A 70,014-nucleotide genomic window follows, 5' to 3' on the forward strand; every position below is an offset into this window, starting at 1 on the left:
TATATATTAAGCCTATCAAAACAAAACTCATCTCTCTCGTCCTTTCCACATTATCGGACATACAAACATAAATATATTAAATTAAGAGGGCTAGCTAGCTGTCATTTGACACTACAATTTAGTAGTATCATTTTTACTGTAATTAAAATATTTTATGTTCCATTCTAATTTGATGTTGAGTTTAATACCAAATTATTACGACCGACCGATTACATTTTTTTAATCCAAGTTTCATATCTCATAATGTAAATATATCATTTTACTCAAAAGCAGCTAGCTCATGTGTATGAATAATTATTACTAAATTAATTTTCTATAATTAGGACTCGTTGCTTTCACTATAATTAATCCATAAATAGAAGATAAGGGAGGTGGGGTTGAGGACCAGAGGTGGTGAAAATTATGGTGGAGTATTTGAGATGGGTCCCAATTATTTTTCGGGGCCCGGCAGGCAACCACCAAACAAGAGGCCATGTTTCTGGTGTAGTCTAAGAACTTTCACTTTCTTAGATTCCATTGCCAGTAAATTAAGAGATATGATGCCATCATATATATGATACCTATATGTGTGTCTGTGCACCTATGCATCATATAATCACCTGCAACAAATTAGCCCCCCGCCTCTAGCCGTACAAATTTATCAATATTCCCTAATCCCTGTTCTTTGTATCTAACGTCCACAAAAATTTGATACCATAGCTCGTGTGTACTTCTGCCACTTGCAAGTAGGGATGGGTAAAATACCACGGGTATGGATAACCGCGGTTATTCATCCATTTAAAAATCATGGTTATGCTTATAGATAATCGTTTAAACAAATAAATAGTTATTGGTATAACTATTTACCTGTGAAATTTAAATAGATTGTTATGAGTATTACATGTGGTTATAAATGATACACATTTAATCATTTATTTTAATATATGGAAAGTAAATTTTAAGTATTCCAAATAGAGATAAATCGGTGGAGTTTATTATTACTAATCAAATTCTAAAATAACAAAATATCTGATTTAAATCGGTCAAAATACCTATATTTATTAGCTGATTTCGCGATATATGGCACGTAACTGACCGTCAACAAAATACCTGTTTATTTTGATCCCCAATCCCAGCAGGTTTCATGTCTTCCAGTTTCCTTAATCTTTATAATTTAAAGCTAATTGGAATTGGAGTTGGAATTTTATGTGAAATTTTGAATTTTTGGGTGTGTTAATCTCAAATGTTGAAGAGTTTCATGATACTTGCTTGTTGTTGGATTGGTCGGTTATATATTACAAGCCTGTTGATCATGCTGATTTCTAATTTATTTCAGTAATTGAATATTGAAAAAAAATATTTGTGTTTGTAGAGCAGAGGTATCGATATTGCAATGAGCAATTGGTTCTTATTTTGCCTTACGCGATACCACTTAGGTAGTTTCTAATTAATTTACACGAAAAACGTTAGTATATATAAAAATGTTAATATTTAATCGTCTGTAAATTATTATTTCAATTATCGCAAAGGAATTGTTATTAGTACTTCAAAAATCTCATTCTACACTCCAAACTTTCTACATTATGAAAGAAAAACACATTGTGAGGAGTGTAGAATGAGATTTTTGGAGTGCCAATAACACTTCCCTTATTGGAATGGTATGCGAACTTAAAAGATTAAAATACGAAAATGCATGTTAAATGTACCTATAACGGTAATTAATTGTCAGAAAAAGAAAATTATGACAAATTTCTTTTTTAGTTTTCAAGTTGTTAATAAAACACATAGACAGGTTAAAAAAGGGGTAAATAGGTAAAAAAAAAAGGGAAATGGGTTTAAAAATGGGTAATGGTTACGGTTAAATAGGTATGTGGTTATGGGTATGGTTATGGTAAACGGTTATGGGGGTAAGAGCTTAAACGCTTATGATAAATAACCGCAATTACTTGCCTGCCATAACTGTTGTCCATCCCTACTTGCAAGTAACACAACAACATCATGCGCCTGTTGTGGGAATAATATTACATTACATGAATTACTCAATAGGATTCCAATACTCCACATGCATGCATGCATGCATGCATACATACATACATACATACATACAGCTGATTTTAAAAATTACACAACCTAAATGACACGTGTGCCCAAGTAATTAGGAGCTAACTATCTCATTCGATGACTTGATTACTGATGCAGGCATGCCAATTCGGTATTGGACTCGGCCAGGTGAATATCTCTGAGTTTGCTGTAATGCATTGCTAACTCCTGAATTAAGCGACTTTGGCCGAGGAAGGAACACTCTCGCCCTTGGGTTATATAACCTAATTAAAGACAAGGTTATGCCAATTGCTATGAAGTTCAATAATGGTTTAACTATTTGTGTGCTGAAATCTAAAAATAATCTAAAAGGAACTTGAAAGTAACAACTCACTTTGCTGAGAAAGTTGATGAACTGACCTCTTTGGGTAAAAGAATCAAAGATTCTTTGTCGGCTGAGACTTGAGATAAATAATCAGTTGGGCTTGAGAGAATCCCCATCTAGCAAGACATACAAGGCTCTTAAGGCAAACTAACTCTACAACTTTGGCCCTGTTTATTCAGCCAGTCACCTTTGTTGGTTGCTTTTGGAAAACTCTGTCTATCCAGTCGGTCTTTTTTTGTCGGCTGGCAACCTAAACCTATCTATCAAGTCGAAATACCCAAACTTGTCTATCCAGTCAAAATTTGTGCTGACGGTTAGTGAACGAGTTAGTTTTCTCAAAAGGTGTGAGAAGTTTCGCATAAGCGTTGACTTATGGTGTTCAGTTGAGGTCCATTTCTCGTTGCACGATCTTTTGTATTTATAGGAATGAATTTCGTGATGCTCAAGTTGGAGAGTCTCCTTAGCATTATCTTTCGTTCTTTCACAAATCATTCTTCACCAAAACTCTATCATCGTGGAGCTCACATTCTTCGACTCGAACTAGGATTCTGCACCTAGTCTTATTATGAGATTAATTCACACTTCATTCAGAAACTAGTCTTGATTCTTAAGCAATAGACTCAAATCTTATCGAAACCAATCCTAATCTTGAAGCAATCCTACTTCACCTAGGACTCGACCACGCCACTAGCAATGTATTATTGGGCCGAGACTCACAGTCTCCTTTATGGACTGCCAACCTACTCGGCCGAAACCAGGAACACAAGCTGAAAACTCTCTTGATCTTCTTTTAATCTAACGGCTCCAAACATTTGAGCAAATAATGCAAAATCGGGTATAAACATTTGTACCTCAATTTTCTTGAACAGCGGCATGTACGCCGAATAGTTGAGGAAATTAATCCTTTGAGTATCATCTTATGCAACTGAATGATAAAGAAAATGAAATTGATCGGCAAAAAACTACAACCTCTTGTCGAGAAAATGAGACGAACAAGTTTCAATGATTATGGCCGAGAGTCTTCTATTCTTTTTTTTGCTGCAATCAGTTGCTTGTTGCCCCCTGTTATTTTATTAAGCATTGGCCTAAACAATAAAACCCAGAAAAATGCCAAATTGATCCAAAAAAGCCAATGCTGCCAATTTCCAATTCACTATTTTGCTGATGCTCTCAGTTTACCAAAGATTAAGTATCTTGCATAGAGAATTATGATTTCATTGACTAGTATGCCCTTGATGGGGACATCACATCCTCAGCAATACCTTTACAAAAGCTGCTTCAAAATTAATAAATTGAGTGTGCGTACATCAAGAAGAAAGGGTACTTCGGCCAATGAAAAGAGAAAGTTATATAATGCAAACTTAAGTCCGTACAAGAGAAGGTTATATAATGCAAACTTAATCCCAAAATAGGCTTAGCCAATTTGATTATAGCAATGTACTCTCTCAACACTCAAATTATAATCCATGTCTTTTTAATTTAGATGAATTAATAGAGATTATCAATTGTTCGAAAAAAAACCAAAAAATAAAAAAGAACTTACTAATTATATCAAGAGAGCTCTCACCTGGAGGAAATAGGAAAAGTTCAATCAAAATAATAATAATAAAAAGGTGGACAAGGAAGGGTTACGTGTATATTTGGAGCTTTGGGATGTATTAATGCATGCAAATAGGTTTGGAAAATATTTACTGTGCGCTGTGAATGAATTATATGAGTGTTTTTTGTTTCTTTGTTGAGATTTTTTTCCCCATGGAGCCCATTGCTGTTTGTGGGATCGAGTTTCGATCTTTGTGATAGGCTTTCTAACACTCTCTTTCTCTCTCTTTCTCTCTCTCTCTCTCTCTCTCTCTCTCACCTTCCTTTGGAAGGAGTTATTAAGGAGGAGACTCCACAAAGGAAGCCGAGGGTTGGAAGAAAGAAAGAAAAGATAGAAAGAAAGAGGAAAGAAGAGAGAAAGCTGATTGTTTCGAAAAGCTGATGAGAGTTGAAAAGATAAAATAAAAGAAGGAAAGCTGATAGATAGCATGAGGCAACCGAAAGAAAGAAAGGAAAAGGAAGAGCTTCTTTTTTCTTCCTCCTCCTCATGTCCCTTGTAGCCTTTGTAGCTCCATCTCTTTCTCTCTCCCCTACCTCTTCCCCAAAATATCACCACCCTCTTATTATTATTACTTTTAGTCATATATATTAAACTTTAATTAGAGAGAGAGAGAGAGAGAGATCGCTTTGCATCTTAGTTAGCTTATATTACAGAACATTTTAACGCAGGAGAGATTAGAGTTTTTAATTCACTATGTTACCCAATAACTCTTCTTCCTCAGTCCCTTCTTCTGATCCCTTTTCTTGCTTAGAAAATGGCCACACCAATAAAAGAAAGAGAAGACCTGCAGGCACTCCAGGTACATACATACATCTATATATATATATATATATATATATGTATATATATCATCAATTGATATTAATGATAGAGTTCTTTCCTCGGTGTAATTTACGCTTAATTAAGCTGTGCGATCGATATTTTTTTTGTTTAAGTAAAACAAAGGATTAGGCTGTATCAGCTGGACGACGTAAAAAATGATTTTTGCATCAACATATATATATACATGGTGTTTTTATGTGCTATATATATATATATATATATTATATTAATTTGTGCTTATGTGTGATATAGATCCAGATGCGGAGGTGGTGTCACTTTCGCCGAAAACCTTGCTGGAATCGGATCGTTACATTTGCGAGATCTGCAACCAAGGGTTTCAGAGAGACCAGAACCTACAGATGCACCGGCGGCGGCACAAGGTGCCGTGGAAGCTGCTGAAGCGAGAGAGTCCGGTCGTGAAGAAGCGGGTTTTTGTGTGCCCGGAACCAAGCTGCCTGCACCATGATCCCTGCCACGCCCTCGGCGATCTCGTCGGCATAAAAAAGCACTTCAGGAGAAAGCACAGCAACCACAAACAGTGGGTTTGTGATAAGTGCTCAAAAGGGTATGCAGTTCAATCAGATTACAAGGCACATCTCAAAACCTGCGGTACCAGAGGACATTCTTGTGACTGCGGCCGTGTTTTCTCTAGGTAAGGAAAAGTGGTTTTCCTTCTATTAGCGACAACCCCCTCCACTCTTCCAAACACCAACGGCAGTCAAATTTTCGTATTATTTCTTTAAACACATAATTATATTATTAACACAAACAATTAACTAGACTACATCCCAATTTCTGTATCAAGTTTTTTTCTTTTGAATTATGAAAATGATAAATGTCGTACATATGTAAGATCATGATTTCAGATGGCAAAGGCATTCCAAATGCATCATGATATATATCGAACCTTTCAAGCTCTCTTTTTGTTAATTGGTTTTGACTTTGAAAAAGTAAACAAAATAGCAAAAAGGTTTTGGTCCCTGATGAGTGCTCTTGACTGACGGAAAACCAGCTTGGAAAATCAAGTATATCTTAACCACTGTTTTTCTCGAAACACATTTCCCGAAATCAGTTTAGGTCATACATGTAGAGACTAGACAGGATATGTTTTAGCTCCCATTTATTTATTTTTTTTAACTTGGTTATTGTTTTTTGGTATCCTAAGACGAAAACGGCTATGTATTGACTAAGTATGACATGGAATATACCATAAAGATTAGCTTTTCAGCAGTAATTAACATGTTTTTATTCCTTTCTTAATTAATATATAAATATCCTCGATCCTCTAGCTACCATTTCGATCCTCGTTCCTCCCTTGTCATTCTTTCATTCTTGGTAATTCTCCCTTATAATGCCTACATGTATAGCATGATTATATATATCTTCCTTATGCCTTGTTTTTAGCACCCATATTATTATCAGAATACACAAAACTGATCAACTTATTAATATATCTTAATATATATGAGATTCAAAGTAGAATTTACTTGTATTAAATAGTGTGTCAATTTTCATATTAGTATAAGCATATACTTGATGAAGACTTTCTTACAATAATGTTATTTTTACTATGTTTTTATACCATAATTATATATCACCTTAGATGACATCTGATGTGGACATTCATATCATCTAAATTAATTAGCATTTAATTTCAAAATATTGTCCAACTCATCTGCCACCTAAGATGGTAAAAAAATGCAGTATAAAATTATGATAAGAATATCATTACTCTTTTTCTTATAAGTTTATTTGATATATTTAAATTTATTTTTATGAATAGGGTTGAGAGTTTCATAGAGCACCAAGATGCTTGCAACATGGATCGTGTGCGGCCGGAATCACAAACGCTTCAACCGGGAGCATGCCTGTCACGAACGGCTTCAAGTCCTAGTCCATCTTGCAGTGACAACAATTTTAGCAGGGCTCCTTCCACTTGGCCTCCATCTAATAATTTGGTACTACCACATCCAAGTCCAACCGAGTACACCAAATTAACCTTAAATAACCCTCCCGCTCACGCTGATCATCATCAAGCTACACTGTCCAAGAAGAATAGCAGTAATGCACATTACAATTTGGATCTTCAGCTCGCAACTACATCGAATATTAATATTCCGATCAACGAAGTCTCTGTTTCGTCTAAGAGAGAAGAAAACCATTCCACTCAGCTGCAGCTCTCAATTGGTTCATGCGAATTTGGCGGGGGTGGTCATAGTCATCAGAACAAAAATATTGAACAACATTCAAACATTATGATCGCGAATCAAAATTACTCCCCGAGGGAGAACGAGATGAAGGAAAGGGAAAGGGAAAGGGAAAGCAGCAGCACTACTACTAATCATCACGAGCGTGATGACGATGATCAGAAACCTAAACTTGCCGCCACGGCTGCTGGGGTATTGAGGCTGAAAGAAGAAGCGCGAGAGCAGTTAAGGCTTGCGATGGCGGAAAAGGCTTACGCCAATGAGGCGAGGCAGCAAGCCGAGCGCCACATCGAACTGGCGCAGAAGGAGTTTGCAAATGCCAAGAGAATAAGGCAACAAGCGCAGGCCGAGTTGGACAAGGCTCACGCTTTGAAAGAGCAAGCCGTCAAGAAAGTGAACTCCACCATTCTTCAAATCACTTGCCATGCGTGCAATAAACAGTTTATTCAAGGCGCTCATGAAGCAAAAACCAATCAACATTGTCTGGTTTTGAGTTACATGTCATCGGCTATAGCATCAGAAGGTGATCATCTATTAGAGAAGAATATTAGTACTCGAACCCATCATGCAAAATCTGCTAACGCATAAGTAGGTTTCCTCATTTCCCCTCCATCTCTTGTGTAAGCCTTTTTTATGTTTTTTTTTTTTTTTTCACTATTGCCTTTTGAGGTTCTATCATATTACAAGCTTGTAATTAGGGTATATAAGGCTCATGAGTAGACGAGCGCTGTACCGATCCTGCAATTTGTATGGAGTTGTTTGTTCATTAATTATTTCGTAAATGAAGATCACTATCGATCATAAATATATATATGATGCATAGTTTTGTTGAATATATATATATGCAATTTGTATGGAGTTGTTTGTTCATTAATTATTTCGTAAATGAAGATCACTATCGAACATAAATATATATATATACATATTAACTTGATTTATTTGTCTAAGCCACCGAGGTTTGTTTGTTTGTTTTTTTTTAATTATTTTTTTTTAAGCCATCGAGGTTAGCTAAGCGGTAAGGATGGGTAAGGTGATGTGCACTGGCTCAGTTATCCTAGCTAGCTAGGTTAGATTTCTACTATAAATATATATCATCAATAATTAGGTTGTTAATTGTCAAATTGATCACAAATGACCCTCTATTACAATAGTAAAGAAAAATATTGACGAACCACGTCAGTTTTTTAATCTAACAAATATATCGTTACAAAAAAAAATATTCACACTGATCATGATCTATTGTTAATATTCTCACTTCTCTTGGATCCCTCAACATTTATATACTTGCGAGTACCCAAGCGTTAGATTTTCTGTTTGGACTATGTGAAGATCTCTCATAATGGAGGTGAGCTCTCCAGTCTTCACCACCACAAGCCCATGACCATTGACCAGACCAGCATTTAAAACCTAATCCGTACTGACCGAAGTTGATAAGCTAAAGACTTTTATATTATTATATCTAGATGTCAACATTATATTATAGAGAGAAAAGGGAGAGAAGACTAGTCCTTTTTGTGACTGCAGGGTTGTTCTGGTGCGTATATAAATGCGAATGAAAAAACGATGAGCATTGATCAGCGCCATGTTTTTCAGTTCCCACAGAGACTCAGTTGTAAGGACGGTGTCTTCAAACACACAGGCGCAAACAAACTCCATTCATTAATTATATCACATACATACACTCTCTATCTTTCTCTCGCATTCCTCAGAATCAGAGCCATATAGCAGTCCGTGCAGAGAAAGAAAAAGCACAGCATTTTTCTAAATATGCAGAGACCATGCATTCAACGCTTTTCAAATGAGAAAGATGACTTTTTCTTTGGCTTGGAAATTTAACTGCGGCTTTGAGACTGCCTTGTGTATATATTTTGTGGAGTAAGACTCTCCCTTCTTATTCTCATTTCTTTTATTTTCTTCCTTTTATAATTTTTTTGGTCTTTTTATCTCTACTAAAAAATTAATATAAGATATTGACGTGGCTTAATCGTAACTATTCAAGTAGGAAAAACGAAAATAAAAGAGAAATTAAGAGGGAAAAGAATCATTTTCCATATTTTGTTGTGTTGTTATGTGATATATATGACTAATATATATGTATGGGATATGACCGAAACCCAAAAACAAAGGCATATTGACCACATATGCAATGCAATTGCATAGGCAATGTCATAATATTAATTTAATTTATAACAATTCTATTTACACACATAAATACAACGTCATTGCTAGAATGCAGAGACCGCTTCTGACGACGAATAAAGTTCTACCAAAACACCTAAAAAGCTACAAATTAGTGTGTGATTTACCTTTCAACTGTATGGACCTCACATTTCATTGACTAGTGCAAGGCCACTGCGATATTGAAAAGTAGCATAAAACGCACTAATCAATGAAAGTCCACTTTCAATTCAATCCAAGCCCACAAATGCCTGCCTATCAACAGAAAAGGGCCCATCGTTCTCCTTAAGCACCATTGAACCCAAATCAAAGTTGGAAGTGTGGTGATATGTAGAGTTGCTCCACATCGGAAAGTTAATTACCCTAGAAGGCTTAGAAGAGTTGAGTCACTCTCTTGTTACTTATCGTTTCAATTTTATTCATAATATTAGAGCATAATAGTGACTTGGTGTACAAGTAAACTAAGTTCATAGGGAATACAAAAAATCTAACCCAACAAGACTTGGAATCCTAATCAGATTCTCCTATGTACACTAACACATGTGCTTCATGTTATCTTGTTAAATTGTCAAGGTCTTAAGCTTGAATATTCGGCACACATGAAAGAGTGTGTTTGATAATCTAAAGAATTGTCCCTAGTATTAGAAAGTTAAAAAAAAAAAAAAAAAAAACCTTGCAAAGACGTATATAACGTTGATCAATTGCTTTTGGAGCTTCCCAAAGAAACCTCCTATTTAAATTACGGTTGACATTGTAATTAATATAGTTGATAATAACTAATATATATATATATAGTGGTTGTTGAAGCCTTGATCGAAACTGGAAGGTAGCACATGCAATGAGGAAATGTACTTGATCATGACTAATTAAAGAGGGCAAATGAAACATACTAGGAGTGGGTGATGCATGGAACATTATAAAACCAGTTTAATCGTTGTCTGCATATCTCGAGACAAATTATTACATGCATGTTATAAAGGCGTGCGTATATTGATCAAGTGCAATGTAACATTTAGGAAACGCAGCCTATTCATTTGTACTAATTATGTTATTGTTAATTATTCTATAAGATATATGTAAGATAAGATGTCTACCTAAAGCACATGTTTACCTTATAGAACTCCACTGATCATAAAATACTTGTTGTATCAGTTTTTAATCAAGTCAATTAATTAACTCAAAGATTGTCATGTTCATGAACTTGTAACATTTTGACCACGTACTTACATATAATTGTGTGCGAGCGAATTAATTATAAGATGAGGACCTCAGGACATGAACGCAAGGGTGGAAGACAGAAATGTTGTTATCTTATATATAAAAACGCACCGTTTTTGTCCAAAAATGGAGATAGTAAGCCAGTTTGCATTGTGATGGTTGACAATGATATCATAGTAGAGATTCTGCGACCAAGTTAAATGTATTTAGAGAATTTCTCAATATTTACAGAAGTAACTACAAAAAATTTAGTTATAGTGGGACTACAACATGGAATTAAACATTAGCTTAATAACTTGCAACACATACCTATATATACGTAATACGTTGTATGTACAGTAGAGACAAATGTTTATCATTTCCTTAATAATGGTTGTTACAGTTAAACAATGGTAATCAAGCAGCCATGCATGGCAGGAGTTGCAGACTTTCAGTCAGCTCCAGGCATTGGTCTTGCATGTCATCTAGAGCCATATATATATGCCAGCTTGTACAGCGACTTGACAATGAAAGTGGATAAAAGAAAACAAAGGAAATGCTTCCAGCAAAAGGCCAGAGCCAAAAGCCGAAGACATTATTCCCCACACCACACGATACACGTCAAGACTCAACAGAGCTTTAGAGTGAACCGTGAACAGGAAACCGTTGCCACCCATTCCCCACCTAACTTCACATCATGAAATATATTATACCTATATGTCTCCCACAACCATTCTTATCCAGCTCACACCGCTCTGAGCACCATATCTTACTCGTCCAACCCAATTCTCTATATATGCTTGGCACCGTACGTGTTATTATACACCGTCCTTTATCTCATTAAGGATTTTAAAATAAGTTTAGGGAATTGTTATTGACACTTCAAAATTCTCATTCTACACTTCAAACTTTCTATATTTGAAAAGAAAAATATACTTGTAATGAGTGTATAATGAGATTTTTGGAGTGTCACTAACACTTCCCTAAGTTTATTCGATAGATACGTTTTGAGGCCTATTTCTTTTTTTTTTTGTTTTTTAACAATTCTAACTATATATATTTTAAACATCATTTATAAATTAATTTTGCAAAACATAAAAACAATTCCAACCATGAAAAATCTAATTACAATGAAGACAACAGACGAATAGGGTGTTTCAAATATACATTGAAATAACCATCATTTAATTTGATAGTCATATGATTTTCAATTTGGATGATTTTGTATAAAGTTGATGTCTAAAGAAACGTAAAAACTAGAATGGTTTTGGTTCATAGAAATGTAATGTGGAGTGGACACTACCAAAGTGTCTCTCAAAGAATTATGCTAGGTAGACCAAATTTGAAAAATCATGTGATGTGTCACCAATAGAATATAAGCATGTTAATCAACACTTAAATAATAATAATACAATCATCAACAACCATGTCATATGATTTACAAAATTTGGTCTACACATTGGTCTCCCTAACATAGTAACATTACCCGTCTCTCAAATACGTCTATTTGAGGAATTTCTCATTTGAAACACACTGCATATATCCTGATCAGCATCTACTTTTTATATAATTAATTTTGTTTTCTTAATCTATCACAAGGGCCATTGATATATGCACGGCATATGATTATTTGGCTTTTTCTCATACCCTCCGGTGAATGTCACGTAATAATATTGATGTGGAATATATGTTATATACAAATGTATATGTAGTGGATATATAATGCAGAGTTAGCATGAAAAAACACATACTTATATCTGATTCCTGACATATATTCGTTGTGTGGCAGTATGAGATGATGGCTTTAGGCTTCATTTGCTTGGCTGCATGTGGACTGGAGAATTAGCAGATGGTTTTCTGAATAGCTTTTCAGATTGTGGTTACTTAGAGGATGATCAGGACCTTCCTTCCTCATTGGCAGCAAATTGTATCATTGCTTTGGTAGAATTTGCATCATGCGTGCAATCCGATCTTTTAATTAAGTAGTTAACGGAAATTTGTACGTAACCCTAATTAGATATATTAGTCAAACTGAAGAAGAAAACAAAATCGTAGCTACTGATTGCAAGGTTGTCGTTCATGCAGAAGTGACATAGTTTTTCTTACCTATTGATGCAAAAGTACAAAACATGAGTGCCCCCACTTTCGTTCTACTTTCCCAACGTGAATTATTGGATTAAACCCATACCATTTCTGCTTCACGGGTCCCTCTTCAACTCATGACCTGAAGCAGTTTGCTAGCTTATTGCATATATATGTTTGTAACTGCTACCTGGCTAGGTTGCTTTTGTCCATTCATCTTGTGATACAACGAGAAAAGAAAAAGTCAAGAAGAAAATTGGAATCCATTTGAAAGTATGAGAAACCTCAAAATTTACAAAATGACAGTTCGCCTAAATATTCCTATTTGTAATGTCTCATAACTCTAAAAGCTCTAGAAATCATCCAAATAAGAATAGAATTAAACAATTAACAAAACACTAAAAACTATTAACCAATAACATGTGGCAAGCAAATATAAGTCAAGTTAGTTACAAAGGTAGTTAGGGATTGAGTCTGTTAAGAAGGGTAATCTTGTAATTGAGTAAGGTTGTTAGAGGTTAATCTTGTCATTGTGGATTATCAATGGTTTCTATATATAACCATTTAGTCCTTCATATTGTAATCATCAAAATATCCATTACAAAGAAATCAAAGTGCAATTCTTCCCTTCATCTCTCTTCATTTCTGCTTGATTAGTTTGTTCCCAAAGAAATCTTAGATTAGTTAATAAAAACGTCCTTAAAACTTAAATCCTAATAAAACATTGTAAACAATGAAATTTGGCCAAAAAGCCGACATATTACAGTAAAGCAGCGAGTTTGATGTGCATCGTCATTCTCTTCGAAACGACACGTCATGAGTTTAAATCAGATACTGAAACATTCTTAATGTGCACCTTCCATCATCTGAACTCTATATAATCTTACTCCAAATTAAAAGAACAACCATGTTCCACCAATCATCACTCGCCCATAACTCCCTGAGCTGGACGACCTTGACTTTGCATTGCATGATCGATCAATAATATTCTCCAAAAATGTATTTAAATGTGTGTTACGTTCATGAACCAAGACAACACTTCTAGGAGTAACTTTCGAGAAATTCACCCGGATTTATATTCGCAGTCTTCCGTTAACGGTTAACCCTTGTTTTTAATAAATTTACAAATTTGTCATTCCATGTGTAAAATAATTTGGATCTTTAATCATTATTTGTTTAAGAAATAAACATAGTTTGTTTCTAAAACAACGTACTCACGAAAATCAAAATAATTATAAAATAAAAAAAGCCAAATTATTTTGTCATGTATGCATGTTCACCCTTAACCTTAAACATTCTCGAGCTTTTAGGGTAAATTTTGTTACCCTAGCTAGCTATATCAGTTAGGCGATGGAGCGTGATATAAAGTGATAATTGGTTGCATTGGCTGACTAGCTTGTAGACATATTACCATGGCTAAATCTTCTCTGTATCTTGCTGAAATTTTGGACATATCAATCAGCTGCCATACAACTGCATAGGTAATGCTTATTGATTTTATTGTTGTGTCCAAATGCCACCGCGAAATCTCCCCATACATATAAATTATCGCTCAGGTCCCTTAATTATGCTCGTTCTTTTCTGTTTTCTGTATTTTTTTTTTTTTCAATTTGATATATGTTAGAGGATACAAAACTAAAAAAGTGGTAGTCATAGTTATTGTGTATTACTAATTGCAATAATATTTTCACGCTGATATGTTAACGGCGTGCGGAATAGGGTAGATGTTATCACAAGTGGTCGTCATAGTTATTTTCTAATACTAATTAAATCAACATATTCAATTTCTAAAAAACTGGTTAACAGACGACATTTAGATCAAAATCCTATTTCCTTTTCGTCTTAAATCTTGGCACAAATCTAAGCTAAGAGTCCCCTTATAACAATCCAATGAAAAAGCAAGGTCAAAAAAATAATTTTTGTTTTTTAATAATTTTTGGAATAGAAGCTGAACTACCCTTTGGTTAGAAAAAAAATTTCATTGAAATTTTATCACAAAAAATTAATATTGAGCTGTAATATGTAAAATTCTATTCTTCAACAGTTACGGACAACATGGGCGGTTGTGTAAATAAGCCAAACAAATAGTACCACATTGGCAACCACTGTGTTTTTTATACACTGTAATTGCAAATATCTAACACACAGAGAGGAGAGAGGAAAAGAGAAAGAGAGAAGGGGATGGAAGGAGATCATGATCCAAACACAAACGATGTATACAGAGAGTGCTTGAGAAACCATGCAGCCAGCCTCGGCAGCTACGCTACAGATGGCTGCGGCGAGTTCACACTTGACCACGCATCCCCAGGCGGCTTACAATGCGCCGCTTGTGGATGCCACCGCAACTTCCACCGCAGAGTCACTTACGCAGCCACGTCATCTCAAGCTGCAGGAGGCGGTGGATCAGGTCATCTTCAACACCATGTCATCATGAGCTGCAGCAGCCGAGGTCGAGATCCCGCCGAAAATATCATAACAACACAAGACCAACTCATTGACTACAATGCCGGCGGAGGTGGGTCGCCGGACAGCGGAGAGAGGATGAGCAGCGAGAAGAAGCGGTTCAGGACGAAGTTCACGGCGGAGCAGAAGGAGAAGATGCTGGCGTTTGCTGAGAAGTTGGGGTGGAAGCTGCTGAGAAAAGATCTAGAGGATGAGATAGAGACGTTCTGCAGGAGTGTAGGGGTAAGCAGACAGGTGTTCAAAGTGTGGATGCATAACCACAAAAACCTTTCATCTTCTTCTACTTCTGCATCTACTGGCAATGCATCTTCTCTCACATCCCAGTAGTACCAACCCTGTAGGCACTAATTAGTCCTCCTCTTAATCCCCATTGCTTGAATTATAGCTTTAGCCTTTTATTTTCTTTCCTTTCTGTTATTTGGAAGTGTTTGGCCTTCATCTCATTTTGTTTTCCTCCTTTTCTTACTTATTTGCACATTGAAACCAACCGTACGCATTTCATAATGAAGGTAAACTTCGGTAGGGCTAATTAGGTCAGTTTTCACACCAATTGAGACCAAAATACAAGAGATTTTATGTTTATTTAAGAGATGCCCCACATGTAAACTAGTCCAGAAAAAATAAGTGTGAATCCCTTATTCCACGACTAATCGGAAAGCCCTTATTCCCCAACGAAGCGGAATCAAAAGATTGAAAAATGCATCAACAAAGACGAAACAATTAACATTACCGCAAAAAGAACCCTAGCCACTTCCCCTTTTCTCTCTCGCATAGAACCCCCTAAAACCCCGCTCTCTTTGCCGCCGACTCCTTTTGGTTCGGGTGGGCAGCAACCTCCTTGCTCTTCCTCTTTTTCCGTCTCCTCTCTAGTAATTATGTTTGTGTCTTACCCTTCCGTTGCCTATGGTTGTCAGATAGTGAGGTCACGACTTTTATTTTCAGCGTTCTTCGACGTTTTCCGGTGTTTTTCATCATATTTTGCCCTTTGTCAACCCTAATCCCCATCTTACAACCACCCTCCTTCAACTCCAATGCCCATCCTCCTCTTTATCACATTCCATCCCTTCCTCAACCTTTGCTTAAAGCCAATTGTGTCACTTGTTTTGGCCTTCAGATCTGTATCCCTTCACGGCTTCGCACACAACTGGTATGCTAAAAAATCGAGGTCAAGCATGCTGCGATGCCCAAATCGAGGGTGTTTTAGATTCCCCCTCAGCCCCATCCCCTTCGTTTTTTAAATTTTTTTATAAAAATCTGGTGCCTCTTCTCCGGTGCGGCAGTTTTGGAGACAAAATTTGGTTGGGATACTTCTTTGTTGCGGGTTGAAATGTTCAATGTTGCGATACCTTTGTCGAATTCAACGAATCTTAAAGTGGTTCCTCTCGTGGCTATTGGCGAAGTGGTTGCGACGGTAGCATCATTCCACTTGATACGGTTTAGGGTTATGATTTTTCTTTTCATTTATATTTTTGTCTAATTGTTGAATGGGCTTCTTGGGTTGTCCCCTAATTTTATTAAGTTGATTGTTGTAACTTGTATTGGGTTGTGTTTCCATTTAATAAAATTCTATATTTTTCTCAAGGAAAAAAAAAAGATTGAAACGTATTAGTAGCATTTAGGTCTTGTGGGAATAAGTGAGGAGGGCCATCGAGCTCCCTTCAGCCTTGCAAATGCACATATATAGTTTCTTCAAAGAAGAGATTCTTACAGTCTAATGATATTTCTTTTCACTTATAACTAAATGGTATTAGGTTCGATTATCACCAAAGACGAATTTAACCACATTATTGCTATCACTTTGTAAGGGTAAGCTCATTTCCTCCCCTTTAGTATTGATAATATCGTTTGTTGAAGAAAAAAAAAAAAAAACAAGAGATCACGTAGACTAATAGAGGAAGCATATTGCAGTGGTAAGGAGCTCTATTAGTTTCAAGAATAATGTTATGGGAGGAAATTTGTACCAAATTTGGGACGGAAATTGTGTTGGTATATTCTTATCCTCTTTTTTTTTTTTTTTTTTTTTTTTTACAAGACGATATATATTTTAAATAAATTTTAATTTGTGAATCATGTGCACTACCTATATGATTAAATGTCGTAATCCACATCACGTCAATAACTTTAGATTACTATTATTTCGAGCATGTTAGATGACTTATTCATGAAATATTGTCCCCGGCCCCCTACCCCTTTTAGCTAGCTTCAAGGCTTTAGAAAAAGTTAAATGAATATATCTTCCTTTCAAGAATCTAATCAAGATATCTTCAACTATTTCATGATTAATAGCTTTTGCAAAAAATCAGTTCCGAATCAAAACAAAACAAAAACATGACATTCACTTAACTTTTAATGATGGATTATCTAGCCATATTAGACTAATCGTCCGACTAATCATTTTCATTTGTTGTTTTTGTGGAGACGCAACATATAGTTCTGCCGACAGACACACACATACTGTATATCGCTCGACCTCTCCATTGCAACCAATCATGAAGACACCCTCGTGTCTTGTCTAAATTAAATTTACTCGCCTGCCAGGGCATCTAGTGAAAGTTAAAACTTATCATGGGGAATTGCGTAACTTCGTCCTCGTGATGATTTGCAATTCCCTCAACTTCGTGCACTTTACGTGAGAATAATAGAGATCGATCTGGTTAGCAAGTGTGGAATATGTATAATTATCTCACGTCCGAGTGCATGTTAAGGGTATATCAAGTGGTAGTTCTCTCTAAAGTACACCGATACTTTTGGAGATAAAACTTTTCAGTTGAGTAGGTCTATGAGCATTAATTACACTTTGTATGCACTTATGTGGTGAAATTGGAATGAGGATCATTTTCGGAATCCTTTAATCGTGTTTGTTCATCGTAAATTGTGCATTCAGTTTTCGTCAGGTACTATTTGTGTTTAATTTTAAATAAAAAATTTAAAACAATTTATGACTGCACAATGTACAATGAATGGACACGATTAAAAGATCCTCATTCGTGAAATTGGGAAAACATAGGTGCAATCGAAGAAGAGTTAAGAGAATGCGGACCTCAAAAAGTGGTATTAGAGCCAATGGTGGGGCTTGAGACATCATCATAGTTGGAGGTGTTGCGCATATAGAAAGATGACGGCTCAATTGGCCGGTAGATAGAGGTGGTGAAACTGAAGACAATATATGTGCAATAGGCGCAATTTAGAAGAGTATGAAAAATGTGGGTCTCAACAAGTGGTATTAGGCCATCTCCAATGGTTTGGCTAAATGTAGCTCCGGTGACATTTTTTAGCTCTTTTAAATATTAGTTTTTTTAATGAAAATGTTATATTTTTCCACCTCCACGGTACAGGGCTATATGCAAGTGTTTTATTGTTAATTTGATTAAACCTTACATCTAATGCATTAATCGTTACATGATGGTCCTTAAAATAAGAAACAAATGAGAGCACACTTTGTTCGTCACCAATAGCCTCGGCAGGAGCAGGATCCTTTCTTGAAATGATGAAATCGACTTGAGTCTCTCAATATGATTTCATGCTCAACAATCATGGAGATGTAGGTAATGGCATTGTGGCAATCACCGCAGACGCGTAAGTTCTTGGTGATCCGGATAGGTTGGCCTGCCGGCGTAGTTAGGATTGCGTAGGCCAGAGCCAACTTCTCGCTATGCTCGAAAAGAAGGTCTCCTTTCTCCTCATCATCGACGTCGTGAAGCGCAAAGCTTGTCTCGGGAACGTATCCCATGTCTTTGATGCGTTTGATCAATTCTGCAAGTTTCTCATATATTTCTTGAGACATTGGATGAGTCCTATCGCCCACAAAGAATGTTGCGTTGCCTTTCTTACCTTGCACCCAACTGCATCCGGGCCTCTTCTTGATGCCAGTATTTCTCATTAACGATCGGATTCTGGCCACGTCTTTCCAACGTCTGGCATTGGCGTATATGTTCGAAAGCAATGTATATGATCCATCATTCTCTGACTCAATCTCTGATAACCGCTGTGCAGCATATTCACCTAGTTCAACATTTCCATGCGTCCTGCACGCACTGAGCAAGGCCACCCATACAATTGGGGTTGGTTGCATAGGCATGTCTTTGATCATCTTCAACACGTCGTCCAAACGGCCAGCACGACCCAAGAGGTCAACCATACAAGCATAGTGTTCAGCCCCAGGAACAATCCCAAAATCCTGGCTCATGCTGTTGAAGTACCTTGTTCCTTCATCGACCATTCCAGAATGGCTGCAAGCATACAGGACAACAACAAAAGTTACACCATCAGGCACCAGCCCCACACTCATCATCCCACCAAAAACTTGCAGGGCTTCTTCACCACGACCGTGCATTCCATAGCCCGTCATGAGTGAAGTCCAAGAAACAGCATTTCTTTGTTGCATGTAATCAAACACAACTCTAGCAGCATCAATGTCTCCGGATTTTGAATACATATCAACGAGGCAATTGGCCACAAACAGCTTCCCAGAATCACACTGATTGCGTACTATAAAAGCATGAATTTGTTTACCCGACCTCAGTGCCCCCAGGCGAGCACAGGCCATCAGGGCACAAGATATAGTAAAAGCATTTGGTTTTAGAGGGCAATCCTTTCTCAGCATCTGATAGAATAGTTCTAATGCCTCATTAGCTTCCCCATGCTGTGCATACCCACCGATCATCACAGTCCAAGTCGCCACATTCCTTGTCTTTGGTTCAATATTATCAAACATCATTCGAGCAACTTTGGGACTCTTGCATTTGGTATACATGTCAATCAGACCATTAATTACCATCATATCATTTCCAGGGTCATTTCCTTCTAAATCCAGGATCCATTTTATTGCATAACAATGGGTTTCCTTTCCTTGAATCAATGCTCCAGCAGAGGCACACCCTGAAAGAAGAGACACAAGAGTAACAATGTTTGGCTTGGAGCTACAAGCCTGCATTTGCCGAAAAACATCCAGCGCTTCATAACCATGCCCCCTCTGAGCATACCCTGCAATCACAGCACTCCAAGTGACAACATTCAACTCAATATTTTCCTCCCCCATCTTCTCAAACAAACCAATGGCATCCTCATATTTACCAATCTGAGAATACCCGGTAACCATTGCATTCCATGAAACAACATCCTTTACCTTCATCCTATCAAATACCTTGCGTGCCTCTTCCATCATCTCACACTTAGCATACATATCAACCACGGCATTACCCACAAAAACATCTTCAAATAAACCATTTCTAATAGCATAACCATGAATCTGCTTACCCCACATCGGCTTACCATCCGAAGCACAAGCAGGAAGAACATTAACTATACTAACAGCATCTGGGCGCACACTAAAATCACCCATCATCCGATCAAACATTTTAAGCACATTACTCGAATCCCCACTTTGAACATAAGCCGCCACAATCGAATTCCATGACACAGCGTCCCCAATCCCCCTTTCAGACAATTCATCGAACACCTTACGGGCATCGTCCAATGCACCGCAGCGGCCATACATAGCAACCAACGCATTGCAAACAAACACATTTGACTCAAACCCATTTGCGAACACAGAGGCATGAACCGACGATCCTCGCCAGAAGGACCGAAGCTCGCCACAAGCCTTGAGAACAAAGGGGTAAGTATAATGGTCAGGCCGCCACCCAAGCATTTGCATCCGATGGTAGAGATTAAGCACGTCATGAAGTAACCCAGAACCCACGGCGGTCCGTATAAGCACATTCCACCAGAAAACAGTCCACGGGCACGGCACAAGGCGTTGGAGCAACCCCAGGGCTTGTGAGGGAGCATTGCAGGCGACGTAGGCGGCAATGAGGTCGGTGGCGGCGTGTGCGAGGCTGCCTTGGACCAGGATACGCTGGTGGAGGAGCTTGGCTTCCCGTAGAGACTTGCATTGTTTTAAAAGTGCCGCCGCAGTGGAGAAGAAGGCTCTGTTGGTGAAGGGTTTAGAGAAGGGTTTTAGAGGCAGTGAGACGCAGAGCATGCTAGAGGGATTTCACTGCATTTTCGGGGTTTTAGCCTTTACTAATCGGAGTTCGTTTTGTTTGGGTTTAGGCCTTTACTAATCGGGGTTGCCGGGTTTGGACTTTAATTGGACCTAACAACAAGAAATAAACAAGTTTGGGGCCGCCCTAATCGTGTTCGTGTCATAATTATGTTGAGCCGTTTAATACGGTTAATATACCGCTTGTGTTTTTTATTAACTCATATAATATGAAAATTACATAACATGTTTTAGTACGTTTATGTAATCGTCTAACGCATTATCTTATGTATCAGCATTTTAATTCGACGTTAAATAACAAGACGAAGCATTACAAGATTTCAATGTGCCTGGTTTTCTTCTAGAAGAGAACTTTTATTATGACGAGAATACTATTGTAACCGTATATCAAGGTAATAGCATAATTTGCTAGCGATATTACCACTATGCCATTCAAGTGCAGGTAAATGTCTATCGTTAAAGAGAGATTTTTCAAAATGACTTGTCACACTGAAACGTGAAGTAACTAACAGTAACCTCATACTTTTATTTGAAAGTGTTTCTCGTTAAAGATTGAATTAATTCCAACAGATCAGAATTCCAGCTTGTTGAGAAAGTCCAAAGGCAAACATATTAATATGACTGATTCTACAACAATACAAACCACAAGCGTTCATAGGCCTAACCCCTTTTAGAATCCAAACACTACAAATTACAATTCACTTCACTTGTTAAGCATCATCCTCACAAACTCCTCATAGTTCACCTGGCCATCGCCATCTTCGTCCGCTTCACAGATCATTTCATTCACTTCTTCATCCGTCAGTTTCTCACCGAGATTCGCCATTACATGTCGAAGCTGCACAATTAGGCAGATTGTCCCTATAAGTTTTCCACTACACACATTCTTCCATACATCATCAAAGAAACAGCAAATTATGATCTTTACCTCAGCAGCAGAAATGAAGCCATTCTGGTCCTTGTCAAAGACCTTGAAAGCTTCTTTGAGTTCCTCATCGGAATCAGTATCCTGCAGAAGTTTTAATTCAACAAACTTTGCGTGTAAGTTCGCACATCCAAACCACAGACAGAAGAGCATACCAAAATTTAATCAAACGAACCAAAACATAACGATACTAACGCTTCCAATTCTTTGATTATTGACACCGATTCCTACTCACGGTCAAGACTCATGAAGCACTTGCACAGTTGCATTTGCTCTTTAGTTATAATTAGAAGCAAGATTAGCAATCATTGTACAGACTTTCTATGTGGATCAAATTAGAACAGAACAATTACACTTCAAACAACGACGGATCAGTTGGAAGACCATTGAATGAAAGAATCACGAGAGTCCTCATTCTCCCTAAGCTCCATATGAAATTTGAACAACCCGTATTCAGTTACTGCAGCGATTTTATATAAAAATCTCAGGGTGGAAGTTATAAACAAGTACGAGTGTAGCACAAAAACGCCCATATTTCATCTGATTCGGCAAAGTGCAGCAGATCACTGTCCTGAGATTCAAAATACGACACACCAGAATACAATGTGAGGAGATTATATACCTTCATCTTCCTCGCCATCAAATTCAGAAACTCGGAGAAATCGATTGTGCCATTCTGATCAGCATCAACTTCACTGATCATGTCCTGCAATTCAGCCTCAGTGGGATTCTGTCCCAAAGATCTCATCACAGTTCCCAACTCTTTGGTAGTGATGCAACCTATGTCCAAACAAAAACATGAATCAAAACTACTTCTACCTGAAAAATGGGAAGTAGCATAAATGTACTAAACAGAACCCATAAATGTCCTTTTCTTTTTAATTTTACAAGACGATATTCTAAATCCATATACTATACAGGAAGAAAGATTCGAACTTGGTGCAAGAGAACGAATATACTGCCTAAACTATACGGGAAGAAAGATTCGAACTTGTGTGCAAGAGAACGGATTTACTACATCTACAGACCCAAAACATGCTAATTCACAGATATCGACCTTTCAAGGTTCGGCATGAATCATTCAAAAACATAATCACAAGGGGTGGTTCAAAACTTGATCCATGAACTTTCTAACTACTTCTATACAAAACAAAATTAAACCCAATAATATATACATGATTTATATACATATACATATACATACATATATATATATAGACACACATACGAGAAGGTGTAGAAATATATACCATCGCCATCTTTGTCAAAGAGGCAAAAAGCTTCCTTGAACTCGGCGATCTGCTCCTCCGTTAGCTGCTCTGCCATCTTTGGTCTCTGCTCTCAAGATTTTGGCAAAATATGTGGACTACTTCTTGATCTCGTTGACCGATGAAATTTTCGATCAAAATGTCCCTAAAAATATGCAAGTAGGATCCATTGAGATTCAAGTCCTTGGAAAAATCATTTGTTAATTACTTGTTGGAATTTTAGGGTCTGATCCGACGGTGGAGATCGCGCATCTGCTAATTTTTGTACGGCCATGTGATTGCGATTTGCGACCCCATCGCCACTCGCTTACAGCGTACCAGGGCGGATATGTGGGGGCCCACCGGTTCAGCGTGTCCGCGTCTGGTGTAAATGTAGGGACCCCATCGCCATCTTTGATTGGGCTTGTCTCCCAAAAAGCAGTTGTAAATGTAAATTTTATTAAAAGGTGTTCCCTAGAAATGGCTTGGAAGAGCTTATTGAAAAAGCATCCAACGGACCAACATACTTCTGAGAAAAGCACCTATAATTTTTTCCATTCCAACTACAACCACAGGTGCTTGATTGTCAAAACACTGTACTCTATCCCCTCCAAAAACAATCTAAAACATGCTTGTATAAGCTCGATATTTTCTACCAAACATTGGCGGAAGCAGTTTTGGTTCTCTTGAAACATTTTTACCTGTTTTAAAAGAACTTCCAAACAAGAACGAACCAAAAAGTTTGGGTTGCTTTTATGAATTTGTGTGTATAAATATATATAATTCACGAGAAACCATACAAAAGTTTAACATTTGAAACGATGGTTACAAGTATACAACGATATGCTAAAGACTGAAAGCCTGCAAATTATTCTGAATGCTATCAATAATTGAAATATACAATTTTCCGAAAGAGATCTCAAGACATTGTATGTATATATCGATGAAACTCTCTCGCTCTCTCAGCTTTACGCACAAAAAGCATAAGCGGAAAGCTCAAATTGTTAGTAGCGCAAAAAGTAACAACACAAATAATGAGCTGTTGGGTTGTATCTGCAAGTTGAAAAAATTGGCAGACATGTAGCTAGAGATAATGCATTGCCCGTCTATGGAGGAGTCTGGTTTTTGTACTTGACAGCTAAGGCTGCTGCTCTGTACCACGACGCTGCAGCCATCGCACCTGGGTCTGGAACTGAAGCAAGTGCATCTCCGGAGATATAACTTGAACGACCAGCCTGCATAAAACATCACGGCAGAATCAGATCCCCATAAATACAAAATGGCCGCGGAGGATATGACATCTAATTAGGATTCTGAAGGGGACAAAAAGAAGGTAGAAACGAATTAGTTGGGACACCTGTGCCTCCATGTTCTTAGTCGACTCAGCTCCATCTAATGCCGCTTCAGATGAGAGTAAAAAAGCAGTCACAGGATCATCACCAGCTTTTAACCTCTGTTTTCAAAACAGATATACCGTAAGCATGAAATTTATGAGCCCACTATAACAAAGGAGAAAAAGAAACTCATAATTATCTGACCTCCTGAAGAACCGTAGATGCTGGAATAAGGGCATCTAACATTGTCCGATAACCAGCACTAGCCCCACCATATTTACTGACTGCAGCAATGGAAGCTTCAAGTGCTTCAGCCCAATTTTTTGACGTGACAACTGATTGGGTGCTTGATTTCAATCGAGTGTAGGCTGCCTTACAAAATATAACATACCTGTTTCAAGAATATAGATGTAAAATATCATGTCTGGCTAAATGCAGCAAAAAATTTCTTCAAAAATTCTGTCAAACTTTATTGAAGAAAAGGGGAAGTTGAATACAGGATCCCACTTGTGCCCCCCATTGCTCTTCTGATAGATGATCCAATTTCGTTCACTGTTTCAGTTGCATCATTCAGAGGATAACTGCAAGACGGTAATATATATAAGACCACTAATAAAAACTTGGTCGGGAACCATAAGAAAGAAGACTGAATATCAAACGCACTTTTTCATGTCTTCCAAAACTGTTGTTGCACCTATATACATCTGCAATAGGAAACATCAGATTTAACACGTTAAATGATATGAGCAGGAAATGACGAGATTTAGGAGAGGTACCAGATTTAGCACACATCATATCATCAAAATAGGGATCAAGGCTAGGACTTACTGTTGACCCACAGTCACCATCACCTACTTTGCCATCCCATTCGTTCAAATTGTCCTTAAGTTTTTTAATTGCATTTGCAGCTGCTTCAACGGCCAGCTCAAGAATCTGGCCTTGTTCATTAAGCTGTGCCGGCCGACCTAATGGCTATTGAAATCATACAAAGTCAAGCAATACCATTACATGCCAGCCTAAATGTACAAACAAAGGTTTGAACATACCTCATCAGAATTCATTGAATGAGATGGAGGTAATGGAACAGGAATCTTTGCTGGTGGGTGATTGCCTGCAAGGGATAACCACTGAGCTCAACAAAATATTTAGTTTTTGATAAGTATATGTGTTATAAAAGAAAGTATGTATTAAATGTATTTTAATACAGAAGAAGGACGACTTATTCATGACCCCAATGTCATAAGACTTTCATTAAAGCAATTTCTATTCACGAAGAAATACAAAGACAAGAAGATACATTCAAGCACCAGAAACAAATACCATCAACACCAACAGGCCAATATGGTGCCTTTGTTGCAGCATCCAGACGTTGCAAAATAGTTTGATCAGCCTTCATGACAGAAATCGAAAAACCTGAAGAAACATAATGCTAAGAATGTGTACATTATTAATATAACTAACACTCTTGTCATATGGCAGAGGACAAACCTGCCATATCAAGAGAAGTCATAAATGATCCAGTATACACTCTATACACATTATTAATATAACTAACACTCTTGTCATGTGGCAGAGGACAAACCTGCCATATCAAGAGAAGTCATAAATGATCCAGTATACACTCTATCCACTGCCAATCCATGTTCCAGCTGCAACTTAGGTACTGCTTTACCAGATGCAATCATCAGCTCCATCCCAGGAGTTGCACCTAACCTGCCATAATGGAAAATAAACACAAGATTACAAATATTTTCTCTTGCACATGATAAAAGTCCCCATAATTGAAATTTTCATCTAATAAATAAAGTAAAAGCTCCAACGTACCCATTGACCATAAGCACCACTCTACAACCCCGAGTAATCGGAACATAATTAGTTTCCTGCAAAGATTAGAAATTAAATATTTTAGAAATTTGGAGCTTGATTCAATAGGTTGTAGGGAAAAAACACTAAACGTAACCTAGTTAAAAAGTAGGTCATCATAAGCATTGGGAAAAAGCTACGTTCATAATAAGAAAGTATAAGGCTATACTGGAGACAATATCTGCTTAAGAACGTGAGAAACGATAACATCCACCGGTTGAAGATCAGCTACAGCAGCACCGGGTTCTCCATGCTGTAAAAGTAATCAAGTTTTAGTCACTTTGTCAAAGTATTTAAGAAGAAAATATAAGTACCAAGCCATATGTGCAAAGAGCTGGAAATTACATAAAAAAAATAAAAAATCAAATGAGGATATGGTTGGAAGAATTTGAGCAGATAATGAGTTCCAATTTATGGTAAGCAAACCAGAAATAGAGTTGATGTTTTAACGTGATTAGAAAACTAGATCTTAATCTCTTGATTTATAATCAAGGTCGCTTATTAAAAGTAACTTACAATTCCAAGACCAAGTTCCATCTTTCCTGGACCCAAACGGTCTGGTGTGACCCGACCAGGCAATGTGCAAATAGATAGTGCAACACCCATTGTTCCAACCATTTCAGATGCTCGTCTTGCTTCTGCAGCAACATCAGCTAGTGAAAGGCCAGCAGCAGCAGCAGCTCCAGCAATCTATTTCACACAGGCATCACAGATTTCAATTAACCATTTCGCCAAAATAATGAAATACTGATATTATTAACAGTTGATACCATGGACCTGGTTCTAATTGGGATGTGAAGACATGGGTGAAAAGGCTTCCAACCCTTCATACACAAAACACCCTATTTCTAACATCCTTCACAATAAGCTTGCATGCATACATGAAATGAAAAATATCTAACACAAAGACAACGTTTAACTGTCTGCATACAATAGTTAAAGACAACATTCCAAATGGAAAGTGTTGAGACAAAAACGAAGAGAGAGGAAGAGAACCTTATGAACAAGAATGGTCCCGGCCAAACCCCTTCGACCAGCTATTCCTCGAGGCGGTGGTAATGCACAATCATCTCCAACAATTACAGTCTGCACCATAAAACGGCAGTCCCATTGTTTTCATTTAAACTAACAATGCTTCAGAGGGTTTGAACTGAAAATATAAAAGGAAATCTGCAAATTAATGCATACCTCTACTTCGTAACCTTCTGATTTTGCTTGCTCTGCAGCTAAACCAAAATTTAAACGGTCCCCAGTATAATTCTGTCAACAACCAGATAGCAACATCTATACATCAGGGCTAACATATATTTATGAAAAGAAAAGAAAAGGCCAAATTCAGAAACCACTGCTTTCCATCTTATATTTATGAAGCTGGGAAGCAATTCCAGAATTTAATATGAATTAAGGTGCAAATTTCCTTTTTTTATTATTATTATATTTTGTTTGTACTTTTTACCAGCAATGGTCTTTCAGAATGCTCCAAAACTTATGCCACAGCTATCATTTAGCATCCCGACCATACAGAGAATAACCCAACAAAGAAACTTCAAGAAAAAGTAGAAATTATACCTTGACAATCAGAAGACAACCTGAAGGACCAGTCACAGCTCGGATGCCCTAAAGTACAATTATATCATATCAGAATCTCCTCATGTAACAATAGTACATAAATCAATAGGGTTTGGTTCCCTTCCAATTAAAGCTATAAATTGCAGGAGACCATACTGCTAGAATTGAATCAACTTGTGGTGAGGCAAAAACATCCCCACATATAGCCGCAGTTAGCATTCCATCCCCCACAAATCCAGCGTGTGCAGGCTCATGCCCACTTCCACCTCCTGTATCATCAAGGTATTTAAATTAGAAAGCCTCTCTCTGTTAAATAGTTTACAATTCCGTTTCATTCTAATTCCAAAGTCTATAATTGGCATCCACTCGGTCGATGGATTCTAATGATAACTAGAATCTACTTCATCTATCATCAACGCACCTATTGGTTAGACTATTTGATAAGTAATACACTTCAGATTATCTACTTCAGCAATGTACTTTTTTACCTGGTTTTCCCAGGCAGGTTTGACACAATGTAGTTAAAGAACTATTGATTGGACTATTTAACAAGTTAACCCTTTATTGATTGCCCCACATTCAATCACACAACTACTAGGTGAATCTCCGCCCATAAACTCCACGATGTCACACAGTCCGATGCTGATATAATTTTTTTTCTATTTTCAAGTGAAAACACTCTTCGAAATTCTAATACATTAAACAAAGTCCGACGCTAACATAAAAAATTTCTATTTTGAAGTGAAAACACTCTTCTAATTCTAATCCAGTAAACAAAGTCCAACGCCAATATAAATTTTTTCTATTTTGAAGTGAAAACACTCTTGTAAATTCTAATACAGTATACAAATGCAATGCAGGCTTTCATAGGAATCAATAAAAAAGTAATTGCCGGGTATCGAACCTGATATAATCGCAACTTTGTCATACGTCCCACCGGAAACATCAGCACGCAACACAACCTTCACCTGCAATCCCCATTTACGAAAGTCCGAAAATCAAATAAATTAAGTTTACACATAAAGCTACGGCATTGACAAATTAACACAGACGAACAGAGCAGAAGGAAACAAAAAGGACCTGAGGGAAACCATCCAAGTACTGCAGCCCAGGATACGTTTCGACAAGCCCTTCGATGAACTCAGTCACCACATCTGCAACCACCAATACGAAAAATTCACAACTCTCTCAGTGAAAGAAAATCAATTTCTCTTGGCGTTTCATCTGATTTAACTCGGAAAATACTAAAAATTATAAAAATTAAAAATTAAAATTAAAATTAATTCAGCGATAATCACAAGGAAGAGCAGAGAATGATCGGAGAAGCAAATGCAAGAGTGAGGGGGAGGAATTGGCGCACCGTTGGGGTCGTTGATGAGCTTCTTGCCGTGAAAAGCCATCGCGATGAATTGACGGAGGAGGATGAAACCCTAGCTATGTATCAGTGGTTTGCATGAACCGGAGCGAGAGAGAGAGTTGGTGGTATTGGTGGAGTGGGGCTCTCGATATCTGTGTGCTGGGAATATCGATGGATATATATCTACTCTGTGTGTGCGATGAGAGAGAGAGAGAGCGAGAGAGAGAGAGAGAGAGAGAGAGAGACAGATCTTTTGCTTTTGAGAAAGTAGAGTGGGGCGTGCGGCTTGATGGCTGGCTTTGCTTGTCCGGAGCAGGAAATTTTGTTGCTTTGTTTTTAACATTTTGCCCTTCCTTCTTTCCGATAATTACCTCTCTGCCACTCAAAGTTCTATCCACTTTAGCATTATTCTCTGAATTTTTTGATCCACTTCCAATTTGTTCTTTCCGTCTTTTTGGTTTTTGAGCTTTTGTTACGATAATTATCTTGTTTTCATTTTTTTTTTTAAATTAAAATTTGAAAATTTATACGATAACTCAGTTGTTTAAAATTTGAAAACTTAAAAGTGAAAATTCAATTTACAAGTGATCTTTTATTACAGTGATGGAAACATATTAAGTTCTTATATAAGGATTTGAATTCAAATTTTATCGGTGACTTTAAAAGCTCGAGGAATTAGTTTTCAATTTTGAATTTTTAGTTTTCATTTTATAAACGGAAAAAACATCAAACAAAGTGAAATAGACCCTCGGCTTAAACATTTGCAACAATTTCAAAAGTTTATACTATACGAAGTTGACAAAAAACCCTGAATTTGACATAATAACTAACGATGGTTGGGCACTAACAGAAATTAAAGTTTTCAAAGTCTTGAATTAAATTGAATTGTAAGCTACTAAAGATAGTCAAGTTGTGACAACGAATTGAATGATGAATATGAATAGACTAGCTCGAATATAAATCAAGAACTGTTGCTAAACTTTTCCTTTTTTATTTCTCTCCTCCTAATTATCTATTTAGGATGGTAATTGTCAAAATAATTAACAAATACTTATTGATCAAAGTTCTCAACTTTTTTTTTATGATAAAAAAGTTTTCAACTTGAGAATTGATATCCAACAAAAATAAACTTGAAATTTAATCGGAAAAAAAATATTTAAAGCTTTACTTATCACTTAAATAAATAAAAGAAAAGAAAAAAGTTCGCACCTTGGTTTGCAGAATCCCGAACTGAGAGTGAAGAGTGATGATTGGAGCGCCAATGGAGACGAAGGGGCTCAATGCTAACAGAGAAAGCAAGGCCAGTCCGAGCCGCAAAGAGGTAAGATCACACTTTTTCCCTTCAGTTTCAAGCAATCGCAACCGTTAATTGTGCAATTTAATTCTGGATTTCCAGATAATCGAGAAGAAGAAGGCCCTGGATGCACTGTTAAAAGCAGCTTCTGCTGAAAAGGACCATCTTTCTGCTTTCCCTGCCTTTCGCCGTTACCAAACAAACGGTACTCTCAGTCTCACATCTTATCTGACGTGCCACTTTTTTCACAATTCGTCTGAAGATTTTGTTAATTTGCTGCAGTACCTCACATTTTTATGGGAATTGAAACCGAATTCTGTTGCAAATTCATGTTTTTTATACGTTTGGAAGCATTTCCTTTTCGGGTTTTTCAGGTTTTGTATGAAAGTGATGAGCTTGTGGTCGTCTCAGTGTAGATGGTTAGGAAGTTTCTTGGTGATAATGCAGTCAGTCTTGCTTGGTTTTCGAGTTCAAATACCTCGAAATTTTATTTGGCAGACGAAAGTTTCGGGTTTTTCAGGTTTTGTATGAAAGTGATGAGCTTGTGGTCGTCTCAGTGTAGATGGTTAGGAAGTTTCTTGGTGATAATGCAGTCAGTCTTGCTTGGTTTTCGAGTTCAAATACCTCGAAATTTTATTTGGCAGACGAAAGTTTCGGGTTTTTCAGGTTTTGTATGAAAGTGATGAGCTTGTGGTCGTCTCAGTGTAGATGGTTAGGAAGTTTCTTGGTGATAATGCAGTCAGTCTTGCTTGGTTTTCGAGTTCAAATACCTCGAAATTTTATTTGGCAGACGAAAGTTTGTGTAATGCTTAATGATAAATTGGATGTTTAGGGCTATCTGCATTTTTGGAAACAGGACGCGGGGACAAGCTTTCGTCTTCTGTTAAGCATTACATTCAAAATCTCCTTAAGGTATTTGAAGTAGTCTGTCTGTTGTTCTTTCCTAACTCCGCCAAATTATGCAATGAGCAAGTGCTCTAGTTTGATTTATTTACTCTTTTTGGGCAAAAGTTATTCAAGTTTTGGGAAATGATTAGGCCAATATGGAGGGGCTGTATGGATCTGAGTGGCCAGTGGAGGAGGGGGTGAAGCGCAGGGAGATGGTTGCACCTGAAGCACGTTATATATTTGTACGTGAGGCTTCAAATGCAGGTGCTAGTGAAATGTTAACAATGTCGGAGCAAGAAAGTACCTCAGCTAGTTGTGTGGAGAAGAGGGGACCCATGGTTGGGTTTGTACATTTTCGATTTGTCATAGAGGAAGAATTGCCTGTACTTTATGTGTATGAATTGCAACTCGAGCCTCGCGTACAAGGGAAGGGTCTGGGAAAGTTCCTAATGCAACTAATTGAGCTAATTGCTCGCAAGGTGCTGATTCTGTCCCATCTCCCATTTTAATCATGTATTTAAAAGCTAGATGGAAAGAGAATGTCTGATGGCTTGATAATATGATTCTTAAAACAACTTATGTGCATTCCATGTTTATTGTTCTTATTGTCATCTCAGCAATTAATCTAGCATTTTCCATCTTTGTAGAACCACATGGGTGCTGTCGTTCTAACTGTTCATAAATCAAACTCAGTAGCCATGAATTTCTATTTAAGTAAGATGAGGTAAACTTTTTGCTTGTGTATATTACTCAAAGGACTTAAAACAATGAAATCTGTAAAAGAGTTTTTCATCCATGATGTGTAAGAGTTCTAGTTTTCTAGAGCGACACTGCTATAAAAGGAAAAGATTTATTTTTTTCCTTCATGCTTACCAGCTCTTGCATTTGGAAGAACTGTAGTGCCCTTTACTTTTCTTTTCTATGTAGTGTTAGTAATAAGAGTTATTTTAATAGCAGTATTGCCAATAATCTGTGGATCCTAGGAGGGATGTTTTTAAGATGCATATGTTATTCATTTTGATGCAACTATAAAGTAACCGCTGCACAAGGCCACATGATTGACTGGTTTGCTGAAAAACAGACAGACAATTGAAGCTATAAAAACTGTTTTATGTTGTTGAAAACAGAAAGTTTTTGCTTCATTTTTTCATTTTTAAAGTTTAGTTCGTTATGAGATTATGGTGCTTTGTCCCACAAAATTTATAATGATGCCTTTTTATCGAATGATCAGATTTCTTTTGCTTTCAACAGATACATTATATCAACTATATCACCATCACGAGTTGATCCATTGGTAAGGGATTATTAAAGAACTACCTACAGTGGCTGAAATATGGAGAAGACCTGCACCATTTTTTTTCACTATATTTTCTTAACGAGTTTATTGTTTGTACAGATATGGATTGAGAAGAGTTATGAAATTCTTTGCAAAGCGTTCAGTAATGAGGCTAAAGCTATCTTGGAGGTATGTTTCTGTTTCAACCAGGTCAGAATAGGCTTGATTTGTAATGGGATACAAGCATTTTCAAAGATATCCTGTTCTAAGCAATAATACTCTGCATTGGATCTTATTCCTGTTGTCTTTGGTGTCCGTTTGCAGGATGGGTTTTGTACTTTGTTTCATACATACATACGCACTGTCATTCATCTTTTTTTCCTTCTTCATTTGTGACTATGAATATCAGGAACCACTTGAGGAGGTTCATCTGGTTTAACAAGGTGGTAAACTCGACGCTCTTCACCAAACGGCAGAATCCAGCTATTGAGGTACTGGAGTGGATAATACAGTTCCAGCAGAATGCATTAATTATATTAATTTAGTTCCTGCAATATGTTCAGGATTATTAATCTTGAACTCACAGAATCACTAGCAGTCTAGCATAACTTTTCTCTCTTCTGTACAAAACCACCTGCAATTGCACAATGTAGAAAGAAATTATTACGTTTGGTTCTTCTGATCACAGCGTAGTAATTGCATTTCGTGCTCACCAATTGAAGCTATTTGCAATTAGCTAAGTTTGCCGCATAACGGTTGTTTTATGTACAAACAGTCTTATTTTTCTCTGTTCATGCTTCTTCATTCGCTAAGTTTGCTATTAGTGTCGATGCACATTGAGATGAAAACCTGCGGGGTTCGTTTTGTTGAGACTCAAATGTCGGCTAAATAGCATCAATATATGCTACTCATTTGATACTATTATGTATGAGAGGGCATAAACCGCAATTAGCTACGTATTTCCTTTAAATAGACAACGAGTTTCACTGTAATGGCAGCTTGAGAAATGAGAATTTTATTACTTTCCTTTCATTTGCTTTGATTTTGTTTTAGTTTCGAATCTTCTTGTGATCAAAGCAGAGTGATAGCAGTTTATGCTTAATAATGGAAAGCTTGATCTCCGTTCACGTGAATATTTTGTCACAGAAACATTCATCGAAATCGTTTGCCAAGCAAATAAATCTGTCTGACAAAAAGCTATGTAGTCCTTCAGGAGCTCTCAACACCTCAATTTCTGCCATAAAAATTGCCCGGATGGGTCTGTGGTCTGATAGTCTTGATTCTACTCTTTCGTACTGGTTTTGCTCGAGTCCTTTCCCGAACCATAGTATTCGATCACACCTACAAAACCCTCCTTTAATTAGTACATTAATCTGGTTTTGCTGTATGTTATCACTAACAAGCAGTTATGAAGCTTAATTACCACGCCGGAGCACGCCTTTTTTTATGTTTTCTCTTGTGATCACGGCCGAAGTACAGTCCCGAATTCGGGTAATATTTGTAGCTAGGAGCGAAGTTTATTTCTCCTTCATGCCAACCTTCGAATACATGTCCTTTCATGAGCTCCGTCTTAAGCTTTAAGAAAAGATAAAATCAAATCAAATCACTCTTTTGTTCATAAAATATTAAACTAGCAACTAACTCAACACACATGAAATACTCATGAAACATATACAATGCCACCATTGCATTTCATGTTAATATCACAACGTCATGCGAAAGTCTCTTTCTACATAACATGGTGTTATTGGTTCAAAACACCTGTACAAGTTTCATGTAAATTAACTCTTCTCACACAGAAACTAAATCTCTTTAATTACACAAGTGAAATGTAAATTAAGTACTTGATCATATTCCAACAAAAGCTTCCACTTTTGCTTCTCCACAAGATCCTGCGTTGTGGCGTCAGGCAGGTAGATTCTGTAGTTTAAGTCTCCAAGCCAAATCACCCTACTGCATATGTATAAGCATATATATTACTTAGTACTCATTAGTTTCAAAAGCAAAAATTAAATTCAGAAAGAATACCAAACTAGTTTAGGGGATGCTGCATAATATGCACATATACTTACTCGTGATCAAGAATTTTTGTGGTCAAATTAGTGAAGGATCCAGGAGGAAAGGTTGTTCGAGACAAAATCTCAGTGACGTTTGCATTTCTTCGTCTCTTATCGCTTTTTTTATCTCCAGAAGCTAGATGGCTACACACAAAACAGAAGCTTGTTTCATGCAACCAAAATCTCACTGACACCGAACCCTGCATGTACACGATAATGATTAATCATACAAATTGTGAAATAAAATACAATTTGAATAATTGATCTAATTCATTAATAATTAATTACGGTGAATGGATAAATGTTGTGTACCTTGTTCCCTAGGCAGCCCATGATACCACAGCCAACACATGAGACACTGAGATGTCTTATGTATTGGCAGAGATCACTTGAAACCCAAACAGATATAAATATTCCAACCATTTGCTTACTGATGATACATCGGAAATCTACTTCTTCTTCTTCATCTTCTGTAATCTTATTCTTCTTATCGTTAAGAGCTGCTCTGATCAACGAATTCCATTTCTCACAAACCTTGCGGTTTTCAGATCTCACAACATTTCCTGCATTCAGTGGTACAATTTCTTGGAACCTGAAAGTCGTTAATTCATTGATTCAGAACTAATGATCATACTGTATGCATCAACCTGCGGTACGTGCATGGAGACATGCACGTATGATCAAATAAATACCGTACAGATAAAGAAAGAAAATTAAGATAAATTACCCGAGGACGTAGATATTAGCTGGAGGTTTCATATTATTAGGTCGGAGCCAACCCTGCATGTCCAAATAATCTGGAGGTGAAACACCTCCAACATTCCAGGAACCCGCGAAGATCCTGATCAACATCCATGCAAATTTATGAAACTCGATAAAACTACTTCATCATCATATTTTACTGCAAATTAATATTGAATATATACATAAATATTTATGGAAATAACTAGTCAGCTAGGAAAGGTTGCACATACTGGTATGTAGTTTCAGCAGTGGAATTTTTGTTGGAGTTGGAAATCATACTTTCTTGATTTTCACTTGGTCTTTCAATAGAAGTCCTCCTCTCCATCGAATCTGCTGGATTTATATCAGCCATGAAATGGTAGTGTCGGAATCTTATCCACCATAAATCTAGAGTAAATGACCTTCAAACATAATCAATTAACACACGAGTATTAATATTACCTACAGTTAAGTGATCCACACAAAATCATTAACTTATCAGGGAGAAAGTTAATGGGTTGTGGGGCCACAAAGCTTAAAATTATGCTCTCAGTCTATGGAGAAACTCTTCTATAAAAAAAATAAAAAGTCCATGGATAAACTCTAGTACTGTAGGGAAACCAGACCACGGGTTCCCTACATCACACTCACATAAAAATACCCATGGTCTACCCTCCCGATTTTTTTCATGTTGATCCGCCTCTATTTGTATCTCATTTTCCTCTCACACGACACCTATGTCCCATCATCAATGGTGGCCTCACACAGGGACCTCTTGTGAGAGATGTTAGAGAAGAGAGACACAAATAGGATCAGGTGAACAGGAAAAAATCATAGGTTTTTTTTTGTGTCTAGTGTCCGTACACGGACACGTGGTTTGGGTGCCGCGCACACAGTAGAATTTCTCTAGTCTATGACTATTCTCTTTATGTATAAAACGGTTGAGGAAATGGAGAAAGGAGGAACAGCTTCCACCACATGACAGTGTATCCATCCCCTTCCTCTTCCTCATTTAGAATATTGCATTTTCAAACAAGGAAACTTAATGGGATGGAGAGAAAGAATAGCAGTCTTACTTATTGGCCTTGCATGGAGTCAGCTGGGAAAGTCTGGCTCAGGATGAAGGATATTATAGGACTGATTTTACCGGGTAGTGGGAAGGGAATGCAACCCACAAACACAAACCCCTCCGGTGAAAAAAAGTGCGAAATACCATATTAATAAGGCTGTGTGACGGAGGAGATGACGCAAGTAAGAGACCATATTGTAATGGCATTAATTCATGATTAGTGGGAGGTGCGGGATTAATTAAATATTGGATTTGCTCAACAGAAAAATACCTAAACTTGTAAAACATGTGTCTCACTCTCTGTCTCATATTTATTTATTTGCACATGGTGCCGTTTTTTTTATTTGTTTTTTGCGTGTGTTTTTTTGTGTATTTTCTTTGTGTCGATAGGAGGCCTAGCTAGCTAGCTTATAGAATATATCATGATAAAGGATTAACAGTTGGTGCATGTTCTAATTTAATTGATGGTTGTTAACTTTGACTAATGAATGAAATCGCAGTAATTTCTGGTGACGTGCATGCATGGTAGTAATTAATTAATAATAGGTAATTAAACAATAGAGAGAAGGAGTGAATCCATTAGTTTTTATGTTTCATGAGTGAAACCAATTAATTAGTTGGATGACTACGATTCCATTTTAACATTATTTCTGCAACCAAAAAATACATGGAGATTGTTTAGTTATTGATATGCATTACTTTATGAGCAATTCATTATGAAAATGATAATTACATAGACGAATGATGACATGTTTGGTACTAAACTTGAATTCAATTTTTTAGACTCAAAAACACATTTTAGGTTTTACAGCTTGAATACTTGTTTGGTGGGACTGTTTTTAAAACATAACTCAAAACTAACTTAAAAATTAGCCTACTTCTAGAAAAACACAAAAAGTGAGTTTTTAGAGTTTTTAAATCCAAACCCACTACTTTTTCTCTCGTCTCCTCTCACTTCCAATCTTTCTAACTCTCTATCTCTATCCTATCTTTCTCTCTCCTCCCCTCCGCATCTCTCTCTCTCCTATTTCTCTCTGCTCTCTCTCTCTCCTCTCTCTCCCTCATCTCCATCTCCTCCCACCCTCTCTTTGGATCTCTTTGTTTGTCCAATTGGATTTAGTAGTAATTTCTGAATACACGGGAAGTTGTTGTAGAGTATGTTTTTTTTCTTTTCTTTTATTTATTATAATTTAAAACAATTTTAATCTCATACCAAACAAGTTTTTGGATATTAAAGAAAATTGTTTTTAAAAGATGTTCTTAAGAATTGTTTTGCAAAATTCTGAAAATCTTTTAATACGATACCAAACAGGCCTTAAACTACTTATGATTGGATCAGTTGTTATGCATATATAATTTTTAAATGATGAAATTAAACGATCTCGATTGTAGTTAACTTAATTACATTTAAATGGACAAAAGGATCGATAGTTCTATAAAGTGAATATACAAGTATTATTCATATAATTATGGGTAGTACTCCTTGCACACTCATTTTACCTTTCACGTATCCTTGTTAAATTTTGTCTATTGATCTTTTTCAATTCATTCAATCTGATGGTAAAAAAATTAAGAGGAGTGTGTGAGAGGAAAAAATGAGCGGTGTTATCAATTATAACCAAAACAGGGTATCTATAACGTATCTTGATGCAGAATTGAGGATTGAAGAATCCATGGACAAAAGTTAAGTTGATGAGAGAAATTAAATTCAGAGTCTCTTCACTCACACAATTTGTGATCAGACTAATCAGATCGATGCAAACGATCGAATAGGAAATGTGCATTTACATGCGTGAACCAATCTAGGTCTCGCTAGTCGCATTTCGAAAATAACCCTAATCATATTATTAGATGGCGGAAAAAGGAATTGATTGGATGGACGGAAAAAGAGCTAAGAGATACATAACTACTACGCAATCAGACTAGCTAGTTAATTAGTTTTTTGGTTCATCAATCAATTAATATTAAATTCAGATCAATTAATCATTGGTCAAGCTAGATAGTAGTATTAAGTTGACTCCAAATATATGTATATACACACGCATTTGAGACGCGTTTTTAAGGGGTTCATTTTTTAAGGTATTTCAACAATCCAACCGGATTTATTTTAAATGTCACACCTCAAAGATAGTGTCTACAAAAAATCACAAAAGTCTGAAATTGTATGACTATCAGAATAAATTTAGCGTTATTCATATAACTGTATTCGTCAATTTTTTTTTTAATCATAAATGAATGTCTTAATAGCTTTGCATTTGTCTAATTTATTGAAAGAATGATCTTATAAATGATGTACTAAAATATAGAAGGTTCGAGTCGTTGAAATATAGGGATGTGATATCTACACACCCTTTTTTACTTCTCTTACACTTTTTTAATTTTCGGCCGTCGGATCGGATGAATTGAAGAATATCAAAAGATAGAAATTAACAAAAGATGTGAAAGAAGTAAAAAGAGATGTATTGATAGCACATCTTAAAATATATTACGAAGTGAAAAATAATCAAAATATAAGTCAAAATTGTGTATCTTCAAATCCATATATATATATATATATATATATATATATATATATATATATATATATATATATATATATACACACCCGTCCTCCTAGTGCTAGTGTACCCAATCGCTTGCCTTTTGGAGCTGAATTAGAATAAGAGTGTGTAATTTGGTACACCACATTCGTCTACACGCGACCGTCCAACCCCATTACTATTCCTTCTTGGATCTATATTGCGTCTGTCACAAAAGGATTGGGTTGGCTTTTATCTTGGTGACAAACTAATGGGATACCAAATATGTAGGGGACGGTTGAATTTCTTCTTATCTTTTAGTGTATGTATCTAATGTATTCATTTTTATTTTTATTTTTTTTAACTAATTTTAACTTTAAATTTTCTTGTTTTGGACTTCCATTTAGATAATAAGTTTCATAAACGAGTCTATTGTTATACGTATTTCTTTAGAGTGGAATTGACTTTTGCTTTTTCTTTTTCATTCACTTGGATTATTTTTAGTTCATTGATTTTGTTTGTATCCTTATTTTCTTTCGAAAGAAAGGAACTAGGGGTATCATAATCCCCCGAAAGCAGTATTGTCTATCATCCGAAGGTGAAGTTGTACGACACTGGGTTACGCTAGTGAAGAAATCATGGCCCATCACCCGAAGGTGAAGCTGTACGACTCTGGGTTACGCCTGAGAAGAAACATATACATATTGCACAACACACCAACACGATAAAAAAAATGAACCACGAGAATAAAAGGAGAAGGTCTGGAATGTTTTCGAAACTTACCTAAGTCGACATCAGCGAGAGATTGTCGGAGATGATGAACAGTGACCACTATGCAGAGAGAGGAGAGAGGGGGAGCCTGGGTCTGGTCTGGGTCATGATGGGGTGGTCCAGATGGTAATGGGATCGCCGAAGTGTGAGCCACGGTGGTGGTGAAGGTGGTGTTGTCGCCGTGTTGTTGTGTGTGCATGAGTGTGTTGGGGGGGGGGACTCGGGAAGGAGAAGAAAGTGCTGAAAGAGAGAGCTGAGAGAATTCTAAAGAGAGAGTCTGTGGGGAGAGAAGGGAGAGAAGAGAAGGAAAATAAAAAGAGAGAGAGTTCTAAGGAGGGAGGGAGAGAGAGAGAGAGAGAGAGAGAGAAGGAGAACTCGGGGAGGAAGGGCACCCCATAAATGGGGAGGAGATTGACCACTTGTCACCACCAGAGTGGTCAAAGTGGAAATATCTCCACTTGAGAAAATTACCAAAATGCCCCTATCATTCCGAGTTTCATAAAATCTTTGTTCTAACTTCAAATTCGATTCCGCTTGCGCCCACACGTTTGCAACGACGAGTACTACGAGGATATGCCAAAGAAACGAGTCTTACGTGACATGACAAGGCGGTTAACAAAAGTCAATGTTTTGCCTTGAAGGGCATTTTCATAAATTCACGTATTAAAATTGTAAAAACAGAAATATTTGGGGACGGGTTGTTACAGGGAAGGATCTTCTTTGGTGGATCCCTCTTGTTTATGTTTAGTCCTCTTCGTTTCGGAAGTTGTTTCTATTTCTACATATGTTTCTTCTTCACTTTCCTATTTCTTCTGTTTTTGAGGTTTCTTTCAGTTTCTTAGTGGTAGTGGGTGATGGTATTCTACCTAACTAGTAGACATAGGTAATAAATAAGAGAAAACTAAAGCTTTGATACATATAATTTTTAAATTCTGACACAAGGTACCACATATTGCTTGACGTAAAACAAATAGTGTTTCTATCTTCTGTGGAATCTTTTTCATGGCTCGATAGATAATATGACAAGCCAATAAATTTTTTTCATGTTTCAGAATACGGTTAACCAATGTTAACTAATTGACTACGATAAACTGGGTTAGTTCAATCTACTGCCAAATAATTCATCAAAGGGGTGGAACAAGCTTCCCTTTCAGAGTAACAATAAAGAGTTTTATATGTTTATAGAAAGACACATAGCAGATTAAGCTTCAACGGTACTTGATGAATCCACCAGTACTAGTCCCACCAATGTTGATAAGACCCCTACTGATTTCACTCATAAATTTATTTTCTTCCAAATGAGTTATAGTCTCAAAGAATGCTAGTTCCTACAATTCATATGTTATGCTATGAATATGTCTCACTAAGTTGTTATGTATGGATAATGAGATTTCATTCATACAGAGTCAATTTCAATAAACTTATTGGAGAGTCCCATTGGCATGCATTTAAATTATGAAAAGTCCATTAGTGATAGATCATATTAACCATGAATTGATTAATTATCATAACACATATGGATTAATTAAATTAGGATTAATCTCAGTTTACTATCCTAAAGTTTCTTGATTTTCAACATTTGCTACATAAAGTTTTTTTTCATCCCAGATTGGTACATAAAGTTATAATTTTGGGACATAAAGTTTTTTTCATATATTTGTTAAGATTATTATTAAATTTGTCGTTAACTAATAACTGGACATCAATAATAACTGGACATCAAGTGAACATTAAAAAATAAAAAAATAAATTAATAAAATAATAAAAACTAAAAAAATAAAAAATAAAAAATTTTGAGCGTCTTCTCCCTCACCCCTTCCGACCTGCTCCCTTCTAATCCTCAGCACCCACCCTTCCCCCTCCCTCTTTGACTCCACCCACTCCATCTCTCTCTCTCTCTCTCTCCCACATCTCTCATCCCCACCACAGCAATATCCAATCAAATTCGCAAGCCGCCGATGCCGCAGCTTCCCCACGCCCCAAGCTTCCTCCTGCAAAACCAAAATCCACAAATCATTCATAGACCCAATTCGCAAAACGATTGAAAACCCACCAAAATATACCAAAAACCCAAACGAAGCAACAGCACAAAAGCCAAGCTCACCGCAAACTGCTTGGGATCAGGCCACGCCATCTTGGTGAACTTCTTGACGGCGATCCAACGGCGGTTCTGCAGCCGGCCCTTGTAAACAAGATTAGGGGCCTTCTCGACGCTCTCCGAAACTATGTAGTCAGAGCTGAAGTTGTTGGTGGCGGCTTTGAGGTCGGCAAAGGAGAATTCGGAGAAGGGTAGGGCTCCGCCGATTTCCGGGTCGGAATCGGAGGTGGGATTCGTGTGGTGGGTCGGGGTCCGGCTGTTGTGAGCTAGATGCTGGGTTTGGATTTTCTCTGGTTGTTAGTTCTCTGAAACTTTGGATTCACAGCAACCCATGACTTGGTTTTCTGTGGGGTTTTGAAAATTCAGTGAGTTTTTGAGCTTCTTGGAGTCGGAAAGATGGAAGCTTTTTAGAAGACAACCATGAGCTGGTTCCTTGCTGCCTCTGCTTTGAGTGCCTAGTGGGTTAGAAGAAGAGAGAGAGAGGAGAGAGAGAGGTTCCTAGCAGTTTAATGTTAGAGGTTATGGTAATTAAAGCATTTTCTAGTTGCTACAGTTTAATGTTAGAGGAGAAAGATTTGGGGGGAGAGAGAGAGAGAGAGAGAGTGGGTGGAGTCGAGGAGGGAGGGGGAAGGTGGGTGCAGAGGACAGAAGGGAGCGGGGTCGGAAGGGGTGAGGGAGAAGGGATTGTCTGCCTCCCCATTCCATACCCTTCTCATCCATTTCTATATTTTGTGATCACGGTTAAACTACGTCAACATTTTATATTTTTATTGTTTTTTGTTTTATTATTTCTATAAATAAAAAATTAATATAAAATATTGACGTAGCTTAATCGTGATCATAGAAATAGAAGGGTATGGGATGGGAAGGGCGGACAATCCAAGTCCGAGGGAGAAGACGCTCCAATTTTTTTTTTTTTTTTTTTTTTAGTTTTTATGATTTTATTTTATTTTTAATATCCATGTGACGTCCAAACATTATCCATGTAGATGTCATTTCATCAATTAACAGCAAATTTAACAGCAGCCTTAACTGATGTATGAAAGTGTCCCAAAATTATAAGTACCTCTCTGGGATGAAAAAAAACTTCATATACTAAATGTTGAAAACCAAGAAACTTTAGAATAGTAAACTGAGATTAACTCATTAAATTAATTCATGTATATATATGTATATATACAAGTTGTTTAAGCAAAGAGTTCTCCATTTTTTTAAATGAGGATTAGTGGTGGGACCTGCTATTTCAACAATCTAAAAACTATCTATATTGTAAGTTCCGATCCATAAATCGTCATTGCATAAATTTAATTCAATCTGAAACCATTTGCCTATTTAATTATTTCAATAAGATTTTGATATTTCTTATAACATAATGTTCATCAATTTCTTTGAACTCAATTAGATATCTCAAATATTTCCGATTTGGCTAATATTTTGCAAGTATGATATGTAAAGTGCAACCTGAAAAATAGACAGTTTGAATCGTTGAAATTTGATATGATATGCGCCCCACAACTAATCTCTATTTTTTGAAAAAAAAAAATAAAAATGGAAGAGTCCCTTCCATTAAAGACTCTCTTGGTATATATATATATTGTTCCATTGTAATGGCTTTCAACCTCAATGTCAGTTAGCATTTTGTCTGTTGAATCAATTGAACAAGGCAACAAAATCTTGATTGGATGACAGGTTCATTGAAAAAGGAGAAAAATTAAAGCACTTGAATTAACGATGGGTGTTTTCTGCATAATATATAACAATTTAACCTCAGAATTCAATATTTTTTTTTTTCTAATAAAGTTCTTTGGACAAATTGTACCTCAAGCACTTTTTCATCATAATTTCAAAGAGGCACTAGAAAGCAATAATTTGCAAAAGAATCAAATATAATATACGTGAAGCTTATTAAGCGGTATTTTATGTTCGTGGAGCAATAGATGATTGACAACATATTGATAATGTGGTGTACTGGTATGAGAATATTTATAATATCAACACATCAACACATATAAATATTTTTTATATCAACACCAATTGACATGATATACCAATAATATAAATGACATATTAACGACATATCATGTATTATGTTCTATTTTGTGGAGCTAGATCACCTCTAAAAAGTCGATTGCATGTGAATAAATTTTAAATTCTGGGTTTTGGTGATTTGTTGCAGATAATTGGGTATGGATGGGCTGGGATTCTCAGAAGGTACTTGGTGGACTGCATATAGTGGATGAACTTCATAGCGGGTATCACGCTCCGGTTGGAGGGGGTTATGCTGACATTAATTAGCAATGACAACTTAGCTTGCAGTTCAGTTAGGCTATTGACAGTTAGTTTGTTATGTTGGTTAGAATTGTTATAAGTAAGCTACTGCAAGCTATATAATATGTGCTTGCTTCGTTGTAATTACCAGTCTGAAATCAATACAAAAGTCTCTCTCAAAGATTCATTCTCTCTCTCTCTCTAGAGTTCTTCTATTTTTCATTCGATTACATTCATACAATCATATTTTTGTTATAAATAGGTCAAAGTTAGAGAGATAACCTTTTTAATGGTAGGTGCAAGGTAGATGTAAAATGTCATACTAAAAATATAGCACAAGAGGATAACAAATAAAGACAGAGGAATAGATGATGTTACTGATATTTTTCTCTCGTTCTCTTCTTCTTATATTTTTCTGTATCTTTTGATTGTAGTCTAGTGCTCTATTTATAGAGCAACTCGTATTACTACATTTGAAATTTACAACACACTTTTTGACAAAATGATATCCTGAATTCCCAAAGTCAGTTTTCAAACTGTTATGGGAATTGACAATGTATATGTTTAGTCATAAACAATGCAAATGTTAAAAGCCAATCTGTGAGGGCATTGAAAAACTCCACCAAAACACTGTGGGCATTCACTACCCATCAGCATTTTCAACAATTTTCATATTTCTGTATATGTTAATAGGTTATGACAGACTTAGTAGTAACCTCATATTGACCGTTTCATGACCACATATTCATCAGGTAGCTAATGATTGTTTAGAGTTCGATGTATTTGCCTCATTTTGGCTTCATTTTATAAGAGTACTATACAGTTAAACGCGATTACGTAACAATCAATACAATGGACATTGGTCGGTTGAGTGTGTGTATATATATATATATATATATATATATATTACATTGACCTATATATGGACAATGGAAGTGTACAAATGAGCAGTTCATTACCAATATTTCAAAGGAATAACTAAATCCTTTTATGGGAATAAAACAGAAGTTAGAAAGCAACGGTTTCAACTTTCCACTAGTAGAACGTCAAACCACTTAACAACTCTTTCGACACTTGTGCTTCCCAAAACGAATATTTTCATGGTCCCCTACTTGTATTGCTATGCTCTCTTTCAATTATTAACACCATAATTACATTAGAAAATTATTAATCCTCTATTTCTCTCACTCGAGTAATTATGTAATCATATAATTGTCAGTGTTTCCTCCATTTGAAAGCGTGGCTAATCATTGTTCTTTAAGTAATCATACACTAAATGACCCACAGTTTAGGAAAATGATCCTCTCTAGATCTATTTTGTGGGGATCCTACCACATCCTAACCGTTTATTGTACATCGTGCAATCAGTTTTCGTCAGATATTATTTGTGTTTATTTTTAAATATAAAAAAAGTCAAATGATTTTTGACGATACGATACACAATAAATAACTAAGATGTGGGGATCCAAGACCCAAGACAAGGAAAAATTTTTGCTTGTGACCGAAACACGGATGGTACACCACGTGTTTTTATATAAGTAGTGGGAATTTGTATTTTTTAAGTTATTAATTTTTTAATACACATATCCCACCATTGACATAGTGATACGTGATGTACCGTCCCGTGCTCCGATCACACTAAAAATTCTCTCCTAAACAAGAACCCGAAAATAATAATAATAATTGATTTGATGGCAAGGATATAAATCATTCTTCACCACCTTGACAAATAACATGAAAGTTTACTACTCACAACTCACGGCGTTCATAAACCTCCTCGAAATCGGAAGTTAAAAAATACACGAGTTTTGCTGCACCTTCTAAAACTAGGTAAAGAAAACAATAGAAAATAAATACTTATATCATAACTGGGGCAGATTTGGTCTCGGGTGAGCCAGGAATGCTGATAATTTCTTACACGACCTGTTAACCCAATTCGAAACAACACGAAAATAACGGATTTTGGATCAACCTCATTTTCATAACGGCAGATAATCTTTAAAATACCCAACAAGAAAACAATGTCACGATGTTTCAAGTTTCAACACAATATGCTGAGTTTTTATTTAGCCACAATAAATTTTGGGTTTTTCCATGTTCTGCTTCCACAAAATGGTCACTCGTATCGATCGATCCATTTTCCTTTTCGTCCCATAACTTATCAATCTTCATCTCCCACTGCTGCACTACCTAGCTGCTTCATATTCTATGATTCAACCAGTCAATGATATCCTTCGTAATGGCTTCTCGCTCTGGCTCAAAGAGAAGGTCATGTACGAACCCGTCAAACAGTTTGATGGTTTTGTCAGTTGAGGAGGCTTCATTGTACAGCTTCTGGGAGGCCTCGGGGTCAGTAACAGTATCCGCTGTTCCGTGGAGAACGAAGAAGGGTACCATCAATTTGGTTAGGTTCTGCTGCAAGTAGGATGTGATTCGGAGAATCTCATAACCAGTCCTCACGCGGATGGATCCAGTGTACACTAGAGGGTCTGAATACTTGGCAACTAAAGCCGCCGGGTCACGAGAAACTGGCATGCCCTGTTTATTTGCTGCACTGATTTGGTATCTTGGCAGCAAAAATGAGACAATGGGAGCAATTACCTGGCATGATAAAAGGAGGAAAGCGCGGTGAGGGTTTAGGGTGCATTTGAAAACTTGTAATTGAGTATATATATTCAAGAGTGCATAAACATTAGTCGTAACAAAAGATGGTTTTCTGACCACTAATATTGGATGCGAAGGCTGAACCCCAACTGCAGGTGATGTGAGCACTACACCGTCTATGCGGGACTCAAATTTTGGGTCAAGCATTACCTAAAATCATTTTTGCAATATAGAGTCAGCTCAGATCGAATTCCAGGCTGATGAAGTTAATGCATAGGTAGAATCACAGAAGACAACAAAATTGTAACTACGAAGAAAGTCATTCATGCAATTCCAAGAAAGAAATGGCTTCCGGCAACCCATACCTTAAGGACAATGGCTGCACCTGTGGAATGCCCAAAACAGAAACACGGTAGGCCATGATTTTCAGCTAAAACCTTTTCGAGAAATAATTTCTGCATCAAAATAAAGAGCGAAGACATGTTAAGGTTTAAGGAATCCAGAGTTCCTAGGTTCTTCAGGTCAGCATTAAGAACTGGATTCAGATTCTATTTTCTTACCATATCAGTAACAGCATAATCGAGAGAAGGTACGAATGCATGAAGCCCATCACTCCCGCCATGACCTAGATAGATAAATCACTGAGAACAATTATATGTGATGCAAAAACAATTAACTACTACATCAGAAAATTTAGAGATTCAGTGAGATGTAACAGGAATGGAGCAACCCAAGGTCCATAGTTTCACGACTTATCCTTCGACACAAAGAAAACTAGAGATCCTAATTTTTTTTATTGTTTTGTTAAATGAATAAAAAAGCAGAGGCTTTTCCGTCAAATCATAATAAGACTTGAACCCCCGACAACATATAGCCATTACACACCAGAAACAATCTAGAAGCAACTTAAACAAAAAACGAAGTACAGAAAATAGCACTAAAGTCATTGGCACATTGAGTGTCCCAAAAGCCTAGAAATTGCAAAGGTTTCCAAGTGAACTTTAAGTGAAATGCAAGAAAGTTTAATCTTCCAATTCTTATAATTACAACTGGAAGGGCACCCCACCTTACACGGTCACACACTTTAGACTGGATGCTTGCGTTGGGATGCTTTAAGTTCAACTTAAACCATTCTATAATATTGTTTGAATATTTTTCACTAGATAGAAGCATCAGACGTGTAACGTATGAGAATGTTTTCCACTTGATAGAAGCATCAGACGCATAACTTATGAGAAACATACAAGGTTAGACCCAAACACACATATAATAAGCTTACTTATAAAGGGAGCTTCAAGGGTTTACTTTTTCGCACCAATGGGCGTCCAAACTAAATTCCTGCAACATCCAAATATAGATGCATTGTTGAAGAGAGTGATCTCTACTCTATGAAAACAGCAATTAAATAAAAAAGAAGACCGCTTCAACTACAAGGGTGAGATTTTAAAATTTTTTGAGAGACAACTTCATCCTTATCTAAAATGTTAAGGTTCTTCTCCTTCCACAGAAACTTTAAAAGTAATCTTTCAGCCATTCTCAAGCATCGCGTTTATATAGATCTATCTCATATTTCAATCTGTTGTATAGCATCCAAAATGCTTGCCTCGAAGTTTGATCATGATGACACAAAACGTGACACACTTGTGGCAAAAACAATATACACAATTACGACTACACGTTGCTAATGACATACACAGGAAATTGTTGTTAATTGGCTTAGACTTTAGGTATCATACTCAAGAACGAAAACAGAGACCCTTTAGACTAATTAAGAAGTTTAAATGCAATGGTAAAAGTTCAAGATGGTGTTGACTTACCAATCCAATCCATTCCGTAAACCTTAAATCCATTAGCATTCAGTTGCTTTGCAAAGTCGCTGTATCTTCCACTGGTGAAATTGTACAGAAGTCTTAATAGATATATCAAGGCACCTTATAATCAGCTGAATAGCATTTAAGTGAGAAATATGTAGAAATGACAAACCTGTGCTCGTTCAGACCATGCATAAGAATAACTACGCCCCTGCAAAGTTTGAATATGAGAAACTTAGCAACTTAATACAGTAAGAATATGAAGAAAAAAGAAGTGAATATGCACTTCGAGGATAAGACTCATACAAACTAAGAAGATAACCTGCAATTACAAATATATTTTGATATAAATTTGGACTCCATAACTTTGCAAACAAAACTATGGATTAAGTAGCTCTGTGTTTGAATGTAAAATCCAAATATATTAACAGTCTGATTAACATGACTTGGCAGATATATGGTGGGAGAGAATGTTACTCTCCTTTAGCAATTATTCTAACAAATATACTCATCGCAAAAGAAATGTTCTCTTACCAATTAGTATATCATGTTACCGGATTAGAGTTTAGGGTATGGACCATGTAAGTCAACAGAAACTTCTGATAAAAGCCAGGCACTGCTTAGAGGATCTGTCATCAAGAACAGTTTAATTGCCCGGATGCTTCTGGACAATATCATTTAACATTTTAAAAGCAACGGGTCCTCATGAAAGGGATATTTGGCTAACAAACAACCACAAAAAGATTGCCAACTTTACTCGGGTATTGCAATCCTTGAGGGAAGGTCCTTATCATATGCGTAATACGCAGTTTAAGGTTAATACCGAATCACCGATGGTACAGGGATATGTTAGAATATGCCATGTCTATGAGCGCACCCAGTGAACACAAACTGACAAACTAAAGAAATTAATTAACATGAGCCTAACTAATTCAAAACGACGGCGACGTAATCAAGAAGATAAAACACATATGATCTATCTGTTCATTCATTAATCTACACTAACAATTGCCCACTTTTCGAGCACCAAAATCCGATAATAAAATGATTACTACTTGGAGAACGATGTGTAGTCAACCTCGATCAAGATTGAAAGGGAAAAAAAAGACTGAAACTTTCAATCCCAGAAAGCATATTTCTTCTGCATTTAACTGATTGCCGCAATTTTGAATTAAAACAACGGAAATCTCATCATTTTCTTCAAGAAGTAACGAAAATTTCACACCTTTTTTGCATTAATTCAAATTAAACAATCCAATCCAAGGGGATAATGTAATACAGAGGCATTTGATTTACCTGATGTTAACGGAAACGGGAGTCCAACTCTGCGTGAAGAGGGTTTCACCTCGCGCAGTCGCAAAGAGCGAATATTGCCTGACCGAATTCTCATCATCATCTTGTACAACTCTTAGCTTCGCTAACGCCCTCCTCGCCGCCGCCTCCTGGTCCACCGGCGATGACGAGCTGCACTTCCACGGCACTATCTTCGTCGGCACCCGCACCACCGGCACCCTCGGCTGCCTCTCGTCCTTGGCCGACTTCTCCGCCAAGACAGGCGAAGCCGCCGCCGCAGACGAAGAGGCGGACGACAACGGCGCTCGCTTGCGGCCGCGAAATGGGAGCAGGAGGAGCAGGATGAAGGCGTTAATCAGCATCATCAGACTCCGCAGCACCTGCAGCGAGAAAAGGGCGTTTATGCGGCCGCTCGCTCCAGAAGTCAACATCAACGTCGACGACGATGACAAGCCGCTGCCTCGATCCGTCGCCATTTTCTGCAGCTTCTTCGGCGGTGGTCTTGTGGCTTGAAAGAACAATGCTGATGACGCCGGCGGAGGTGGAGATGATGACTTGAACCGGAATTGGAGCTCCTCCGATTCGACCAACGGCCGGATTGGTTGTTTCCTGTTGAGGTTGTTGTTTGGCTTCTGCTCCTTCTCCGCGTGAAAAACCAGAATTCTACTCTCTATAATCGCTGCCCTTCCCAAACAGACCATAAAAAATTGTGCGTTTCTTATTCAATTCTCGGTGGCAAAAAGCGCTTTTGCCAATTTTAGACCTCGCGACCTGCTTTTCTCTAATCTCACAAAACTCCTTTTCATCCAAAAATTTAAAAATTAAATAAATGGGAAAAATGGACAGCAAAAATATATGTGGTTGGCGCTCTAATCCAAATCCGTGTCCCGGGCTTTTCTCGCTCCGACGCGTGTCCTTGCGCAGTAAATGTTATACATTCTTCAAATTAACAAGTGACGCGTGTCGCGCAGTGGACGAAGATGTCGGATGTGCGGCGGCTTGAAAGTGTTTTCTTTTGGTTTGAAACATTCGTCCGGACACGTGGAGTGAAGTGATCAAATTGTTTGCGTTTTCGGTTTCCCGTGCAACGGCCAGATTTTGGAGGAAGGATCTTGGTTGAGTTCTCTCAGGTATTGACATGTGTAAAGCGTCAGCTCAGGGTCTGGAAGCTCTCTGGTGATGTATTTGCCCACGTCCCCGGGCGGGCTAGGCCCAAATCCAAATACTTTAGTTTGATGTGTGTGCCACATTGTGACCAAGGCCCACCTACAAGATTACAGCCGTTACAGCGTCTCCAAAGATTGTCAAAAAGCCCAAATTCATAGTAACAGTATAAAAATAAAAATAAACAGCAATATGTTGTAAAATCGACGATGTGTGTACAGTGGAATAAATAAAACAAGACACAAAATTTACGAGGTTCCTCTACAGTCAGTGTGACTGGAGTACGTCCTCGGGCAGCAGTAGTGCTTTCATTATAATTTGAATAATAAGAGTACAAAGATAACTCTATTTATTCTCTCCTCTCCTCTTACTCTCTTTCTCTTCCCTCATCTCTTTTTCTCTGTGCTCTGTCTCTATTGATAGTAGTCGGAGTGCTCTATTTATAGAGCAACTCCGTATTATTACATTTTGAATAATTACACAACACCTTTAACAAATGATCTCCACATATCAATATTCTGCCAAGGTTTTCAATAATGTGGCAATGTTTTCAATGCTATGGCAAGGTCTTCAATACTGTGGGCATTCATTACCCACTATTATTTTCAACACTCTCCCTTGGATGCCCACATATCAACATTAGTTGCCTCGTTAAAATCTTGATCTATTTTTGGATACTCCCTATTGATGAGTATCTCCCCCTGATTTCAAATTCCTTAGGCTGATCATTGATCCTGCTACTTTAGTCTCTTAGCAGTGATAGTTGCCGAATGAGGTGTTTTACTTGTTGTTAACTTTCCACAGACTTATTCTTGAACTGGGTTGGAGGGCCTTCTGCTAGACTTCCTCCAAATGTCTGAATTTACCTATTTTATCTGGAGCTGAATTTGATTCAAGGGTGGTGGACACTTGATCTTGAATCAGACTTGTGATTTCTTCAAATGTCGTCTAGACTTGATCTTGAATGAAATTGGATCATGAGGAGCTTCATGTGACAAGTGATCTTAGGCTTTGTCGGGGATGAACTGACATATGTTTGTTGTGGTTGTTTCCACATGCTTCAATATATCATTTTCACTTGCCTTACTTGCTTCCCTTGCAGAAGTGGTATTTTCCTTATGCAGGTTTGGCATCTTCTCTTGTACTATTTGTCCTCTGATACAGGAGTGGAATGCAAACCTTGCATTTGAATGGACCGTCACTTCTTGGTGGCAGCGAAAGTTTGAGTGGAGGTTCCGACATATTGTTTTCTCTGTCATTGTCTTGGCATGTAAGAACAAGGACAAAGGAAATGACAGGGAGATTACATGATATGAGATACTCTTGTTCTCGTCCCTGATGATATGAGATACTCTTACTCTGGTGTGACTTGTTTGTAGAGGTATTCTCGGAGAGGAAGAAAACTGAGTATTTCGAGATACTTTGTGAAAGTTGCATTCTCGGATATGTGGAAGAGTTAGATATTTTTCAATTCTGCCTTGCCATGGAGGACAGAGGTTGACATATATATGAATTTCCCAATAACAGGTAGTAGTGCTGTGCCTTTACTCTTGTCAGCAACTGTGGTGTAATTAGAACAGTAAGATTCACGCGTTTTCAACTTTATCAGACATCTTTGACAAAGTTGCATGTGATATCCAAAAGCTGAGATTGCGTCTGAGAAATGTTGACAAACGTCATGCAGGGAAATCCAGCTTTTGAAATTCGAAAATCGGTGTCTCTTCGATTTTTGAATAAGTGGTCATGTTGCCCCTCATTTTATAAAGATATCAATTTTGTTCAGAAACACTCAGAAAATTGTTGCCTGCAGAAATTTCCCTTTTTTGCACTTCTGAGATTTTATCTGACTTCCTTCATCATTTCTGAAAATGGCTTGCCCATCTAACATTTGTTTAGATTTGAGTCTCAAAATTGATACAGACGAGTAGCGTCAGCATAACATATGGCGCCCGTCCTTCTCATCTTCTAATGGTACTCTTACAATTGGGGACTCTATGATGAAGAATAACATAACCGCTACAGTGGTAGTTAGGAATCTTCTCACTCCAAAGGATAACAGAATCCTTTCAAACCTGTCTGATGAGGCAGCCGTTCAAGACTCATTGGCTCTCAGTGTTCAATGTGCGAACTCTATAGCCAATATGGGCCAGCGCCTACTAGCTCGAACTCACCAAGTTGAATCATTAATGGTTGAGGTGGCAAGTCTTAAACAAGAGATTAGAGGGCTCAAGCATGAGAATAGAGTGTTACACATGCTTGCAAATAATTACTCTACGAGCATGAAAAGAAAGCTCGACCAACTACTGGAATCCGAAGGTCGGACTCAAAATGACAATCAGGGCTTCGAGTCTTTATTCCAAAGACATCCATTGTCTCAGCTGTCTGGAGTTCCACCAAGTATTGAGACTCCAAATAATCAACTTCTGGTGTCTTCCCCTTTTGGGGTACTTCCGAGTACTGAGGCTTTACATGAGCAACCTTTGTGAAGGTTCTCTTCTGTTTGTTTGTTTTAACTCATGTGTATGTAATTTCTCAGAGATAAGCTTTATTTCATTCAGTGTATTGTGTTAAATACAATAAAGCATATATTTCACTAAGATGTGGTACTTCTGGACCAAATATCAATTTATCTTTACCCCTCGCGAAGATAAATGATAATTCTTAGTGTCTAAATCATTTGAGTATTCAACTCATAATCTTCAATCCATATGATTCTTTAATGTCATAAATATTATGGATAAGATTCGTGTTGGCATATTGTTCGATTCTGCAGTTCGAGACAATATTTCTCTCAACACTTTATAATCTTTCTTGACTCTTCATGAGTCCCAATTTAATATTATCAACTATTGTAAGAGATTTTAGTATGTTGCAACAATACCATAATGAAAGTACTCACTAAGGCAATTTATATCATCCATTGGTATTGAGTACATATTTTATGCTTTACCCTTCCGGGGCTTTCTTCAAGCAATTTGAATCCTTCATGGATTTTCTACATTTTATGACACATTTTCCTTTAGAATGTATACAGAGCAATTTGCTTCCATGTATATTTGAGGGATTTACTTATGGAGATATGATGTGGGCGGCTCATAACCCTTCGTATATAATTCTCCATTTATATGAACTCGTTTTCAACCTTGTGTCATATTATATGAGTGTATTTCATGGTATTACAAAATGCTCATATGTAACCTTCTAGGTTCAACATCCTTTGGCTATTTGTATTGTATTCAAGTATATAGGTCTATTTTTCCACGTTCTACAAAATTGTAATGGAATTGCCTTTCTCCATTTTGGCCCATAATTTTGTAAAAAGAACGGGACTCAATATCAACACCGCTCATTGATGAATTTAGTAGCTACTTGTAAAAACCAAAATTACCATTGGTTATCATCAATCTGTGATCCCATATTCTCATGTGCATGCACATGCATAAAAGCTTTTCATTTCTTTTGGATATCCATTGCTTCTTCAAGGGCATTACACTATCTCTTCCAGGATAGTCGTAATTTAGAGAATGCGGATCATAACATCCTTTTGAGCATTATAGAGCTTGGATTTTAATCTCCACTTCGGGAGTTGAGTCATTGGAACCTATACGTCTATCATGCTTCATGCATGAGACATCAATATTCCCATGTCCGCGGATTGACCTTTTCGGGACAAGTATCCTTGCGGCAACTGTCATGCGTCTCGCATGCGACAGTTATGTTTCGAGAATGCAATAGTTCAGTAGTACCATATTCTTCTTCTTTCGAAGGACTGAACCTTTTGAGTTTGAGGGTCTGCCACGCTTCAGGCGTGTAACAGATAAATCTTTTACTGCCATATTATTTTGTCCAACAGGGACATTAATTCTAGTAAGCACATATGCAGCAAGTATATGTGATTTCATCACTTTCGTTGCATCATTAAATGCATCTGGCATTTGATTTGCATATCGTCGCATCATTCAATTATTCTCACTTCGTTTGTATATTGATTGCTTCATGAATCAAAATAAGACAAATTCTCTTCGTTCTTCTGGAACGGTTTTTTTTTTTTTCTCATCATTCTTCTGGAATAATATTTGCTCATCGTTCTTCTGAAACGAAGTTATTTTCTCCCCCTAACGGCGGGAAAATTGTCTTATCAAAATGATAATCCGCAAACCACGCGGTAAATATATCCCCAGTCAAGGGTTTTAAATATTGAATGATAGATGATGTTCAACATCAATGCCTAATCCGCAATGATGCTTCATTTCAGTATGTTGTGACAGTGCAATAGGCGCATAGATAACACAACCAAAAACTCGCAAATGTATAATGTTTGGCTGGTTCCCAAACACGAGTTGTACTGAGAAGTATTGATGGTTGTCAATAGGTCTCAACCAAATCAATAATGCATCATGAAAAATGACATGTACCCATGTAAAAAATTTGGCAATTTCATTTTCATCAGCAGAATGCGGGTAATCAATTTCATCCGCTTAATAAATGCTTCTGCTAAACCATTTTTTAGTATGGACATAAGGAACTTCTGGTCCTTATTTAATAGTCTGCAGACTGAGACTCTTATGACTTTTATTGCAATTAAATTGAGGCACTTTGGTTCTTCAAACTTAAGGTACTTATCAAGGAACTTCATGTCCTGATCTTGAGGATCTAGGGACTTCATGCCCGATCTTTTTGCATGATGGAACTTCAAGTCCAATCATTTTTATATGATGAGGATCAAGAAATTGCATGTTCTGATCTGATCAAGGAACTTCGGGTCCAGTATGTACTCATCGTAACAAAAAAAAGTACAATAAATAAATTAAAGCAATAGGCGGTAATTCCAGTCATAATGAATAAATTGCATTTAAGTAAATATAGCTTGTGACAAGGGCTTTAATTCAGCACCATTCACATAAATCAAAACTTAAAGCAGTAGGCGGTAAAACCGTCCATGATAAGTAAATTGCTTTAAAATAAATAAAACTTGTGAAATGGTTTTAAACCAACACCAATTCACATAAATAACAAGAAGTATCATACCTCCTTTTATTTATTATTTTTCTTTCTTTTGTCAGCACTTATTCAAACCTTATTATTATTACTTTTCTTATTCCTGCAGCATGGTGCCATGCACCAACATAAACCATTTATATTATGTTGACCAAATGGTGTCATGCACCATTCAAATCCTTATATATATATATTTCTTATGTTGCAGTCAACATCCATTTTTTTCTTCTTCACATGTGCCTTGCCATTCCATCAATCCCCATTTTCTATTATTATTATTTTTTTCTTTGTCTTTGCCAGTCTTGAAACACAAGGCCATCTGGGTAGTTATGGAGGTTGCTCAAATTCAATTCAATCCCAAAAGGCTACTAGAGACTGGCGTTGTTCTTGCATGACCCAGGGAACATGGCATCGTTAAGCAAGAACCTCCCTACAGAGACATAGATGACAGTGGGTTGACGAAGGCACACGAGAGGGATGCCTGTGTGGATTCATTATTGCCATCACCATCTCAAACAACGAAGTATTCATGGGAGTTCTCGAGATCCGTTGAAAACAACGTGATCTGGGTTTCCAAGTCTGATGAGATTCTTCTGGATCTCTGGAAACCAGTTGTCAGGTACGAGTTTTCTCATCTCGTGACGACTTCAGGTCGTAAATTTCAATTCTCACCGGAATTCGATGGGGCGCTTCTGGCGCAGTAGGAGAGACGATAAATGGACATACCTTTTATTTGTGAGATTTTAGATGACGGAGGTGAGAGGTGGATAATGCTTCACCGGATTTATGGCATTGTGCTTTCCACTAACATGAGAGCTTCTCGTGTTGATAACGTGTTGTAAAATCGACGATGTGTGTACATCGGAATAAATAAAATAAGACGCAAAATTTACGAGGTTCCTCTACAGTCAGTGTGACTAGAGTACGTCTTCGGGCAGCAGTAGTGCTTTCATTATAATTTGAATAATAAGAGTACAAAGATAACTCTATTTATTCTCTCCTCTCCTCTTACTCTCTTTCTCTTCCCTCATCTCTTTTTCTCGGTGCTCTGTCTCTATTGATAGTAGTCGGAGTGCTCTATTTATAGAGCAACTCCGTATTATTACATTTTGAATAATAACACCACACATTTGACAAATGATCTCCACATATCAATATTCTGCCAAGGTTTTCAATAATGTGGCAATGTTTTCAATGCTATGGCAAGGTCTTCAATACTGTGGGCATTCATTACCCACTATTATTTTCAACACAATAGTGTTTTTTAACTGAAAAATTAATTTTGATGTGGCATGGGGATTAGCCGTCATCACCTTTGCTACAAAAATGGGCAACAAATTATTTTCAATTGAATTATTAAATGCTTTTTATTTTTTGTTCTAAAATTACTTATTATTATTATTTTAGTTGTTATTAAATCTTTTTAATTTGACATATCGGATGAAGAACCAAACTTAAAAAGATGTCAAAGTGCAACATGCTGTCAAATTTTAATTTTATATTTAAAATTTTACATTTTCTTTGAAGATGTTTTTAGGTTGTCGTGATACATTGGACAAACAACATGATGTTACGTGTATTAACTTTTTACATGTTGACCGCATATTTCATTAATGTGCTAAGATTGTAAGTATTTTCTCAACTTGGAACACGTTTAAGAATGTTTTGGTTTCTTTACACATTCTTGTCTATTTTTAACCTTTATTTTAAATAAATCAAAATAAATTAAGGTGTCACATCCCGACCTGGGCCCCCACCACATTCCGGGCTTGACTCCACAATAGCACGATATTTTCCGCTTTAGACTCTTACCACACTCTCACAGTTTTGTTTCTGGGAATTCACACGAGAACTTCCCAGTGAGTCACCCATCATGATTTTGCTCTCGCGCGAACTCGCTTAACTTCGGAGTTCCAACGAAACCCGAAGCCAGTGAGCTCCCAAAAAGCCTCGTGCTAGGTAAAGATGAGAATATACATATAAGGTGTCACATCCCGACCTGGGCCCCCACCACATCCCGGGCTCGACTCCACCGTAGCACGATATTTTCAACTTTGGGCCCTTACCACACCCTTACAGTTTTGTTTTTGGGAACTCACACGAGAACTTCCTAGTGGGTCATCCATCATGATTTTGCTCTCGCGCGAACTAGCTTAACTTCGGAGTTCCAACGAAACCCGAAGCCAGTGAGCCCCCAAAAAGCCTCGTGCTAGGTAAAGATGAGAATATACATATAAGGCTTACAGGATCCACTCCCCTGAGCGATGTGGGATGTTACAATCCACCCCCCGGGCCCTCCACCACATCCCGGGCTCAACTCCACCGTAGCACGATATTGTCCACTTTAGGCCCCGATCACGCCTTCACGGTTTTGTTTCTGGAAACTCACATGAGAACTTCCAAGTGGGTCACCCATCATGGAGTTGCTCTCACACGAACTCGCTTAACTTCGGAGTTCCTACGGAACTCGAAGCCAATAAGCTCCCAAAAAGCCTTGTGCTATATGGAGGTGGACATGTACATATAAGACACATCACTCCCTCTCTGTTGGTTGATGTGGGATGTAACAATCCATCCCCCTTAGGGGTCCGACATCCTCGTCAACACATTTCCGACTAGGGATTGGCTCGGATACCAAATTGTCACATCTCAGCCCGGGCCCCCACCACATCCTGGGCTCGACTCCACCATAGCATGATATTGTCCGCTTTAGGCCCCTACCACACCCTCACAGTTTTGTTTTTGGAAACTCACACGAGAACTTCCCAGTGGGTCACCCGATATGGGATTTCTCTCGCGCGAACTCGCTTAACTTCGGAGTTTCGACGAAACCCGAAGTCAGTGAGCTCCCAAAAGGCCTCATCTTAGGTAGAGATTAGAATATACATATAAGGCTTACATGATCCACTCCCCTGCGACCAGTTGATTTAAAACCCCAAATCCTTCTAGACTAAGGTCTTCGGGCCGTGAACAACATTGGGCCTTTGGCTTGCTAAAACCCTAACCCAAAACCCTTTAAGACCCGACCCTTTAACCCAGCCCGTTTGACCCACCTAAGAGAATATTCTCTGGAATATTTTGTTAGGGAATATTCTGTTAGGGAATATTCCTGAAATATTCCCCTGTTGACTTTTTCAAAATTTACTTAAGACCTTTTTTAGGGTAATTCAACGTCCTAAATCCATTTTTGACGTTCGTTTTCTCAAATTCAATCATTTGAATAGAGTTTTATTAATTGTACGTTTATGTGCTTAGGTGCGAATATTAGCGGTGATTCCGTCATTCCTATTTCGTACGGCTCTATGACGACGGAGTATCTATGAATGTACCCCTTCTAAAATGAAAGTTTTAATAGTAAAAATGCATACATGAAAAACATGATTTAATGATTACGTTTTATGAAACGTTTTACGAGATATTACGCTTGTTTAGAATATTTTGGAATACCATATTTTTCTATCGAACACATGTTCTTTGTAGGATATCTGATGGATGACGATATACTATTTAGAACATATTTTTACACACTTCTTTATAGTATAAATGATGGATGACTTTATACTATGAAGATGTTTTTGAGATATATATACCTATGTTTGGAAAGTCTATGGTCTATGGTTTTGTGCTTATCTAGTGGCCACTATACCGCCACGGGCGAGGATTATGGTTGTTGGCCGCGGGCCAGGAGAAATAATCCCTAGCTTCTGGGCGAGGGACATGGAGCTGGCATTGGGCCGGGATAAAATAATCTCTGGCTTCGGGTTGAGAGACATGGTGTTGGCTGTGGGCCGGAAGATATTATTATTGGATACCACTATTTAGCACACTATATACAAGATGTGTTTTATGAGATGTTTTATGGCATGCTAGGGTTTTTGGAAAACCAACCACTTATTATGCTATTAGTTTTCATAAAACTTTGGGGGTTAGTATGTTGATAACTGTTTTAGTACTCTATATATATATATATATATATATATCAACTTGGTACACTCATATTTGTTTTGCGTCCCCTCAGGACTTAGAATCGAGGCGTACAATCCTGTCGTCAAGGCACTTCCACATCGGCATCTTCGAGTCCTCTCGGTGCAGGACCCATCTCTTGTTCAATTTTATATTATTCCTTTTTAGTGTTCTAGATTAGTTGTATGCTCTGAACACGTTTCTTGAATGCATATTTATTATATTTAAATTTTTATTATTTTTTTCTTAATTCTTGTTCTCATGCTTTCTAATATGACTTTGTCACATTCGGGTGTCGGCCATCATATGTCTACCCTGGTGTTTTGGAGTATATCAGGGTCGGGTGTGTCATCGATCCCCACCAATTTCCTTTCCTCTCAGCAACTAACAATTTCTTCCACTAACGCTATCATATAGGCATGGAATATAATCACTATCTGACAGTCGAGATATTAATTGTAGTAAATACATGTAAGTTGTAATCAAATCCTTTTAAATTTTATTCATTCTCTAAACAAATACCTATATCCAAATGAGCCCTAATAGTCACTGGGCCGAATATGAAAATTTTCATTTAAACTTGGGCCAAACACAAATCCATTCACTCAAACTAGACCCAAATGACAATGATTTCTAACAGCCATGAGAGTCGCTAATCGGATATAAAATGGCAATAAAATAAGGAATGTTCTATGAGTACTATTCTTTTCTTAATCCTAATTGGTATTCTTTGATGTAATAAATTAACTTGAATTATCTTGACCGTTAAACATGTCACATAATATTTCTGAGCTTACATGATGATATTGTTGGTATACCAAAAAAAATCGATTGTTACAATGTGTATGTCTTGTTAAGTACAAACATAAGATATGAGTGGACATCATGGAATGACACAAAATTCTAATTTACTTTTATGCCCATAACCTTCATGTGAAGTCTATTCCAACATGACATTGAATTTCAACATGATTTAACGTCTAAATTATTAGAAATGAAAGATTACATTATAATTGTTAAAGTGATATCCAATATTAAATAAAGATTACGTAATGATATTATTGTTACAACGTGAACTTCGTGTTATAGTATAAACATAAGATATTGTGTGTCGTGATAGAATTACTCAATCATATTATTCACTTCCCCCGCCCCCCACCCAACAATAAAAACCCTAAACCCTAAAGCCCCCAAACAACCAAACAACCTTGACATGAACTTTCAATGTTTGAATTACAAAAAACGTAAAGTTGGATTATAATCAATGTAGGCTATTATACGCGGAAGTGATTGCATTACAAAACCTTAGTTGAACTTTCAAATTAATTTTAGTTAATTAGAAGGCGAAAAAAAGGTACTAGTACCATGAAAAACAAAAGATCACCGAAGATCAACCCAAACATTTATCTTATTTTAATGGACCATAAAATGGGTCATGGTGCAAGCCACAATGGGAACATCACTTTAGTCACGCACGGACACGGGACCAAGCGAAGTAGAAGCAACAGCCTCTTACTTTAAAGTAAAGGTGATGCTATCTACACAATCATTTTTACTTTCTTCACATTTTTCGTTAAACTTTGTCCTTTTTGATTTTCTTCACTAAATTTCATCCGACGGTCAAAAATTAAAATAATGTGTAGAAAGTAAAATGATGTGTGGGGATAGCACTACCCTAAAGTAATTACCCTAATTAAGGACAAATTTGAACACAAGTCTAATTTTGTGAGTTATTATTGGATTAGTCTACTTTGTTGGGTTATGTCTATTTACTGATTATCCACATCAGTTTTTGTTATCTTTTTATTAAATTGTGATAAATGTCATCTCATATTTATATTTTTATCTTTAGGGTAATGCTAGGATATCAACTTTTAAATCAATTTTTGTAAACTATATAACGTGATTGCTAATGATTGAATTATTATTGAAGTGTTGATTAACGTGCTTATTTATATTGGTGACACATTATATGGTTCGTAAATTTGTTTAAAAAGTTAGTATATATAGTATACTCTCATCTTTTACTCAGTTTTAGGATTAAACACAACAATTAGAAATTGTTTCTCCTTCTTCCTCCTCCTAACTCGTGTCTCAATTTTTTATTCTACCATCACAAGTTAACTGTGTTAATTAATTTTGTTAGGCCTCGTTTGGCAACTCGGACTGTATTGACTATTTCTGTCGGATAGGATAAATAGCCACCGGATAGTACTAACTAAATTAATAGGGCGTTGGTGCAGTATCAGACTAATAACCGTATTATTTATACTGTGTTTGGTATTAAACGGATAAGAAAGGGGAAGAAAAAAAAATTGACAAATCTTTGTTTCTTTGTTTGTTGAGATCCGAGACGGAGCGCTGAAGAGTCTGCGGTGGAGGAAACAGAGAGAGATGGACGGAGAAGAGGGAGGGAACTCCTACAGTAGACAGAAGAAGATGCAGGAAGAGAACCGAAAAGTCTGTGGTGGAGGAAGTAGAGAGATGCAACGGCGGAGAAAGATGCAGCGGCGGAGAAGAGGGAGGGAGATCCTGCGGTAGCCAGAAGAAGATGCAGGGAGAGAAAAGTCTTGTTCTGGGTGGTTGGATGGAACTTGCTGCTGGTGGTGGTTCATGGTGGCTGGCGGAGGAATTGGGTTTTAGGATTTGTGGGATTCTTTGGTTTCTTGGAAGCTACTTGGAATTTTGGGGAGTTTTGATTGGAAAAATGGAGGGAGTGTGGTTGGTTTTTGTAAGCAAAGAGAGCGGCTGGGAAGACGAAGAGAGAGAGGGGAAACGAAGAAGAAGAACAGAGGGAGGGAGAGAGCCCCGACTAAATTGTCCCGTGGTTTTGGAGAGTATAAGGAAGTGGGTATTCACTGGATAAAATAGGTGGGTCGGATTATTTAATCTGATGGCTATTTAATACAAACGGACACCAAACACCGTACTCCGTATAATTAGTACTATCCGGTGCTTTATATGTATTTGAATTATATTATAAATCATATGATCTGTTGTTGATAATTAAATTATTACTTAAATATTGAATAATGTACTTATTTCTAACTTTTCTCCACAAAGGAATGATGCCAGATAATTAGATATACATGCATGCAGGTTTGCTTGTTAAAGTATTCAATCAGTATTCCCCCCATCTCTTAAAATATTTATAAATCAACAGAAAAAATTGCTTTCAAATTGCTTTTCTGGGAGGCAAATCAGGCTCCAAATCTAACGAATGAACGTACTAAATAAAGACAGACAGACAGACAAAGAGAGATTTCAAAGTCAAGATTTCACAACCTAATCACTCAAAAAATGATCCCATTTAAAAGTGATTAAGGGAAAAGGTTCTTTGGGAAAGTGCAATTTGATTAGCCAGCAGAAAGAGAGGGAGCAAAAGAGGGAATATTAAGCCAGCAGATAATGCACCACTAAAACTTATTCCATCTCTTTTCCTTCTACTTTTAACTTTTGATTCAATTCATGACTTCTACGCAATGGCAAAACATCACATATCAACATCACTAATTATATAGACATGCATGGGAATTCCTAAATATATATAAATATATACATACACAGACATATATTTGTGATTTTTTTCTTTTTTGCTTCTTTCTTTTTTAGAGCATAATGCAGCTGCAGTAGTCAGCCAATTTTAACTTCATTTACGTGCCAATCCGGTATTGCCAAGCTGAACTCCAATAAGCTTGGATTGTTGAGGTTTTCATCATTTGATTCTATAAAACTCTTTGATTGAAAAAATTGGCTTATTATTCCCTGCAACTTAAAGTTCATTATGAACTTGCCTAAACTCTTGACATGAAATGTGATAATTAAATAGTAAAGAGGGTTCACGGTCTAAAAAAGAAAGTGTTTTTGTTATATCAATTCTCCTACTAATGGGAAAGATTTTTGGAGTAAACTGTCGAAATCCCTAACTTGTACTTAACTTCGTATCTGCCCCATGAACTTAGTAATAAAGGGGAGTTTACTCTAGATTTTTATGTAGTTTGGTGAAATATAGGGTGGAAGAGAGTCAGATGGAAGGGTAATATTCAAAGCTATAGGTGTGCAAGGTGGAATGAAGTTTTCCACTCCACTGTTAAGTTTTTCATACGAACCCGAAAATTTCCAAATTCGAATAGTTTTGAAAAATTCGAATGAAAATTGAAATGCATTTATGTCTTTTGAAGAATTTCGAATTTCCGATTTGAATTTTTTCAAAATGTTATGAATTTATTGGATAATTTTTTTTTTTCTGATTTTTAATAGTTATTATTATTATTATTATTATTTTGAAATTCAAATACGATCAAATGGAGGATAGGGTGCTTGAAGTTATTTATTAAACTTATGTATTCTGTAATTACCTTTTGTATAAGTTATTGTTAGTTTTGGTCATTTTGGACACATTTTTTTCATTGTTTTTGTATAGAAAGCCATCACCCTAAAATGGTGAAGTTTTATATCAATAAAATTCCCATCCTTACTTTCAATCCTTGGAAAAACTGGGAGCAGTTGCTACAGACTTATTTTTCTTTTCTGATTTATACTACAAAATTAATTGGATAATGCTTGTGTCCCCCGATTAAGGAACCCTTACTGTTTGACATCATAATTGAGATTGTTTATTCTCTTTTTCATCATCAAAAGATCATATATGCAAAAAATATATTTAATTTGGATATCTTTTAGTTATTCATATGCGGAAAATAAATAGATGGTTCATCATGAGGATGATACTTGTTACCCAAACCGTTGATTGGTTTAACAAGTATTAATGACTAAATGGTCTCTAAATTGAATGAATTTTCAGATATGATTTTTAGGTTATGATAAAAAAAGAATGAATGGCTCAAATTATGTTGTTCAGACAGTAATGGTTCGTTAATCGTTATACATAACCATTTACCAAATAGTAAGAACTAACAATAAATTGCATGTACGAAAAAGTTTGAGAATATTTTAAAACTTGTAAAATATATGAATTCCCATATTAAAATTCTAATTTGAAAACTGTGATCCAATCCGATTCTAAAAATCTTTGGAATAAAAATTACAAACCTTATTTCCCTTATCCGTCGTCCGAAATTAACCCATAAATGTAATGGATCCAGATTGTGGGCTTATTTTTGAATACTCACGAGTTCGATAATGAATCCTTAATTATGTGTGTGACTACAGGATTGTAGGACATAATTAATTTTATGATCAACTCTAATTAATTACTAGTTTTTAATGTAAGTAGAGACATATATATGATAGCTCGATTACTAAAATCCATAGCCCTTTCAATCAAAAGAAATCTCTCTGTATCCACGTAATTTAAAAGATATGTTTCGTGCAAGACTTGGTAATTAGTAAACCCTAGCTAATTGCAGGTAATTGGTTTCCAGTAGTAATTCTATGTTGAGAAAGCATTTCTGGTCAGCATTTCTGCTCTTAGCACATTTAGATCCCTTGAACTGGCTTGCAGCGAGTGCTCCTCTACTGCAACCATGCTTGCATATATTTCCTTAAAATATAAGTGCCAGCAATTCTTTACATCTTCTGCTGGTTCCAAAATCCTAATCAGCTTCTACGATACGTACTCGAACTTGATGCAAATCACAAGTGAAGATCATACCTGCAACATTGGAAAAAAGAATAGACCAAGTAATCGGTGAGGTACATGCAGAAGTAAGATTTATGTAATAATTAATCTGAATAGAAAGGCCAAATATTATAAATCAAATCAATTCCTTTAAGTATCATGCGGGGAAACTAAAGAATTAATAAACTTCATCTCGCAAGACTTTCAGGTGAACACTCATGAATTGTATACAACAAAAGAGGATTAATCTGCTGGCCTTGATGATTACTTCATCATAATGCATGAAATGAACATCAGAGAAGAAAAATATTGATTAAAAGATAGTGATCATCATAAATATGTTGTATTCTCATTCATGATTTGTGGTTTTGGTACCCAGTTATCTATGACATGATATGGTACAGTAAACAAGCATAACATTGGATTAGTTATATAGATTCATAAGAACTTTCTTATAATATGAAATTACTTGGATATCTTACTACATATCACAACTGTATAAATTAATGTACTACACCTTAATCTATATCACCTTTTCACGATCAAGTTGGATAATCCATTTGACAATTTATTTTTGTTTCGAATGATAAATTTAGCATATTCTTACTCATCACCTTAAACATGTCACCACTGAGCTAACCCAAGTGACTTTTTGTCAATTATTTTATTTTTTTTTATCATGTCTTCGTGTATAAAAAAATTAAAAGTAAAGAGTAGCTAAAGGCTATCACGATTAATGTGGCAGAAGCTCAGAGAGAGTGAGTAGGTGATTTCATCATCAAGAAAGAGAGGCTATCTCTCAAGCATTAAAGGCATGTTTTCATATTTATTTTTCTAAGTAAAGAGCCTAAATTATAATTGGAAAATCAAATACAAAAAGTTGGAATGTACCATTAGCTATAAGCTATTATATTGCATTCTCTTTGATCTTATTCTTCCAGACATACGTATTTAACTTATCATGCTCTCAAGTTTCGAGATTTTAGTTTTGGTAAACATTTGCAAGAAAGAATGGTGATGCATGAACGACGCCACCGCATAGATTATTAGAAAGAAAACATAAAAAGAAAACAAAAGGAAAGCAAAGGCTGTAAAAAGAAGTACATTTTAGTTTCAGAAAAGGAAGGACGTGGATTCTGATTTCTCAAGCAAAAGCTACCCATACCCATGCATTTATAGGAGAAGAAAGACAAAGCAATCACTCGAAAAGTACAACTTTAACCAATGATAATAACACAAAATCAATATATTAATGAAGGGTTATTGATTCATAAAGAGAGAGTTAAATATTAGTCACCTGGAGGAGTTGCCCCACAGATTGTTAAAAGGGCGGTGTTCCATATGATCGTGCTCTAAGTTTAAAGTTGCATTTGAGGCTCCTCTTTGGTTAAGTAAACCATTTGAATTTGAATTATGATGATGGTTCGTTATAGACAAAAGATCTTCATCCCCAGATCCATCTGTTACATATATCAAGCTAACCAGATGTTCATATCAATGTTCATGACACGAGAACAAAAAATGGCCGTAGACGACATAACTTGTCGATGTTGTTTTCTCTTTTTACATTATATAGGTAATAAAATCAAGTTTAATCTTTCTTTCATTTTTGGTCATATACATTACAAGTTATAACATGCCAAAAATCTAAAGAACAGTAAACAAAAAAAGATACACTTTTGTTTCATGCATGCTTAGTCTGAATTATGTGTATGAATACAATAGTATTATATATGTGGGGTTGTAGGTAGCTAGTGCTGAGGAATGGTTGTAAGAATTTCAAACTTCAAAAGGGTACGTACGTTGTCGCGAAATATTCATGGGAATAATTAGCAATAATAATTAGGGAAGTACCAGTGAAGAAAAATATGAATTACCTGAGGAAGCTAGAGGTTTGTCAGTGTTCTTAACAGTTCTATACATCTACAAATCCAAAAAGAAGATATTTAATAAGAGAATGAGATAAATAACTGATTAATATGTAAAATCTCACTCAGTCAAAAAAGCAAAATAAAATAAAATAAAATAAACAAAACAAAACCAAAGGAGATGCTACATGATTCACTTTGTGGGATTTTTTTTGGTTTGTTTAATAACCACGAGGTTGATGTTTGGTAAGGTCAGTAAATGCTTTGTATTATTGAGAAATGATGGCTTGGCTACTTTCTTTCTTTATCTCTAAAAGTAGAACTTGTCCTGTGTATATCAGTTATCACAAGAACAGAAACAGACTCAACTATTCATTCATCCATTTATTCATGGATCAGTAATTCATCACAGTATCAGTAGCTGCATCTGCAGCGTCGTCCCTTGGCTGTCGTGCCACTTGGATGGCCAAAGTCTTCAGTCTCTAGTCTTTCCCCAACACACAAACAAACACACACACACAAGACACAACCCACAGAAAAAATCGTGCGTAGTGAAAGTCGACAGAAAAAATAAGAGGGAGGGAGAGAGAGAGAGAGAGAGAGAGAGATTGAGAAAAAATATATAGGGTTTGAATCCGAAATCCGAATGTGGTAGATATATCAAACATTTCAGAGTGCTAACTTTTTTTAATTTCTTTCAATAAAAATATAACAAAAGAGGTCACTGGTTTAGCCTAGGGGTGAGGTGGGTAGAGTGATGGTTAAGAACTTAAGAGTAGCGTTGGTCCAGGCTTTGAAACTCTCCAATTTAATTGAAGAAATAAAAATCACAACAAAAAATCAGGTGATGAGATGAAGCTAGCTGTACCTGCAAATGGCTCTTAACATGAGCAAGTGTGAGATCCTTGACGTCCATGAGCTCCAACACTGACTTCGGAGTAGCCCCTATATATATAGACAAAAATTACCAAAGAATTCCCGAAAAAAATTATGAAAAAACTAAAAGTCTATTCAATTCAAACTAATTAAAGAAGGAAAAAAAATTATTAATTTGAAACAAGCTAGGGTGAGAAGTGGCGAGATTTTTCCGGCGGCTGGACGGGCAGCTGCCCACACTTTCCCTAATGTGCGTCCGCCCCTGAAGGTGTGTGAGAGAGAGGGACTTACTTTCATGACCACCAAGGAGCTCGACAGCATGAACAAAACGAGCATGAAGAGAAGTAGTCCATCTCATCCTCGGAGCCCTCATGTTCCTCTTATTAATATTTTGACCTATGAGCTTCGGCGGCGTAAATTTCGATCTCATGGTGAAACCATTCGACGACAAGTCGGCGTTGTAATTTCCCCCTCCTCCAACACGGTGATGCTGCTGCAGCTGCTGAGGATAATAAGGATTCAAATTATACGACGGAAAATGGTGTTGTCGTTGATGCTGCTGCTGTTGTTGTTGCACTCCTCCTACTCCTAGGCTTAGACTGTCCATCGTTATCCCGTTAAACCCTCCCAATCCCATTCCCATTCCCCTGCCACTACAATTCCGAGCAGGTGCCGCCGGTCTGAAGGAATTAGACAGATAAGGCGCCGTTTGGTACACAGGATTAGGGGAAAACGAAGGAGGAAAGGAGCAATTAGTACTACTAGTACTGTAAACGGGAATCCCTTTGATGGGTTTGAGTCTCTCAAGCATCGAAATCCCATTACTACTAGTTACACTATTACCGCTATTCTTCGCTTTGTCATTGTAACCGTCTCCACCGCCGAAATAGTTCTTCTTCCAGGCGCTTTCGGCCTCTAAGGCCGAGGGGTTCGCGAGGGAAAGCTCAGTGTCGGCGGCAGCAGCTACTGGTGAAGAACTGGTGTAGCTGGCCCTAATACAGCTGTCGCTGTGGGATTTGTTGGCTAGGGCAGCGCCGTTGGTGTAGTCCTCGTCGGTGTCTCTTCGCCATATGTCGAAGCAGCTGGTGGAGTCGTGATCGGGCGTCGCTCGGTCGGTGCAAATGGAGGAGGGAGCACTGTTTGTGTTTGTGTTTGGAGGGCTTATGTGGAGTGAAAGATCAGGAATCGGATTCAAAGCTAAGCAGCTTCTACCGCCTGCAGCTGCTTCTGATGAAAGCCCTTTTTCGCGAAGCATTTTTGAAACCGTTTTATATATATTCCCAGATTCTATCTATGGCTACAAACCCAGCAGTTTTGGGTTCTTAAAACAAAGTGCAAAAAAAGCACACTACTCCTCTCCTGACAGATTTCAGAAACTAAATCACACACTCATAGTAATATACAGATGTGATTGTGAGATGTGGGTTTTTCTCTAATTTCATCCATCTTCTTGCTCCAAAAATAAAATCACTTCACATATATAGAGAGAATATATATATATATATATATATATATAAAATATAATTTAGTAGAGAAATAGTACTGGTGATTTTTCAGCCTAGGAGGAGTATGGAAGACAAATTAAGAAAGTAAAGCCTTTCAAAAGAAAATTGGAAAAGGGAGAGAGAAAGAAAGAAATTG

At 37.0% G+C, this 70,014-nt stretch overlaps 9 protein-coding genes across 16 annotated transcripts in view; 3 read left to right on the forward strand and 6 right to left on the reverse strand.

Annotated features, from left to right (window-relative positions):
• Positions 1 to 4,156: 4,156 nt before the first annotated feature.
• LOC137711477 (uncharacterized) lies at positions 4,157 to 7,838 on the forward strand. The gene is made up of 3 exons (XM_068450724.2): positions 4,157 to 4,803; positions 5,079 to 5,478; positions 6,610 to 7,838. Exons 1-3 carry the CDS (start codon positions 4,698 to 4,700, stop codon positions 7,619 to 7,621), a joined length of 1,518 nt encoding a protein of 505 aa, XP_068306825.2. The 5' UTR covers positions 4,157 to 4,697; the 3' UTR covers positions 7,622 to 7,838.
• A 6,711-nt stretch (positions 7,839 to 14,549) lies between these two features.
• LOC137711488 (zinc-finger homeodomain protein 11) lies at positions 14,550 to 16,546 on the forward strand. Its single transcript, XM_068450734.2, has one exon. The coding sequence runs from the start codon at positions 14,672 to 14,674 to the stop codon at positions 15,278 to 15,280; it is 609 nt and encodes a 202-aa protein (XP_068306835.2). The 5' UTR covers positions 14,550 to 14,671; the 3' UTR covers positions 15,281 to 16,546.
• Positions 16,547 to 18,291: 1,745 nt separating this feature from the next.
• LOC137710258 (Tetratricopeptide repeat (TPR)-like superfamily protein) lies at positions 18,292 to 21,001 on the reverse strand. The gene has a single exon (XM_068449187.2). The coding sequence runs from the start codon at positions 20,934 to 20,936 to the stop codon at positions 18,399 to 18,401; it is 2,538 nt and encodes an 845-aa protein (XP_068305288.2). The 5' UTR covers positions 20,937 to 21,001; the 3' UTR covers positions 18,292 to 18,398.
• Positions 21,002 to 21,459: 458 nt separating this feature from the next.
• On the reverse strand, positions 21,460 to 23,340 carry LOC137711031 (calmodulin). Its single transcript, XM_068450227.2, has 4 exons — positions 23,133 to 23,340; positions 22,505 to 22,662; positions 21,886 to 21,966; positions 21,460 to 21,795 (listed from the first exon to the last, which is right to left on the reverse strand). The coding sequence occupies exons 1-4, from the start codon at positions 23,206 to 23,208 to the stop codon at positions 21,661 to 21,663; spliced, it is 450 nt and encodes a 149-aa protein (XP_068306328.1). The 5' UTR covers positions 23,209 to 23,340; the 3' UTR covers positions 21,460 to 21,660.
• A 657-nt stretch (positions 23,341 to 23,997) lies between these two features.
• LOC137710360 (putative 3,4-dihydroxy-2-butanone kinase) lies at positions 23,998 to 29,561 on the reverse strand. Its single transcript, XM_068449314.2, has 19 exons — positions 29,256 to 29,561; positions 28,976 to 29,049; positions 28,800 to 28,863; positions 28,052 to 28,164; positions 27,896 to 27,943; positions 27,515 to 27,586; positions 27,323 to 27,412; positions 26,843 to 27,016; positions 26,496 to 26,579; positions 26,288 to 26,343; positions 26,046 to 26,176; positions 25,784 to 25,876; positions 25,510 to 25,574; positions 25,292 to 25,435; positions 25,127 to 25,167; positions 24,961 to 25,044; positions 24,668 to 24,854; positions 24,487 to 24,582; positions 23,998 to 24,364 (listed from the first exon to the last, which is right to left on the reverse strand). The coding sequence occupies exons 1-19, from the start codon at positions 29,293 to 29,295 to the stop codon at positions 24,236 to 24,238; spliced, it is 1,785 nt and encodes a 594-aa protein (XP_068305415.2). The 5' UTR covers positions 29,296 to 29,561; the 3' UTR covers positions 23,998 to 24,235.
• Positions 29,562 to 30,297: 736 nt separating this feature from the next.
• On the forward strand, positions 30,298 to 33,522 carry LOC137711181 (uncharacterized). Of its 5 annotated transcripts, none has more exons than XM_068450391.2 (8): positions 30,298 to 30,573; positions 30,649 to 30,751; positions 31,379 to 31,458; positions 31,584 to 31,913; positions 32,082 to 32,158; positions 32,686 to 32,728; positions 32,831 to 32,899; positions 33,120 to 33,522. In XM_068450391.2, the coding sequence occupies exons 1-8, from the start codon at positions 30,499 to 30,501 to the stop codon at positions 33,147 to 33,149; spliced, it is 807 nt and encodes a 268-aa protein (XP_068306492.2). In that variant the 5' UTR covers positions 30,298 to 30,498; the 3' UTR covers positions 33,150 to 33,522. The 5 variants fall into 5 exon arrangements, with proteins under 5 accessions (XP_068306492.2, XP_088551404.1, XP_088551405.1 ...); XM_088695278.1 differs by having other exon boundaries at positions 30,365 to 30,573; positions 32,831 to 32,920; positions 33,120 to 33,376; XM_088695279.1 differs by having other exon boundaries at positions 30,365 to 30,573; positions 31,403 to 31,458; positions 32,831 to 32,920; positions 33,120 to 33,376.
• A 70-nt stretch (positions 33,523 to 33,592) lies between these two features.
• On the reverse strand, positions 33,593 to 36,681 carry LOC137709822 (type IV inositol polyphosphate 5-phosphatase 9-like). The gene is made up of 8 exons (XM_088695277.1): positions 36,567 to 36,681; positions 35,742 to 35,912; positions 35,495 to 35,608; positions 35,080 to 35,359; positions 34,783 to 34,967; positions 34,555 to 34,663; positions 34,134 to 34,285; positions 33,593 to 34,051 (listed from the first exon to the last, which is right to left on the reverse strand). The coding sequence occupies exons 2-8, from the start codon at positions 35,861 to 35,863 to the stop codon at positions 33,835 to 33,837; spliced, it is 1,179 nt and encodes a 392-aa protein (XP_088551403.1). The 5' UTR covers positions 35,864 to 35,912; positions 36,567 to 36,681; the 3' UTR covers positions 33,593 to 33,834.
• Positions 36,682 to 46,175: 9,494 nt separating this feature from the next.
• Positions 46,176 to 50,749, reverse strand: LOC137710647 (uncharacterized). The gene is made up of 7 exons (XM_068449727.2): positions 49,927 to 50,749; positions 48,803 to 48,841; positions 48,637 to 48,707; positions 47,380 to 47,444; positions 47,185 to 47,274; positions 46,937 to 47,029; positions 46,176 to 46,816 (listed from the first exon to the last, which is right to left on the reverse strand). Exons 1-7 carry the CDS (start codon positions 50,622 to 50,624, stop codon positions 46,415 to 46,417), a joined length of 1,458 nt encoding a protein of 485 aa, XP_068305828.2. The 5' UTR covers positions 50,625 to 50,749; the 3' UTR covers positions 46,176 to 46,414.
• A 14,557-nt stretch (positions 50,750 to 65,306) lies between these two features.
• The window catches only part of LOC137711478 (uncharacterized), a 4,955-nt gene continuing 247 nt past the window's right edge, over positions 65,307 to 70,014 (reverse strand). Inside the window, exons 1-5 of one of the 4 annotated variants that reach the window (XM_068450725.2) lie at positions 68,665 to 70,014; positions 68,366 to 68,442; positions 67,507 to 67,552; positions 66,927 to 67,089; positions 65,307 to 65,662 (exon numbers count right to left, since the gene is read on the reverse strand). The exon at positions 68,665 to 70,014 is cut by the window's right edge and continues 234 nt beyond it. In XM_068450725.2, coding sequence (XP_068306826.2) covers positions 65,644 to 65,662; positions 66,927 to 67,089; positions 67,507 to 67,552; positions 68,366 to 68,442; positions 68,665 to 69,628 — 1,269 coding nt within the window. In that variant the 5' untranslated portion in view covers positions 69,629 to 70,014 and the 3' untranslated portion in view covers positions 65,307 to 65,643. Of the gene's footprint in view, positions 65,663 to 66,926; positions 67,107 to 67,506; positions 67,553 to 68,365; positions 68,443 to 68,664 lie in introns of those variants that run through there. The other 3 variants (XM_088695282.1, XM_088695283.1, XM_088695284.1) reach the window with 3 other exon arrangements.

Source organism: Pyrus communis, chromosome 6 (assembly GCF_041283825.1).
Source record: "Pyrus communis isolate YQ-2024b chromosome 6, ASM4128382v1, whole genome shotgun sequence".
Classification (NCBI taxonomy): Eukaryota; Viridiplantae; Streptophyta; class Magnoliopsida; order Rosales; family Rosaceae; genus Pyrus; species Pyrus communis.

Bases quoted from the DNA above. Each gene is read 5' to 3' on its own strand.
- LOC137711477 (XM_068450724.2), top strand. From the start codon at position 4,698: ATGTTACCCAATAACTCTTCTTCCTCAGTCCCTTCTTCTGATCCCTTT. The intron at 4,804-5,078 runs GTACATACATAC...TGTGTGATATAG, and splicing joins AAGACCTGCAGGCACTCCAG to ATCCAGATGCGGAGGTGGTG. The intron at 5,479-6,609 runs GTAAGGAAAAGT...TTTTATGAATAG, and splicing joins TGCGGCCGTGTTTTCTCTAG to GGTTGAGAGTTTCATAGAGC.
- LOC137711488 (XM_068450734.2), top strand. From the start codon at position 14,672: ATGGAAGGAGATCATGATCCAAACACAAACGATGTATACAGAGAGTGC.
- LOC137710258 (XM_068449187.2), bottom strand. From the start codon at position 20,936: ATGCTCTGCGTCTCACTGCCTCTAAAACCCTTCTCTAAACCCTTCACC.
- LOC137711031 (XM_068450227.2), bottom strand. From the start codon at position 23,208: ATGGCAGAGCAGCTAACGGAGGAGCAGATCGCCGAGTTCAAGGAAGCT. The intron at 22,663-23,132 runs GTATATATTTCT...GTTTGGACATAG, and splicing joins CTTTGACAAAGATGGCGATG to GTTGCATCACTACCAAAGAG. The intron at 21,796-21,885 runs GTAAAGATCATA...CTAATTGTGCAG, and splicing joins GCTTCATTTCTGCTGCTGAG to CTTCGACATGTAATGGCGAA.
- LOC137710360 (XM_068449314.2), bottom strand. From the start codon at position 29,295: ATGGCTTTTCACGGCAAGAAGCTCATCAACGACCCCAACG. The intron at 28,165-28,799 runs GTTCGATACCCG...TTGATGATACAG, and splicing joins CAAAGTTGCGATTATATCAG to GAGGTGGAAGTGGGCATGAG. The intron at 25,168-25,291 runs GTAAGTCCTAGC...TTCCTATTGCAG, and splicing joins ATGGTGACTGTGGGTCAACA to ATGTATATAGGTGCAACAAC.
- LOC137711181 (XM_088695281.1), top strand. From the start codon at position 30,499: ATGATTGGAGCGCCAATGGAGACGAAGGGGCTCAATGCTAACAGAGAA. The intron at 30,574-30,648 runs GTAAGATCACAC...CTGGATTTCCAG, and splicing joins CCAGTCCGAGCCGCAAAGAG to ATAATCGAGAAGAAGAAGGC. The intron at 30,752-31,378 runs GTACTCTCAGTC...TTGGATGTTTAG, and splicing joins TCGCCGTTACCAAACAAACG to GGCTATCTGCATTTTTGGAA.
- LOC137709822 (XM_088695277.1), bottom strand. From the start codon at position 35,863: ATGGCTGATATAAATCCAGCAGATTCGATGGAGAGGAGGACTTCTATT. The intron at 35,360-35,494 runs GTAATTTATCTT...AACGACTTTCAG, and splicing joins GCTAATATCTACGTCCTCGG to GTTCCAAGAAATTGTACCAC. The intron at 34,286-34,554 runs GTACTTAATTTA...CTTTTCTTAAAG, and splicing joins TTTTGTTGGAATATGATCAA to CTTAAGACGGAGCTCATGAA.
- LOC137710647 (XM_068449727.2), bottom strand. From the start codon at position 50,624: ATGGTCTGTTTGGGAAGGGCAGCGATTATAGAGAGTAGAATTCTGGTT. The intron at 48,708-48,802 runs GTTTGTCATTTC...CAATTTCACCAG, and splicing joins CATGGTCTGAACGAGCACAG to TGGAAGATACAGCGACTTTG. The intron at 47,275-47,379 runs GTAAGAAAATAG...ATTTTGATGCAG, and splicing joins ATTATGCTGTTACTGATATG to AAATTATTTCTCGAAAAGGT.